This window comes from Cryptomeria japonica, chromosome 3 (assembly GCF_030272615.1).
Source record: "Cryptomeria japonica chromosome 3, Sugi_1.0, whole genome shotgun sequence".
Taxonomy (NCBI): Eukaryota; Viridiplantae; Streptophyta; class Pinopsida; order Cupressales; family Cupressaceae; genus Cryptomeria; species Cryptomeria japonica.
The window spans coordinates 480,401,571-480,473,659 of NC_081407.1; the positions used below are offsets into that span (position 1 = coordinate 480,401,571).

Below are 72,089 nucleotides of genomic sequence, written 5' to 3' on the forward strand. Positions count from 1 at the left end.
GTATGCTAAAATTAAAATATATATATATATATATAAAATAATTAAAAAAAAAAAACCTTCAGTAGTTACTACCGATGGTAGTACAGCTACCGGATGTAGCAGTACTACCGGCGGTAGTACCTGCTACCGCAGGGTAGCAGTGCTATGACGGTAGAAGTACTAACGACGGTAGTACCTGCTACCATGCGGTAGCAGTGCTACTAACAGTAGCATGGTTATATTAATTCACTATTTCCTAGTTAAAATTTCATGCAAACCGAAATTTGATATTTCGGATTTCCATGCAGGGTTATTAAATTTGATTTTTAAATTAAATTATTATATATATATATATACATACATATATATATATATATATATATATATATATATATATTCATATATAGTTTTTTTTTATGGGCATTATATTATTTTAGTGTTATTTTGATACTGTGAAAATTAATTCAGAGTTTGGGTATTTTCAGAAAAGCTTGTAATTTTTAGATTTTATATTTATGCTTGGAAACACATTAGGAGATTAATTCATATGTGAATTTATTTAACCTTATTGGACAAATGACAACATTGATTTTTTTGTATTAATATAGTTGTATTTTCTTACTTTCTAGAAAATCTTTAATTGCAAGTATTTTATGCTTTTGGTTGTTTAAAGAAAAGATTGTCTGTATTAGGATCTTGTGTAAATGGTGTTTGCAGTCAAGCTTAATTTCATTACAATTCTGGTTGAGTTGTCATTATGTCATATGTTGTTATATCTCCTTGGTCAGGTGTTGTTGTATAACCCCATGGATGTGAGTCATTGTGTGTTTTGTTCCAAATGGTCAATCCTGGGTTAGTGATTGTGTATCCTTCACTTGTGATTTGTCAGGATTAGATATGGTCATTTGTTTCACCATAGTGTTCTCATAGAAAGACTTTTCTTGTTAGTGTCCTATGAGAGAGTGGCTTTTGAGCGGGGATCGTGCCCGAAGTGGATGGCAGGATAACCCTTCGAAAGTCAGTTAAGAAGTGAAAACCTAATAATTGATTAAGGAGTGGGTAGATTAAATATTAATTAAGATAATGTACCTCGTGCATAGGTGAGTGCTAGTATAGGGCTCGTAATGTTGTGAGAAGGCCTAGAATGGCAAACTTACCACCTTGTCTTCACGAAAGGATTGGTAGGGTCCGCATGAGACTTAGATGGAGCCAGAGATTCGAGAGAGGTTACCAGGATAACCCAGGATGGGGGCCGAGACCTATGGAGGCCTACCAGGGTAACCACCTTAAGCCATGCGATGACACTCTCTCTTTAGAGTCACTAGTGTTTGTGAGTTGAGTCACATGGATGTTTATAGAGTACTGTAGTTCTTTTATACTTGTCTTATTTTCCTTTCTTGAGGGTTTTCTACTATCTCCTAGCACGGTGGGGTGGTTCCATTTCAGGATCACATGGTCGCGTGGTAGTGCCACTTCCCATCGGATGTTTTGGATTGTATCTTTAGGTGAGGAAAGGCTTCGCTGGTGTTTCTTGGTTCATGGTTCATGTACCAGCTCATGTTCATGATCTTTGTTCAGTTGAGACCTTGTGGTCATTGTATCAAACTGTTATGTAACCTTGATATTGTAACTTTTGGATTCTGTGGTATTTTTGGAAGCCATGTATTTATGGATATTGTAATATTATATCAGTGGAATGTGTGTTAATTCAGTTGCTTTGATCTTATGTATAAATGAAATATGGATAAATAAATGCATTGGAATACTTTGATTCTTTCATTATGGAATTTAGATGTATGTGTAGGTTTAATCTCAAGCATTTAATTTATCTAATTAAATGGACAATTGGATTAACCATGGTGTTAATATAATCTACGAATTAATCTTCGTTGGTAACCCTTAGGAAATCATGCGTTAGACTTCCGCTATGTTATTAAATGTGCAACTATTTTAATTATTGCACTTAATCTTTTATAAAAAAATATTTCATCCTTTAGTTGCCTAGTTGTGTTGTTTTCCTTTAGGGTTCCTGGCAGGGCATTACATTTGGTATCAGAGCCAAGTTTCAACACTGGGTACTCTGGGTTTGTAGTGAGCCTTTCAGTTGACCATCTTTCTTAGGTCTTAATATTTGTATTTCTCTTGTCTTATCCTTGTCATAGCTCTAAACCATTTTCTCTTTTGTGGTGCTAGGTCATGGCTAGGAAAGATAGGGGAGGTGGCTAGTAGAGTTGGCTACAGGTGTCTGTGTTTCTGTAGATGCCTTTATTCCCAGTTGTGAGTTGGACCTAGGAACCATAGTTACGTCAGTTGACCTTCAAGTCGTTCCTTTGGGTTCTTATGGAGTTGTGTTGGGGATGGATTGGCTATCATCTCATAGTGTTCGCATAGACTGTCGCAAGAAGACAGTGGAGTGTTTAGATGACCTTGGTAGAGAAGTGGAGATTGTTGGAGTTCAAAGACCGATATCCCTACTTTTGATTTCCGCTATGAAAATTAAGTGGTGCATGCATAGAGGGTGTCAGCTTTTTGCAGTTACTCTTGAGGATTTGGATGAGTCAGAGAGTCGAGAAATCACTCTTGATAGTCACCCTATTCTTAGAGAGTATGATGATGTGTTTCCATTGGATATTTTCCGGTATGCCTCTGAAGCGAGACATAGATTTTCGCATTGATTTGGTTCCTGGTGCACAACCTATTTCGAGAGCTCCATATCAGATGACTACTCATGAGTTGAGTGAGTTGAAGTTGCAGATAGAAGAATTATTGGCTAAGGGATTCATTTTTCCTAGTGTTTCTCCTTGGGGTGCACCTGTTATCTTCATTAAGAAGAAAGATGGTTCTCTTCGGTTATGCATTGATTACCGACAGCTAAATAAGGTAACCATCAGGAATAGATATCCATTGCCTTGTATAGATGACCTTTTTGATCAGGTCAAGGGAGCCAAGGTGTTCTCCAAGATTGAGCTAAAATCTGGATACCATTAGTTGTGCATTCAGGATGTAGACATTCATAAGACAGCGTTTCACACTCGTTATGGTCACTATGAGTTCACAGTGGTGCCATTTGGGTTAACGAACGCACCTTCAGTTTTCATGAGCCTCATGAATGGGCTTTTTCACAACTACCTTGATCATTTCGTCATTGTATTCTTGGATGACATTCTGATTTATTCTAGATCTATGGAAGAGCATGAGGGTCACTTGCGTCAGGTATTGCAGTGCTTGAGGGAGAATCAGCTTTATGCCAATTTGGCGAAGTGTGACTTCTTCCAGTCTGAGGTGAACTATCTTGGTCATGTGGTTTCGAGAGAAGGTATATCTATGGATCCTTCAAAGATCCAAGCCATTATTGATTGGCCAACACTAACCAACATTTTAGAAGTTAAGAGTTTTATGGGTTTGGCCAGATATTACAGTCACTTTGTAGAAGGATTTTCCCGGATAGGACACCCGATTACTTCTCTTCAGAGGAAAGGAAAGAATTTTGTTTGGTCAAAAGAGTGTGAGGCAGCTTTTAGGACCTTGAAGGAACTCCTTGTCAGTGCTCCGATTTTGGCAGTTCCTAATCCATCTAGAGATTTTATGGTATGCACAAATGCCTCTTTAGAAGGTATAGGTGCAATGCTTATGTAGGATGGACGTGTGGTTGCTTATGAGTCTTGCAAACTCAAGAACCATGAGTTGAACTATCCAGTTCATGATTTAGAGTTGGCAATTGTAGTTCATGCTTTGGTTAGATGGTGGCATTTCCTGTTAGGGTGTCGGTTTGAGCTGCACAGTGATCACCACAGTCTGCAGCATATATTCATGCAGATGAACTTGAATGCTCGACAGCGAAGATGGATGGAATTCTTCTGCGAGTATGATTTTGAGGTTTGTTATATTCAGGGGGAAGAGAATGTAGTGGCAGATGCTTTGAGTCGTAGGCGGCATGAAGTTTCAGCATTGTCCCTTGGAGTAGACTTGAGAGAGAGGATCCTTGGAGTTCTTCCTCAGGCTACTTGGTATCAGGATGTTAGAGCCATGATAGAGTCTGGAAGGCCTTTAGAGGGTAGATTTTATGGATATAACCTTGAGGTAGATGGACTTATTCATCACCTTGGACGAATCTATGTACCTCCTTTAGAGGATCTTTGCGTTTTGATCATGACTGGGGCCCATCGTGCACCTTATTCGGCACATCCAGGTGTCAAGAAGATGCACGCAGATCTTAGACAGATTTATCGTTGGGCTGGTATGAAATAAAACATTGCTGATTTTGTGTCGAAGTGCTTAGAGTGTCAGAGGATGAAGGTAGAGCATCAGCACCCAGCAGGGGTTTTACAGCCTAATTTGGTACCAAATTGGAAATGGGATATCATTTCCATGGATTTCATTTTTGGGTTGCCTATCTCTTCACGTTTTCACGATGCCATCATGGTCATAGTTGACAGATTGACAAAGGTTGCTCATTTTGTTCCTATTATAGCTTCCTATACGGCAACAGTGGTGGCATGAGTCTTCTTGGAAGATGTAGTGAGATTGCATGGGATTCTGAGGCAGATCATCTCTGATAGAGATCTTGTCTTTACCTCAGCATTGTGTACCTCACTTCAGAGTGCTTTGGGGACTCAATTTAACTTTAGTTCAACTTATCACCCAGAGACAGATGGTCAGACCAAGCGAGTGAATCAGGTTTTGGAGGACATGCTTCACATGTATGTTATGGACTAGCAGTCGCGCTGGGAGGATTATATCTATCTAGTGGAGTTTTCTTATAACAATGGATATCATAGCTCTATAGGTATGTCCCCCTTTCAGGCATCGTATGGTCATCCTTGTCGTACTCCTTTGAGTTGGGATCGGCTAGAGGACAGGGTGCTTATAGGACCGGATATTCTTCGGGAGATAGAGCCACAGGTAGAGAGGATTCGTGAGAATTTGGTAGTTGCACAGGATAATTAGAAGAAGTATGCAGATGCTCATAGAATAGATTGTCAGTTTTCTATTGGTGATCATGTGTTCTTGAGAGTGTGTCCACGGAAGAGTCTGATCCGTTATAGAAAAGGTTTTAAGTTGGCGCCTCTGTTTGTTGGGCCTTTTGAGATCCTTGAGAGGATAGGACCCATTGCCTACCATTTTTCCTTGCCACCGAGTCTATCCCGCATCCATGATGTCTTTCATGTTTCAGTTCTTCGACCTTATCATCCTGATGTGACACATGTTCTTGATTGGAACTCTTTGCAGGTCGAGGACGGGCAGCTTTCCATGGAGCCCGTGCGCATTCTTTAGCGTCGAGATTTGATCCTCAGGGGTCGCACCATTGACTAGATAAGGGTCCTATGGGACCCAAATGTTGAGACCTCAGTGACTTGGGAGTATGCAGCGAAGATGAGAGAGTTGTATTCTTATTTGTTTTAGGCTTCCATGAGTAAGCCTAGTTTTGGGGGCGAGAATGTAGTACCCCTACTCCTTTGAACTTATTAGACTCATATTTTATTATTATTTACTTTCAGTGGATACATTACCATGATGTGTTTTTCAAACTTATATGACATTATTTCATGCTTTATCTGGATAGGATATGCATAGTTTATTTGTAGTATTTCAGTACTTGTGATTTATGCCATTTTATGGATTATTGCTATGTATTGACACTTTACTTTATCTATGCAATGTGTAATTATATGTTGTGTGTCTGTGAGTGTATTGGATGCAAGGGGACGATTTTCCTTCACTCATTTCGGTGAGATAGGAAACATTGCGATTCTCCTTCATCGGTGTGTATGCCATGTTTTCTATATTGTATATATGCATGTGTGGTTCGATGATGCAGGATATTGCAGGTACAAGTACCGGGTAGGTATGGGGTATCATCTCTACCTGGCTTCACAGGTCTAAGCGTGTCTTATATTGTTCGATGGAAGTGGAGGAGGTAGTGGTTGACCCTATTTTACTCAGTTACACTCATGTGAGTGTCGTCAGTTGGTCGTCCTGTCAGCTTGTTCGGCCTTCATGTATTGTCATTTGACTTTTTCTGAGTATTTTCTTGGGGTTTGTTTAGTTTGTGTGTTTTAGTGTATTTAATTAATTAATTAAATTTATGGAGTTATCTCATAGTTGGTATTTTTGAATTGTATATTTTATGCATTGAGATTATAAATTCAATTAATTAAAAAGAAGTTATTAAATGAAGTTGCAATCTGCATGATATTGGAAATATATTTTATTTAAATTTTAGTGAAAAATAAATTAGATTAACTTCATTTATTGTTTCCTAGAATTTTAAATAAATAAAAGAATAAAAGAATTAATTAGAAATTGCTTTAATTTCTTTATTTAGAAAATTAATTAATTTGCATGAGAAAAGAAAAGAAAGAAAAATGATTTTTAATTATTGCATGTTAACTTATCCTTTGTTAGAAAATTAGAAAAGAAAATAAAATTGCTTTTATTACTAAAATTAATTATTAGGGTTTTTTTGGGGAAAAATATATGCAACCTAGAATTTTAGTTTAAAAGGGGAATAGGTCTTTATTTTAGGGAGACAGGAAATAGGTTGGGGATTTAGGTGAAGAGAAATTTATTTGGAAGCTTGTTGAAGGATTGGTTCTCTTCTACAAATTTCTTCCAGGAAAGCTATACCAGGTTGGGTGGCTTTGTTTGATTGTTTCTTTTAAAGAAAATGTTTATTTCTTTCTTCTTTCTGAATGATGTGTGTGTTAAGATGTTTGTCAAATCTAAAATCCTATCTGATTATTTCTTGTTCTTGGCGAAAGTCCATTCCTGAAGTTAATTTTTGGTTTATGGAAAGAAGTTATTTCCTGGGTGTTTTTAGATTAAAATTTTGAGAAGATTGGGAAAAGTTATTATGGCAAATTTTGCCAATATTTTTATTGTGCATGAAAATTGCAAGATTTGGGAGCAATGGGATTTACTAGAGAAAATATTTCCTCTTGTTTGATTTTTGTTTTGATATTTGGCTACGGCAGTCCTTTTTAATATTTGTGTATCTCTATGGAATTATTTAGTTATTTTAGAAATAAATTTAATCATTAATTAAATTTATTGTGTTATTAAAAGTTAAGGGAAATTGTTTTATTATATTATTTTGGAGAAATTGTATTAATTAATTTCCCTTTTAATAAATTTGATTGGAAATAAATTTTGGTTGAAAATAAAATTTATTGGTTTTTAGGTTATTGTATGTTAAAAATAAAATAAAAATATATATAAAAAAATAACCTTCGGTAGTAACTACTGACGGTAGTACAGCTACCGGTGGTAGCAGTGCTACCGGCAGTAGTACCTGCTACCGCAAGGTAGCAATACTACCTACGATAGTACCTGCTACCGTGCAGTAGCATGGTTGTATTAATTCATTGTTTCCTAGTTAAAATTTCGTGCAAACCGAAATTTGATATTTCGGATTTCCTTGCTGGGTTATTAAATTTGATTTTTAAATTAAATTATTATATAAGATATATGTATATATATAAATATATATATATGTGTATATATATATATATATATATGTATATGTATATATATATATGTATATGTATATATATATATATATGTATATATATATATGTATATATCTATATATATATATATTCATATATAGGTTTTTTTTATGGGCATTATATTATTTTAGTATTATTTTAATAGTGTGAAAATTAATTCATGAGTTTACATATATATTTTGTAATATGATTATAAGTATATAATATATATGATGTATATATATGTATTCATATAATTATATTATATATATAATTAATTCAGAGTTTGGGTATTTTTAGAAAAGCTTGTAATTTTTAGATTTTATATTTATGCTTGGAAACACATTAGGAGATTAATTCATATGTGAATTTATTTAGCCTTATTGGACAAATGACAACATTGATTTTCTTGTATTAATATAGTTGTATTTTCTTACTTTCTAGAAAATCTTTAATTGTAAGTATTTTATGCTTTTGGTTGTTTAAAGAAAACATTGCCTGTATTAGGATCTTGTGTAAATGGTATTTGCAGTCAAGCTTAATTTTGTTGCAATTCTGGTTGGGTTGTCGTTATGTCATATGTTGTTATATCTCCTTGGTCAAGTGTTGTTGTATAACCCCGTGGATGTGAGCCATTGTTTGTTTTGTTCCAAATGGTCAATCCTGGGTTAGTAATTATGTATCCTTCACCTGTGATTTGTCAGGATTAGATATGGTTGTCTGTTTCAGCATAGAGATCTTGTAGAGAGACCTTTCTTGTTAGTGTCCTATGAGATAGAGTGGCTTTCGAACGGGGGTCGCGCCCGAAGTGGATGGCAGGATAACCTGTCAAAAGTCAGTTACAAAGTGAAAACCTAATAATTGATTAGGGGGTGGGCAGATTAAATATTAATTAAGATAATGTACCTCATGCATAGGTGAGTGCTAGTACAGGGCTCATAATGTTGCAAGAAGGCCTGAAATAGCAAACTTACCTCCTTGTCTTCACGAAAGGATTGGTAGGGTCCGCATGAGACTTAGATGGAGCCGAAGGTTCAGGAGAGGTTACCAGAATAACCCAGGATGGGGGTTGGGACCTATGGAGGCCTACCCGGGTAACCACCTTAAGCCATGCAATGACACTCTCTCCTTAGAGTGACTAGTGTTTGTGAGTTGAGTCACATGGATGTTTGCGGAGTCCTATAGTTCTTTCGTACTTATCTTATTTTGCTTGCTTGAGGGTTTTCTACTATCTCCTAGCACGATGGGGTGGTTCCATTTCGGGATCACATGGTCGGGTGGTAGTTCCACTTCCCATCGGATGTTCTGGATTGTATCTTCAAGTGAGGAAAGGCTTCGTTGGTGTTTCTTGGTTCATGGTTCATGTACCAGCTCATGTTCATGATCTTTGTTCAGTTGAGACCTTGTGGTCATTGTATCAAACTTTTATGTAACCTTGATATTGTAACTTTTGGATTCTGTGGTATTTTTGGAAGCCATGTATTTATGGATATTGTAATATTATATCAATGGAATGTGTGTTAATTCAGTTGCTTTGATCTTATGTTTAAATGAAATATGGATAAATAAATGCATTGGAATACTTTGATTCTTTCATTATGGAATTTAGATGTATGTGTAGGTTTAATCTTAAGGATTTAATTTATCTAATTAAATGGACAATTGGATTAACCATGGTGTTAATATAATCTATGAATTAATCTTCATTGGTAACCCTTAGGAAATCATGTGTTAGACTTCCGCTATGTTATTAAACGTGCAACTATTATAATTATTGCATTTAATCTTTGAAAAAAAAATATTTCACCCTTTAGTTGCCTAGTTGTGTTGTTTTCCTTTAGGGTTCCTAGCAGGGCATTACACAAATATTAAAATTTGAACCTTGAATGTAAAAGGTTCAAGTTCAAGGTTCAACCAATGCTAAACACCAACAAAAACTAAAGAAGACTTAAAGCCGTGTGAGAAGACAAACTTTTAATACGATGCCCATTGAACTTTGAACCTTGAACCAAAAAGGTTCAAGTTCAAGGTTCAAGTTCAACACAATGAAACTTAAAGAAATCAACGAAGACTGGATTACATGGGGAATTCAAAGCACACAACGTGACCAAAGGACCAGATGGGGACATGACTCAATAAGGCGACATATAGAATGAAAATTTATATATGTACTGCCAACACCATGCAAGGGGACCCCATCATCATCTTGAGTTCAAAAAATGAAAACTTCTATAATTTTTTGAGTTGTGTCATAAATACAAAGTATTCCCTTTGCATATCACCAACTCCTTTATTGTGAAAATATTTCCATTTTGGGCGCATAAAGATACTTTGAAAAAATTTCCTTCCTTCGAAGAGTTTTAATGATTTTGTCCACCTCTGAAGGAATCTTGTACGCCTGGAATTCTAGGAAGGATAAACTCTTTGTAGAGATATTTTTTATCTTGAAGGAAAATTTATGTGTTCTAGTGCACACCTCATCTTAAAGGAAGATTCTCTATCAACAGACCATTTTTTCCATATCTAAGGATTTTACCTTGTCTGAAGTTCTAGAGAGAGAAAATTCTCTCACTTAGAAAATTTTTCTCATGTCTTGAAATTCTTCATTTTGGGTGCAATTCCACCAAATTTTTTGAATTTTGAACTTTTCCTCCATTATCTTGATTTTCACATCCTATTTTGTCCTTGGGCGCAATTTGAGTGAAGGAGAGGAATTTTGGTTGGAGGAAAGAATTCCTCCTTAACCTATGTTTGGTGCTCTACCCCTTTCCTTAGGCACATTTCTTGTGTGGAGGAGGATTTTGGACGATTTAAGGAATTCCTCCCTAACCTTGTTTTGGCTCATACTCTTGCCTTGAGTGCATTTCACCATAGAGGAAGGAATTTTTGCCTAGGGATGAAATTTCTCCATGTAACCATTCTAGTGCCCTTCTCCCTACCAGAGTGCATTTCTTGTCAAGAAGAGGAATTTTGGAAATTTTAAAATTCCTCCTCTTCATACTTTTAGTGTTGCATTCCTCTCTTGGGTGCAATTTTCCTAGGATGGAGGAAGTTTGACTTGGAGGAGAATTTCCTCCTTAATCCCATTTTGGCACCCAACACCTATCTAGAGCACATTTTTCTAGGTGGGAAGGATTTTGAGGAATTTTGGAAATTCCTCTTCAACATGCATTTGGTGCCCATTCCTCATTTGGAGCACATTTCGACCAGGATGAAGGAATTTTTTTATGAAGTAGAAAATTCCTCCTTGCCTTACACTTTGAGTTCTTCATCTGGACTTGGATGTCATTTTTGGATCGAAGAGAATTTCTCATGAGGAGGAAAAAATTTCATGCCTTAGAGAAATTATTCATGCTTTATTCCATTTTAGGAAAGAAATCCAGACAGCCATTTTTCTCATCAACCGCCTTCTTTTTTTACTTTCCGGATTTGGAAGTTGGATTTTTCAAGAATGCTCTACCATCAGTGTCCTAACCACTGCTTGAGATAGTCCTACCAAAAATAGACTTATTAAGAATAGTAAGTACATCCAAACATTAAATTAGGACAAACCAAGGCAAGGTGACACTTACTAGAAATAGACTTACGAAAAAAAACACTACTAAAAATAGTAAGTTTGTTTAAACACAAAATTAGGCCAATCCAAGACATAGTAAAACTTACTATTAAATAGTAAGTGCTTAGAATTCGATCAAATTTCACTCGTAGCTTCCTTGAAGGGCTCTGACTTCACTTCTACATTCATATTTTTAAAAACCTTAAGAAACTGACCTCAAATCTAAGTTTGAAGGGAAAAACTCCTAAAATAGACAAAACAAGCTCCAGACTTAGCCAAATTTACTCAAAACACTTTCATACTTGATCAAAATTTGTCAAAACACTTGCAAACTTAGGAAGATTGAAGAGACTATCGCTAAAAGACCCAAAAGACCACAACCAAAAGACCAAGTGGGCCAAAAATGTAGGGGGGTCCCCATTTGGAATGGGGTGATGTGTTATTAGGTCACAACATCTGGTGACTCTACAAAGGGAAGTGTTGAAAAACACTTCAGTGCTAGAACCCAGATTAAAACACTACTGTATTTGACACCAATTTTTGGCATGTGTTTGTTCAAATTTCAACGAACAATCATCAGATTATGGACGAAATACCCAACAAAATTTAGTCGCTTGTTTGACATTCCTATTTTCGTCAAAGTCTCAACCAATTGTCAACAGATGATGTCGTGAAAAAATGTGAGCGATTTTCATTGGAATATAGATGAAAATTTCGTTACCCTTGTGATGCACAATCAACACAAAACATTGGTAATTACAACGAAAAAATTGTCACACATACATCAACTTCGTAGGATATTTAAGTGGTTCATCACAATTGCAATGATATGGAGATGCCAGTTCGATGAAAATATCATTGCACATACATCAACATCATCGAATGTCGATTTCACAAGAGTCAAAAAACAAAGGATGTGAAATGGTGAATCTTTTATTGTTTCATGTAGTCTAAATATGAAGGATGTAAAATAGCGAACTAGGCGCTATTTCATGAAGGGCATCAACTACCAATTCAGAATTGGCGAAAAGGCTGCCATTTCGAAAGGAGGAATAAAGTAGGTTTGTGAAATGACATCAAAACCTTTAATGGGACAATGCACATATGTGGATCGGCCCGAAAAGAATTAAATGATGTGAACTGTCTCTAATACATTTGAATGAATTGTCTTGCGTTATTACCTTGTGGTAATCAAGAATGCTGATAAGAAAAGATATTGCCTTGTTGTACACACTGAATGGATAATATTTAGATGGCTTTAATGTCGGCATGTACGGACGAATTGTGCAGATGAACTAGAACATTCAGAGGAATGATGGTAGAGATTGTGATAAATGCCGACGGTGGATGCCTGTCATAATTGAGTGTGAGGTGTTTAAAGATTGAGTGGATTGGGTGGAGTGTTGTTGGAGTGCCATTTTCTTGGTATCATACTATATACAGAGTTGTCTTGGGTGCCTTACGTAGCATGGAAGCCAATTTCTCCTTCCATACTGACAAGAAATTGATCCCATTTCTTGGATGATTCATGGACAGGAGGCTAAAAGGTTTCTTTTTGTTTAAGGATGAGCACCTGTACGAGGTTGTGAAGATGTTGTTGGGAGAGGAAATTGTCCATGTAAGTCATCACTATAGGATGAACATGGAGGCATATTCATTGATTGCAGCCTGGGGTTTCCAGCTTGAGGCTGAGGTGGACAAGGTGAAAAATGTCATGAGAGTTTTAATTGACTCAAAGGTATCTGTTAAACCTGGATAGTATGTGTTCTCGTGTGGTTCCAATGGTGGGCATTGTTCTGAGGTAGGGGTGGCTAGTCAAGTGACACCGCTACCACTCACTTGATGGGTTGATGATGATTTGAAGGCAAGATGCAAAGCTCTTGCTTTTTGTGGGTGGCATGCATTCAAAACTTTCAAAAGGTTGAAGCAATGTGATGAGGTTTTAGGGGTTCTTCATGAAGTGGCATGAGAAGAGGTGGGTCGAGAGTTGCATCTGAGACCATAGACTTCCCAAGAAATGAAGCGACTCTCAAAATTCTATGAGGAGTCAGAGTATAGGTTGCTTCTGGGTTAATCCTGCCATGGCCGATGGAGTTTGTGTTATGTGTTTGTATCTTTTTGTTCTATGTCTATTTTCTCCACAATTATATATGTACGTGGGGATTTTTGTTAGTAGTTTTGGTAGGCCAATTTTGCATGTAGTAGGGTTTTGTTTTTGTTGGGATGGTGGTTTTGAGGGTGGTTTTGGGTTTTTTTTGGGGGGGTGGCAGAACTCTGGTGGTTTTTCAATACCACCTATACTTGCATATTTGTAATATGTTATTTCCAAGCAATACAATAATGAATGCATTCTAACCAATAAGAAGGGTCTAACAATGCGTATATTCATGTGTATGTTATGTGTCTTCATATATCCATGTCTATGCTTTGTATTTTCAAGTGTATGCTCTGTGTTTGGCTCTATATTTTTAGTTAATCTAGAATATGAGAATAACAAGAGTGGACCAAAGGGGATATGAAGGTCATAGATGTGTCATGTTTCTCACCTTTGTTTGAGAAAATTAAAATCAACATTTCTTGAGGACAAGCAAATTTGGGAAGGGCGGACTATAATGTCCTTACTTTGAAATATAAATTAATAATTTAATAATAAATAATAATAATAAAATTAAGGATTAGAAACTATAAACTTATTTCTTGGATTAGAAGAATAAAGGTATTTCCTTTGCATAAATTTACACAATTTGGTATGAGACTTATTTTACATGTGCTAAACCAATTTTGTACCTAGAGCTAAATTTATTATTGAGATGTTGTGAATACCCAATCCACCTTTACACTTATCTAAACTCATGTTTTCTAATGAGATTAGATGGATTTTTATTTTTTTATCTAGATTTACTTTCCAAATGAAATTTCTGATAACTCTCTAATTTTGAGACTACTGATTTAGGAGCTTTCAAAACAACCATGTAAAAATTGGGAATGGTGTCAAGAGCTGATTTTATCATTTGTATTCTAGATGCCATTGATAACCATTTGCCTTTCTGATTAGAGATCCCACTTTGTAAGCTTTGAATGACTTTTAGATAGTCTAAAGGTTTATTTTGAAGCATGAAGAAAGGAATGCCAAAGTGTTTACAAGGTAATTATATCATTGGAAGCGTAGGACCCTAGTAATATTATATTTTACAAGACAATTAGAGTTAAGGATGTATACCTTGGATTTGGATGAGTTTATCTTTTGACCAAAATCTAATGAGTACTTTTCCAGCAAGGACTTAAGAGTTTAATAGGGAGAGCTACTATAAGCACCCTACAAGATAGCGTTGAATAGGGAGAACTACTATAAGGCACCCTACATAAATAAATTTTCACCACTATCTCATTGTATGAATCTTTCTTAAATAACTAATTTGACTATACTTGTTTATATGAGAAACCCTTAATATAATTATTAGTATCTTTTGATTCTATTTTGCAGTTGCAAATCAATAGAGGTTAAAGGCTTTTGCTTCTAAAATCTGATCAACATCTAAAATCGGAACCTTACTTACTCATTTACCCTAGGGGACATTACAAATTTGTAAAATCGGAACCTTATTCGGTCATAACCTTAAGGCACCCTACAAGATAGCGTTGAATAGGGAGAACTACTATAAGGCACCCTACATAAATATATTCTCAACACCATCTCATTGTATGAATCTTTCTTTAATAACTAATTTGACTATAATTGTTTATGCTCTATAGTACATCATTGGGTACTTTCTCTTGTAACAAAATGTTAAAGTTGGAAGGAATGCAAAGTGTGGTTGTACAATCTGATGACAAAAATTGACATAAAAAAAATGTAAGAACCATAAAATTTTTGGTCAAACTCTATGAAAGAGAGATTTATATGCTCAATCCCATACAAGTTAGGCAATCTTGTGAAGAAGATGTATGCCTATGGAATCTATGAAAGCTAATACAAATTTTCTGCCCCAAAAAGCCTTACCCACTCAATGTAAAAAAACACAGTACTTCAATTGTGCATAATTTGGCTCCTCGAGACATTTAGAAAAGTGGTTGTGGAAGATCTGTAGTTGGTTTGACTGCTTATGTATCAAAGGATGCTTAAACTGATGAAAACATTCTAGAAAGTGGAGCATTGGTATTGAGTGATAGTGGTATTTGTTTCATAGACGAGTTTGACAAGATGTCAGATAATGCTCGTAGCATGTTACATGAGGTTATGAAACAACAAACAATGTCAATTGCAAAGGTTGGGATCATAGCATCTCTTACTGCAAGGACATTATTTTTAGCTTGTGCCAATCCCAACGGTTCACACTGTAATACCCTAAAAATGGTCACCTAAACCATGGGCCCCTAGTCTCGACAACATCACCAAGGTCCTAACCAAAGGCAATTAAATCAACCTTGAGCACCTAATTAATTAATTTTTCATTCATTAATGTTACATGACAATTTAATCACTCTATATTAATTAAATATTTATTTAATTAATTAAATCATTCCAAGTAAATCAATTTGATCAATTATCCTATTTATCTAATTAAATATCCTAGCATATTTATTTAATAAATAAATTTACCATTTAATCATGAAAAAAAGGAGACATTTAATCATAAAAAAAAAATGGAATTAATTTACAAAAAGAGATTTATCACAAAAAGATGAAATAATTTACAAAAAGAGATGAATCAAAAAAAGAGGAATTAATCTGCAAAAGAACGAGTTAAATTGAAAACAAAAGAAAAGAATTAAATTGAGAGAAGAAATCAAACTTAAGATGTTTCTTTTTCTAAAATTGAGATAACTTGAGAAATCAGAAAAGCAATTAAATTGAATTAATCATTTTCTCTAAAAATAAAACTCAAAGCTTTTCTTGAGGAAAGAGGTTCAGTTAAATTGAAAAGCCTTTTTCTAAATAAAAATCTTGAGCAAATTGAAGGAAAGTTCATGGAATCGCCTATTTTTATCTCAAGTGCACGGAATCAACTAAATTTATCTCTAATGCAAACTCAAACTTATAATTTGAATACATTCAATCAGGCTATAATTGGAATCTATCTCAAAGTTAACTTAATCTGATCTCAAAATTATTTCAATTGTGCTTTTTCTTGAGGAATCTCAACTGCTCATTGCTAATTGATCTTGACCGTTGGTCTCTCTTTTGAGTCTCTATAAATTCAGCCTTCATCTCTCATTCAAAACACCCTCGAGATTTATTGTTATTGTGCAGTTTTTGCTCTGGAGTCATTGGAGATATTGTGCTTTGAGATTATTGCATCTTAGTTTATCTTTTTGCATATTTAGTTTAATTATGATTGCTTGAATTCATCTAGCTTAATCTTGCATCTATCTAGTTTAATATTCATTCATCTAGCTTAATCTTGCATATCTAGTTTAATATTCATATCTAGCTTAATCTTGCATCCATTTAGTTTAATTCTTGTGCTCGTATAGATTAAATCCTTCATATTGGTGTAGTCTAGTCATCGGTATTGCTTAGATAAATATGAGAGAAAGTCTATACTCGCATCTTTTAGAAGGCAATAGGTCGATTTGTTATAGTTTTTATATTCATGATTATATCTGTCTAACCATGCATGCAATGACTTAATTGAAGTGTTGTGTCTTACAACTTGGAGACTTATTCCACTTTTCACACACGCAATTTGTGGTGCCCACCGTGGGGATCGAGACTTCATCTTCCGGCCTTACAGATCAGCTCTTTTTTTTTTTGTACAGTTACTAGAAAAAATTGTATGAGTTTTCACAGAGACTCGAATGAAAATTTGCAAGGTTCGTATGATCCATCGTGAATTATTGTACTGCTTCGTGAGAATTATCATACGATATTCTGGTTTTTGGGATTAAAATAGATTGCAATTTTAGGGTTTTTCTTATTGAATTTTTATGGTACTAATGCTAACCCTGGCTTGTTTTCTGTCTAACTGAGAAATTTTGACAACCTAACTAGTTTTTGCAGAATGTTTGTTGAAGAACATGCTTGTCGCACCAAAACAATATGACTATTGATTCATTATTTTTGCAGGTTGCCTGAGGAGATTCAAGTGAACTTCATGTATTCTTTAAATTCATTTTTTAGGCACTTAAATTGCTATCTGGTTAATGAACAAATTTGTCTTTTGTGTTTTAAGAAAAATCTAAGAGGTAGGAGATTATGCTCTTGTCTGCACGGATAATCAGAAATCTAGACCCTCGAAGCTTTTCTAAGTTTGAGATTTGTGTACCTTTAGCAGGCCTGAAGTAGTAAGAAAAATTAATCACCTTGTGAGAACAACCCAAGTGATTATAGCTCAACCTGAGCATTCCAACTCACTATAATAAATAGGCCTCTGTTGATTAAAGTCTCAGAGGACGGGATTATTTGAGTTTTCTCTTTGAGATCTCTCATATCGAGCATTTTGTAGGGCCTCGCGGTCTCAATCATGTTTACATGAATATAGCTTATTTCGGTACCTTGTCGAGCTATAGGCCTCAATCATGCTTGCGTGACTTCAAGGGGTAATTTCAAACAAAATTCCTGATTAAGAACTATAAGATAGAGGCTACCTGATTCACCTCCGAAAGGGGGATAATCTTTGTGCAAGAGAAATAGTAACTCTCCCAAGATACTTGTCATTTCATGTCCCCATTAGTGTTTGGAGTCAGCTAATATGGCGTTGAGAATCCATTGCGTGAGACTCAATGGTTGTATTCTGATTAGCTAATGGGTGTGTACCTGAGTCAGCAAGCAAAGTTTTTCTTCTCTAAGCCAAATTATGTAGGGTTAGCATGTTGTGCTTGAAGTCATTATACATCTTGCGTGTTTACTGTGTTTCCATCCCTAAAACTAAAACTGAAACACTAAAACTAGAGAAAACAATCAAAAACTCAATGATCAAAACTTTGTCTGGGTGAAAAACTAGTCTCTATCAATCATCAAAACTCTATCCATATCAAAAACTAGTCTATGTCTAGTCCTCTGTCGTACGAGTCTACCAAATTATCATTTGGCTATATACGAGTTGTCGTACGAGTCTTCATTGGTCTTATCAGTTTATCATCTGGTCCTATCAGAATTATCGTCCGGGTCCTCAAAATTGTCGTTATGTTCCTAGAAAATTATCATCTAACTTTTAGCAAATAGTCATATAAAAAATAATTATCCTCATCAGATTGTCATCTAGAGAACACTAAAATATTGTGTGAGTATAGGCAATAACTCATATGAGAAACTGTCTGTGTGGTCTAGGAACTGTCGAATTGTCATCTGGGTCTAAAAACTCTGGTGTACAAATTCATGATTTTGTCAGTCCAAAAACTTGTCTGTTTCAATACTTTTCCAAAACTATCATATTTGCCTAGTCAATCTACAACGAGCGTAAATATGGTCATTATAATCTTGAGCATAAACAATCTCGATAGTGTACCCTTGTTGATGTGTTGCGTGATTTTGTCGATCATCTTTTAGCTAGTTCAATCAACTACTTATCAAACTAAATCAAACCAAGTTACTTAGATCACGTCTTATACAAGATAGATTGTTCCTAAAACCAGACTGAGTCTTAGTCACTTCTCTCAAATCACTACATCAAACGAACAACTAGCTTCAATTTGATCTTGACTTCTGCATCACATCTAGCTCTCGGTCACATTAGTTATAAATGCCTACTCAAACCAGAAGTTCTCACAAGAAAGCTACCAAAGGTAAAGGATCATCCTTTTCATTAAAAGATAATCCATTCTTCGTAGAGGACCCCATCTCTAATAAACCTTCATCATCAAATATACCAATTTTTTATCAACTTTTATCTCCCACCATGTCTGGAGAAAAGAGAAAAAAAAAAGCTACTAAACATGATACTCATGACAATATTAGCACCCATGCTAATGATAGTGATTCCTCATCTATTGAGTCTGAAGCTTCTAAACCTATAGAAGTTGTTATACATAGCTATCAAAATGATAAATATTTCTGAAAAATGATGAAAATCATCATTGCTAGAGAAATAGAAGAACAATTTCTAGAGCTAGCTAAACAAGGCGCTAAAATTCATGCTGATTATAACATTGAAACCCTTATCACTAAATAGGAATAGATACCATTAGTGCTAGTAAACAAAAAATTACAAGCATTACAGACTGAAATCAAATAAATGAAAAAAAGGATAAATCATCTATGCAATATTCTTTAGACACAATCTGCCCGTTTCCATTTGACAAGAACCTTTACATGCCTCCATTTCCTTCAAGAGTATAGATTCCTAAGTTTGACAAATATGATGGTAATGAAGATCCTCAAGACCATGTTAGATAATTTTGTGTTTTATGTATGGAGTTCATGCACGAACAGACATATCTCATGCACCTTTTCCCGGGGAGTTTAGGAGGAGAAGCTATGGAATGGTTTTCAAGCCTACCTATGGAAATTAAATCTTTTGAGGAATTAGTCAAATCATTTCTCCAACAATACTCCTATAATAGTCATCATCCAGTCACTATGATCAAGCTTTGTAATACCAAATAGAAAATAGGAGAACCTTTTCTCACTTTCCTTCAATGTTTGAGAAAGATGTTCTCTAGATATTCATGGCCTATTCTAGATTCTAAGAAGATGGACATTTTTGTTAGTAACCTAATCCATGAATTGAAATATAATATCCAAATGCAAGTGTACCCTTCATTCAACAAAATGGTAGATAGTTCTCTCAGAATGGAAGATGTGCTTATAAAGAAAGGAGATATATCACTTTGGAAAGAAACACAACAAGGCTCTAGTTCCAAAGAAAAGAAAAAATGTTGGAAATACAACAAAGATAACAACAGAAATATTGTTAATGATGGAGTGGTAGACACTATTAAACCAAAATCAAAGCCCACAATATTTAATCTGGCTAGCCACACACAAGCCCTCAAAGCAGCTGAAACTGCAGTGGAAAATCCTCCAAAGAAATCAAAAGAGTGGTTTAAAGAGAAACCTTGGCTTTCAAAGCCTAAACGTGATTTCACTCCTTTGGAGGAATCATATGAATCAACTCTTAAGACTCTATTGGTGAATGATCTGATCACATTGCCAAACAATTCTAGATCATATGATTTAGAAGTTAAACCCAAATGGTAGAGGAAAAACAAATACTGTGAATATCATCGAAACAAGGGTCATATAACAAACAACTGCATGAAACTCAAACATGAGATTCAAGACGTCGTCAATGCTGGAAAAATTGTTGTTGGAAATCACACAACTAACACTAATCATAAATCTTTTAAAAATCCCTTGCCTTCTTATGAACAAGGTGATTCCTCAAAATCCAAGGGAGGTGCCAAAGTCAATTACACCTACGCCAACAATGACCATGTGATCAACATGATTGAATCTTCACAATCTGAGTATTGTAATGTGACCATAGTCAAAGATAAACAACATAAAACGCAGACTGCAAATGTTGTAACCGCACTCAAAAGAAGGTTACTCTAAAAAGAGCTAGTTCCTCAACTATTGATCAAACAACATCAAACCTACCGACTTCTTCAAACAAACAACCAAATACGATCACGGCTAAATCTAAGCAATTAGCTTCATCATCCTCTCCTAGTTAAAACATTATTGAACAATTAAAATAAACCACCACTAAAATCTCCATTTTTGAACTGCTTAAGATCTCTTCTACTCATAGAGAGATCCTGGACCAAGCTTTTCTCACTATTAATGTACCCAAAGATTTAGACGTAGATCGGTTTCAATCTATGGTGGGTCATCTGACTTTGCCTCATTACCTCACCTTCTCTGAAGGAGATGACAATTCACTTAATCACCTACATAATCATCCATTACACATCAAAGCTATGATCCATAAACACCGAGTCAAACATGTTTTGATAGATGGAGGCGTTGGGTTGAATATTTGTACTTACAATTTACTAATAAGTTGGGATTTTCAAAAAATGTCATTGATCCAACAAAGAAAATGACAATCAAAGCTTATGATGAAGAAGAGAGAACCTCTAAAGGTATGGTACTATTGTCCCTAAGGGTAGGACCTATGGATAGAGATGTTATTTTTTCAGGTACTTGACCTTCCTCTTTGATACAACATCTTGTTGGGCTTGCCCTGGATTCACGAAATGCAAGCAGTGTCATCTACATATCATCAGTGCTGGAAATTTCCTTATAATGGAGTTGAAGTTAGTATTCCTATTGATACAAGTTACACTTGTAGTACATTGAAACAGTATACCAATACCTTTGTTCCTCATAATAGAGTAGCCTCTGTAGTTGAAAGCTTAGAAACTTTGATGAAAGACTTAGAAAAGAAATTGAAGATGAAAGATCAACTCCAAATGTTATTTATGATGGTATTTTTGTACAGTCCTCTACTTCCCTTGTAGATGAAATAGAAGAGGAGGTTGTTCTCAAATGGCTTTTCAAAGAAGTGCAACACTGTGTGATTTCCCCTGAAAAATATGGTCTAGGCTATAAGATGATTCAACGCATGGGATATTCAGGTACTGGTCCTATGGGAAAGTATCAAGAAGGTATTGTTGAATCTATTCAGCTACAAGCTAAGTCTAAAAATGATAAATCTAGACTTGGATACCATTTAGAGGATTCATTAGATCAAAAACCTACTTCTCATCATCAGTCTAACTGGAGGAAAAAGACACTACCTTCAACATCATAGGAAGTAAATACTCAGCAAACTCAGGAAGAGTATAAAAGAACAAGAAGAATTGGTAATCAAGAGAGAAAAAGTTGCTTGTAATCAAGTTCCAACTATATCAGCAGTGACACTGCAAGGAGTACAAATCCCAAAAGATATGATAGAAGAAATGGAAAGAATTAAAGAATTGTTTCCACCAGTGAACATTCCGGTCACATACACAGGAAGAATGCAAGTATATAATTCATAAACTGACTCGAATGAGTATGAATGGGGTCCAAAACCTTTATCAGATGCATCTACTGAAGAAACTCCTGAAGAACCTAGTGATATCATAGAGAAGCACAAGAGATAGTGTGCTTTAAACTACAAAAGGAAATAGAGGAAATCAGACTAAAAAGAGAAGAAGACTATGAACAACAGCTAACTAAATATAAAGACAAGAAGACTAAATATATGATAAGCGGGAGCGGGAGTGCGAGAGCTAGGGTTTTGGTTGTGGTTGAGGGAGGGGAGGAATCAGATGATGATGAGGATGATTGCTTGGGAGCCTTGGCTATGGGTATCGCTGCCTGGCTTGACTTGGATGATTCGCGATGCCCCCTTCGCTCCCTCTTTCTGGTGGATCGGCTTCTGGGGTCTCTCGTTGAGGTCGTTGTTTGGGTTGTTGCTACTACGGGCTTAGTGGCTCAGAGCCAGTGGGGATTTCTTTTGGCGGCTCTCTCTTCCTCTCCTATCTCCTGGGTTGGCCTTGTTAGGCCGTTTTGCTCTGCTTTGGCTTGTGTCCCTGCCTTTCTCCCTTTCCCCTATTGGGTCAGAGGATTTTGTGCTTGTAGTGCTTCTTTTTCTATTTTCCTCCTCTCAGGCTAGGATTTGTGGAGCTCTTTTGATGCCCTTTAGGTGGAAATGCCTAGGTTTTGGGTAGTTTCTCGGCACCCTTCTTCTCTCTATGTTACTGTTAAGAAGGTTTTATCTTCTATAGAGATGGAGATATCTTTCGTGGAAGGAGTTGGATGCTCTTGTTCTGAGGCAGCTTTGCTGGGCACAAGTTATTCTGGTTTTGGGCTGCAGTTGGTGTGGTCTGTCCTTTTGAAGAAACTTTGTTCTCTCCCTATTAAGGTGGGGGTTATTTCTTTGTTGTTGGAGTTTGGTTACACTTTTGGTGGTTTTGTTTCTTCTATACAGGCCCTCTGTGCTTCCACTGTTGTTTTCCTTTTGAGGGTTTTTTCTCTTACTACCCAGTCTCGTGGATCTCTTCCTGAGGCATTGTGCCCTTCTATGGAGGTGGAGTGGTTGCCTGGTGTTTGGGTGGTTAAGGGGATTTTTGGTGCTTCTTCTCCTGGTTTGGAGGACCTTTCTCTTGAGGCTGGCGATAATTTGGTTGCTGGATCTTTTCTCTCAAGCTCTTTTTTGTCTTCTCCTATTGAGGTGGAGAGTGTGGCGGTGCTTGTTTGGATGGATGCTTTCCAGATCGGGCCTCTGTTTCACTTCTAGGTGGTTGAGGGTACCACTTAAAAACCCTTTGAAGTGGTTCTGGGAGCCATTTCCAAAGATAGATTTAAGGTTAGGGAAGCCTTTCAAAATCCATTTATCTTTAGACATTTTGTTTTATTTGCCTTGTCTTTTCTTATCTGGCTAGTTACTGATAGTTTTCAAGGGCCCAGTCCAGATTGTGGTTGTTTTTGGTTATGGGCTAGTCATGATTTTTGGTGTCTAAAGTCTCTGTCTTAGGTCAAGGGAGTCGGAAACATCCCTGTTGTTTCGTTGAGGGTGCATGCTAACCCTCATCATAGTTTGAATCTTTAGCCTAGTTGGTGCAGCCAACTTGATTTATATTGATTATATCTTAAGTGTTTGGCTGGTTCTTCCTGGTAGTGTTTGCTGGCTTTTGTCGGCTTAGCTTTGTGTGGGTTGTTGGTTTTCCTGGTTAATCTTCTTTGGCAGTTTTTTTCTTTGGGTTCCAGATCCTGGTAAAATATGAGGGTTTTGGGTCCCTCCAAAACTTGTTGTAAGGGGTTTTGGGTCCCCTCAAAACCTGTTTTTCCATAATCAAAAGCAGCTAAAAGAAGAAAGAGCACAAGAAAATTCTTCACCTACTATATCTCCTTCTAATGAGATAGAGAAAATCAGGTATGGGACTACAAATGAAGAATTGGAGGCTATAGAAGTAGGGTTGTTCATTAGTCCAGAGAAAGATGAATGGAAAAGATGACAGAGACTAACAGAGTCATCAAGGTTATGTCAACAAGTATGCCAAATACAAGTGATCATTGAACGAAATCATGAAGGAACTTGCAACATCAAAGATGTAGATATTGATACTATACATGCTTTCACTAAACCACTTGAAGAAGAGTTAGAGGCTTCATCTTATGACTCTGGTCACTCTGAAATAAGATCTATTTATGACATTACCTATTCGACACCAAACTATTACTACTTCATCATGAATGTCAAAAATTTGTCTGCTAAACCTGTTTCTATCGAACCACGATATGTAGTCTAGTTTGAAGTAGAGGATTATGCTAGTGGTAGGTCTGTTGAGTTAGGTTCCCTAGATACTAACATAAAATTTGATAATCGTGTTCTAACTCTTCCTGGTTTCGAGACGCTTATGCAAGGTAGTCTTCTAGAACTTGACTTGTCAGTCTGAGGTTGTGATGACAATACTGTGAATTCCCTTAAACCTATTAAATCTTTATCCCTGGTACATTCTGAGCTTATTGACTATACACTCCAAGATCAACCTTTGAATATACCTACCTTTGCCAATGACTATACATTAGTATGTTATCTTAATGCAATTGAACGAATGGACTCTTCCACTAGTGAAGAAAGTGAGAACATGACAATAGCAAATGTCAAGTATCTTAGTTGTAAAAATCAAAAAAAGAAAAATAAGAGTTCTGATGGTGAAAACCACATTGTGGTGGTGTTAGAATCAAAAATAGTAAAAATAAAGGACGTACCTAATGGTAAAAACCTCTGTGAGGCGCTTGAAGGTGAGATACTTGACATTTTGCCTGATCACTTTCAAGAGCAATCATCAGTGCTCATTAAACCTACACAACCAGTAAACATTGGTACAAAAGAAGCTTAGCACACCATACATGTAGCTCAATCCTTGTCAGTCAGAGAACTAAAAGAATTTGCTGACTTCTTCATAGAAAAGAAGATCAATTTTGCATGGACATATGTTGATATGTCGGGTCTAGATCCTGAGCTCATAATGCATCATCTTTCTATCACTCCTGGAGTTAAACCTGTTAAGAAAAAACTCTGAAAAATGCATCCTCATGTTGCATTACTTGTTAAGGCTGAGTTAGAAAAATTAATAAAAACTAGATTCATCATAGCAATTGATTATGCAGAGTGGATATCTAATATTGTGCTTGTTTCCAAACTTGACAAATCAATATGTGTTTGCACAGATTTCGGAGATTTAAGCAAAGCTTGTCCAAAGGATAATTTTCCACTGCCCAACATAGACATGATAGTAGACATGATTGTTGTCTATAAAATATACTCTTTGATGGATGGTTTTTCTAGATACAATCATATCAAAATTGCACCTGAGGATCAAGAGAAAATAACATTTACCTGTGCATGGGGAACTTTCTGCTGGAATGTAATGCCCTTCAGCTTAAAGAACATAGGTGCTACTTATCAAAGAGCTATAACAACATTTTTTCATGATATGATGCATAAAAACATGGAGCATTATGTTGATGATACTCTAGTTAAATCTATAAAAAGATCAACACATCTATCAGAACCAGGTCCAATATTAGATAGGATGGAAAAATTCAAACTTAGATTAAATCATAAGAAATGTGCATTTGGGGTTACATCTGGTAAGCTCCTAGGATATATTGTTTCACCGAAAGGAATTGAGGTGGATCCAGAAAAAGTTAAGGGTATTATGAAAATGCCACCTCCAAAGAATGTCAGTCAAGTGAGAAGTTTACAAGGGTGGCTCAAATAAATAAGATGCTTCATCTCTCAGCTAGCAGATAAGGCTCAACCATTCATAAAGGCATTATGGAAAGGAGTTATATACAACTGGGATAAAGATTGTGAACAACATCTAAAGAAAATCGTGAAATATCTTTCTAATCCACCTATATTGATGCCACCAATTCAAGGCAATCCATTGATTCTCTACATATCAGCTACTGATACATTACTGGGGGAACTTTCGGCGCAACAGGATGAGAATAAAAAGGAAAGAGCTATATATTATATCAGCAGGATCTTGGTGTCCTATGAGATGAACTATACTATCATAGAGAAAGTTTGTTTGGCATTGGTCTTTGCATCACATAAATTAAGACACTACATGCTAGCACATTCTATCAAGCTGGTGACTAAGCTTGATCCGCTCAAATATCTTCTCGGCAAAGCAACACTTACAAGGAGATTGGCTAAATGGGTCATGGTTCTTATAGAATTTGATATTAAATATGTAGAACACAAAGCTATCAAAGGACAGGTCATTGCAGATCAACTTGTTGATGCTCCGCTTGAAGACAATCAACCTTTGCACATAGAATTTCTGGATGAATCCATCATGCACCATACTCAACGATCTTGGAAAATGTTCTTTGATGAGTCTTTCACTCAACAAGGTTCTGGTGTTGGAATATTTTTTATCACTCCTTAAAGACATTCAATCCCAAAGGCTTACACAATTCTCTTTCCTTGCACAAACAATATTACATAATATGAAGCTTTGATAAATGGAATCAAGCTAGCTATTGAATGGAAGGTTGTTGAGTTACACATATATGGAAACTCTCAGCTGATTATCAACCAAATCAATGATATATATCACTCTGTATGAGAAAATGATGCCCTATAAAGGAATGGTCGATGACCTCAAGAAATACTTTACCTTTGTATCATTTCTGCAGATTCCTAGATCAGCAAATAAAGCAACAGATGCTATGGCTACCTTGGCGTCTATACCACAGCTACAAGAATCTGAGTCCCCCTATGAATTCTTGGTGGAAGAGTTACATTATCCTGCTTATGATTCCCCTAACTCCCAGATGGTTTGTTCTATTATTGGACATGACTCATCTCGCTATAGCCACATTTACTCTTACATGTGAGACCAAATTATCCCTACTAATTTTACCCGTAATGAGAAAAGAAACCTTATTCAAAATTCTTCATGATATGTCATCATCACTAATGATCTATTTAGGTGAGGTTTGGATAGTATTTTACTTAGGTGTCTAGAAACTAAAGAGTGTCGTTGTGCATTATCTGAAGTGCATGAAGGTATTTGTGGATCTCATTCAATCGGTCTAACTCTAGCTTGAAAACTGATAAGGGCTAGATACTACTAGCCAGATATGGAAAAAGATGCTAAAAATTTGCTAAAACTTGTGAGAAGTGTTTGCTAAATGGAAATCTCATACATGCTCTAGCAAAGGATCTAATACCTTTCATCACACATTGGCCTTTTCAACAATGGGCGTTTGACCTCATTGGCCAAATCTATCCCACATCATCTAATGGACACAAGTTTATCAAAACTGTCACTGATTACTTCACTAAGTGGGTTGAAGTGGTTCCGCTAATCAAAGAAATAGGTAAACAAGTAGCTCTGTTCATCCTTAACTATATCATTTGCAGGTATGGGATACTTTCTTCAATTGTGACTGATAATGGAGGGTAGTTTAAAAACAAATATCTAGATGAGCTCTGTGAAAAGTTTAAAATTAAACAGCACTGGTCATCCATATACTACCCTCAAGGTAATGGACAAGTTGAAGCATCTAACAAAAATATGTTGACTATCTTTCATAGAACAGTAAACAAATCTCGAATGGATTGGCATCTGTATCTCAATCCTGGACTATGGGCTTATAGAAAAAGTATCACAATGCCTACTAGGGATAAACCTTTTTCTTTAGTGTATGGATCCAAAGTTGTCTTGCCTATTGAGGTGGAAATACCTTCTTTGAGAGTTTCTTTATAGGTTCTTGTTACTGATGAAGACTACATAATATCTAGGTTGCAAGAACTTGAGTTGCTGGATGAATGTCGGCAAGTGACGTTTGATCATTTGAGAGCCTACCAAAAGAGAATTTCTAGAGATTATAATAAGAAAGTTCGACAAAGAGAATTTCAGGTTGGTGACCTTGTTTGGACAGAAAATCCTAAAAAATCAATAGTTTCGAGACAACAAAGGGAAGTTTGAACCCATGTGGTTGGGTCCCTACATTGTTACTGCAGTCTTTGGCTCTAGTGCCTATCAACTCTCAATACCAAAAGGAGAACAACTCCATGAACCAATCAACACCATTCACTTGAATAAATTATTCACTTAGTATTCTCTGCTTCAACAACCTATATAGCTAAAAAGTCCTCAAAAAAATCAAAAAAAGAAAAAAAAAAAATCAAATGCCTTGGTGAAAACCTGGTAAACAGGAACCTTGGTAAAAAAAAAAAGATCTTTGCCAAGAAGGTGAAAACCTAGTAAACAGGCACCTCTTTTATTCACTTTTGTGACATCTGGTTCTTTTGGAACCCTCATGGATTGAAACTGATCAATGTCCCATTCTTAGGGTAATCGACTGATCAATTTATGTGTCCTAAGTAGTATCAACCAAGTCATATTTCTGTCAATAGTACCAGGTCATCCAATCCGAGTCAGTCACCTGTCTCCAAACTACTAAAGAGTTTTATCACTGAGTAAACAAGCAAAACAAGAATATTGAAAACAATCACTAAATTGTTTGAGATATGATTGAAATTTTCTTTGTGTGGTGTCTTTTAAATTGGTTTTTTATTATTATTCCCTCTGAGTAACTTGAGGAAGTCTATCTTGACTAAGAGGAGCAAGTATTGGAGGCATAATACTTTTCTTTGTTTTCTTCTTGTAAGAGTGATTATGATGATCTGGAAACATCTAATCAGCTGGGTGTCCATGATAAGTGCCTCCACATCAAGGTGAAATCACCACACATACCTCGACTCCACTTATTTGTATGCTAAAGGGAGGTTGGAGTTATTTCTTTGTTTGTTTTGAGGGAATTTCTTTAATGTACAATCTGGATGCATGCATAATCTATCCAAAGATATGAAAAATAAAAGGGTCATTGCGGATAAGATAATTAATATTGCATATATAAAGGAAGGAACTATATTTTTCCTGTTGTGTTTGTAAAATGCCTAGTGATGAAAATTAAGCATACCAAATCTAGTGACTAAGTTTAAGTTGCATTCATTCTAAATTTTATGCATTTCAAGTGATTTCAGCATGATAACAATGATCTTTATCTTTTGAATGAGAGTTTTGAAGCAATCATCATTTCTCAGCTAAGCGGTCTCTTTTTCATTATCATTTCTTTGATCAAGTACTTGTGTATTGAAATGTTAGCTGCATACATGAGCATCTTATATGGATCCATACATTTCATTCTATACTTATTTGCATTCATATTATTGCATGAAAAATAAACATTTGCATTACTAGTTACTCATTTTCATCATTTATTGCATATGAAAAGAAATTAAAAAAATAAAAACATCCATATTCATCTCTATATTATATACATCCATACTGAAAAGATATGCATACATATATAATAAAGCATATAGAAAGACATCTCATAATCAATCAAAACAAGTATGATGAAATCAAATCAAGAGCTATTATATCTCGTCATTATGTCAGTGTCCAAGAGTACAAATGATATCAACTGTCAAATACAATGTCTCATCGGAGTAAGGATCGTATAGGCTACAAAAATGGGGTATATAACAAAATCTAGGAGATATAAAAAAAATAGCTCTTTGCCTCTCCCTCATCATCAAGTGGAGGAGGTGGTGCCTACTAACCGATGTCATGTCTAGATGCTCTAGCTCCCTCAGATAGATCCATTTACTAAGAATATAGAACAACCTATTGCGCTACTAGGACCGCTACACTATAAGCTGCAACGTAATAGACTGCATGGTTCATCTACTGCAAAACCTCTCACTGAAGAGCATCTCGATCTACTTCACCTCTGCAAGCTACGTTTGTGCCACTGTCAACTGTGACTACAAATCTATCAACTTCACCCTCAAATATTGTACTACATCTAGTATTGCCTGCTCTCTCCCAATAAACCCCTCTTTGCCTCCCTTCTCATCTCTCTACTGCCTAATCTGCATAGGATCCCCTCTCTCCTCCTCGCCTCCAACCTCTATTTCCCTAGACCCGCCAACCTCAACCCCAACAACTCCTAAGGATCCACCCTCCCCTCTTTGTCACTATTGACCTCTTGATGTTGCCCTGCTACTACTAGCACTAGGACCACCTCTTGTCTGCCTAGGTACATCTGCTCTATGTCCCTGCACCTACCCTCATCCCTGTACCTAACCTGGTACCTATGCCTATGTTGGTGCATCATCCTCAACCTCCTCTGTAAGAGGTGCATGCTCTCCAAGATCTGTAAACTGAGGAAAAGAATGTCTCTGAAAGAAATATCTATACCTGGGCAATGCCCCCACGTCTGCTACATACTCTAGATAATCCCATCTCTGTGGTTGTAAACCCTCTAACTCCTACATACTCAGTGCATATGATAGTCTCGGTGCCCATCCACATCTCTCCTCCTCTCCACATTGAGCATAGGCTATGAACTCCTGAGATATAATTTGCAGTCTCCCATACTGTCTCATCACCCTAGATACTACAAACCTCTCAATAATAGACACCAATCTGCCAATGAGAGATCGCTTCATAAACATATCCTTCCTCTGTGCTCTCCAATCATCCCATATCTCTAGACCCCTATACGGTCTCCATACAATAGCAATCAAATCATCCAACTGTCTCCTCTAATAGTCAGTCTTGGCCAGGTGGGGTTGAGTAACATAACTCGAATAACAACATACAATAGGTCGGTGCACCTCCCGTGAATTATCTACAATAGGTCTACATATTAGGATATGCTCCCATGCCCATGTCTGTAAAACTAACACACTTGATGCCATACTCTTCCCCTCCCAATACACAATCTCATGCATCTCATGATACATATGAGAAAGTAAGCATGATCCCCACCCTAATCTCACTGGATGAGTCAATAACCTCTCTAGCATCATGCCTCGACCATATAGAAATCCATGTTGTCTTCTATCAGGCATCACAAAACAACTGATCATACCAGCCAAAACTCAAGCTAGAGGGTACTGTGCACCATATCTACTCATCAAATCATCCCACGTAATAGCACGATCAAGAATAGTCTTGTCATGGAATATTCATCTCAAAACCAAAACACCCGGTCGTGGAGTAGAATCATAATCAACCTTATCTCCAGCAAACGAAATCCTCAAAATCCTGTATATATCCTCCGACATGATGGTCATCTCTCCAACCGGTAAATGAAAGGTGTTATGCTCTGAATGAAAATGATCGACTAAAGCAATCAACATACTGTAATTCACAAAGATATCAGGCATCTGTAATAGGTATTTGAATCCACACAAACCAATATGACCTCTCTTTGCATCTGATAACTCATGAACTAGCCTCATCATCAATGGAAATGTACACTGAAACTGAATATCAGGAAACCAAATCTGCAAAATCAAACATACAAATCGTCAGTACGTGACCCAATTTGCGCTAAGAATGTGATAAACATACTATATAATCCAAATATATACCATTCAAAATTTAAAAAAATTGTTTACACCTTCAAAACTACTTGTTATTTTATATACGAGTTTCCACAAACAAGCAGAAACTCGTACAAGCAAACAATAGACCCCGCACGACTAAACACTATCAAACAACAAATAATAATATGTTGCACGACAAAATGGTCTATGATGGTACGATGAATCAATAAGGATCTAGATAGCTACTAAGAGGGGGGGTAAATCAGTAGATAGAAAACTAATTAAACTTTCACCAGTCTCAAAAACAACCTCTCAAGACAAACTCAAAACCGACTGGTTTAAACACTGAACTGTCAAATGCAATATTACTGTCAAGTAAACCGGTTAACTATTATAATAGACTAACAATAAAGCAACTTTGAAACTATCAAAACCTTTTAACCAAATCATTCAAATACTTTACTAACAGTAGTAAAAACATATTTCATATTGTTGTCGGTCATCATATCATATCTAAGTGGATTTAGTAGTTACGCAATTTAACCATAGCAAACATAACCACAAAAACATTCACCACTTGAAACAATAATTTTGACGTGGAAACCCAAATGGGAAAAACCATGGTGGGGATGAATACCCACAAGTATTCTGAACTCTTTTGAAGTTCACCTTGTTTGGAGCAAAGCCTATTAAAGCTTTACAAAAGTCCTATTAAGAACAGATCCTGTTAGGGACCACCCGATTAAGGGATTGACTACAATTCCCTATTAGAAGCAATACCCTATTAGGAGTAACCTCGATAGATAATTTGAATAACACTAAGCTTGTTAGAGCTTACCCAGTTAGGGGATTTGACTATTGTAATTGTTAGAGAACAACAGGGGTTTGTTGATATGTTTGAATATCACTACACTTGCTTGTTCAAATCCTTTTCATGCTCCTATATGCCTTTACACATATTGCAGATACATTATCAAATTCAACAGCCACTCACTCTCACTCTCAACCACAAATTGCCAACACTGCAGCAAAATAACTCATCAACCTTATAAACAAAAATAATAGGTTTGTAACACATCACAAACCTAATTATCTCATAGAAATTACAAACAAATTGGTTCAAGTATGACCATTAGATTACATAGCAATCACTGCACATCATTCAAGACAACCTCGATTGCTCCTTGATCACCACTTCATCAAACTTTGTAACTCATCATGTGGTTTCCACTTCATGCAATAAACTTGCTCATTCCCAAGATAAAATTGTTATCTCTACGTACCATAAATCATTTGAAACTCTTCTCATACAACATGTATATGTGTCATAATCTTTATCATTCATCATTTGTTCATAAACCATTAAAATTGATTCACCAAGCTCCATCGGTTAGGGTTTGGTCTCATCAACGGGTAGGGTTACTAGTTGATCTCTCTATTTCATAACTAATACTAGTTTGCTCCACAAGCTCACCTACCAGTTGTAGTTCCCTTCAGTAGCTCTTCCTACCGATTACAAAACAACATTATTATAACATCATTACCGGTTAATTGACATCAATGACAACATAACATCTCATTAATGCAATCTCATTCAAATGCCAACAATCTCCCCCTTTGGCATTGATGGCAATACAAGTATCAATACCCTTGATTGTGATGATGTTTGTAGGAATCTTGGTTTACATTTTACCATGTATGCTCCTTCAACTGAGTCTCCATGACTTCAACTAGTAACTGGCTATAGATCTTCTCACAATCGTACAATTCTTCAATAAGTCTTATAGTTCTTCTCCCCCTTTGACAACAATGCCAAAGTGAAAGTAAAACATGCAATGTCAAACTTCATTGTTCAACATCATCAACCTGCAACTTGATGCTCCCCCTGTGGAATAACTCCACTCTACACCAATCCTACTATAAGATTATGCAATTAGCTCTAGGACTTACGTATTCTACATCATGCTCAATTGACCTCATGTAGGGGCACAACCCCTAATTGACCTCTAAGATACTCAAAATTAGTCTTAGACAAAGGTTTAGTAAAGATATCGGCAAGTTGCTCCTTGGTAGAAACATGCTCCAATAACACATCTTTAGTCTACACTTTTTCTCTCAAGAAATGATATTTCAGCTCAATATGCTTGGTTCTAGCATGCAACACCGGGTTCTTTGAAATATTTATTGCACCGATGTTGTTGCATAAAATCTTTACCAGTTCTATAAACTTCAGCTTGAATCCTTCTAAAATGTGTTTCATTCAGATAGCCTGAGTGCAGTTCATATACATTGTAACATACTCAGCTTCAGCACTAGACTGTGATATATAGCTTTGCTTCTTGCTACTCCAAGATACAAGTCTTCCTCCAAGAAAGAATGCACCACCGGTTGTGCTTTTTCTATCATCAACATTACCTACCCAGTCTGCATCTGTATAAACCTTCAAATCAAAGTTACCTACATATGGATACCATAATCCATAGTCAATAGTACCTTTCAAATATCTAAATATTCTTTTGGTTGCTATCAAGTGTGTCTCCTTTGGATTCTTTTGAAATCTAGCAACTAGACCAACTGCATGAGCTATACCGAATATGTTGTAAACAACATAATGCAATTTCCCTATCATTGACCTGTACTCCTTTTCATCAAAAGATGTGGCTTCATCCTCCTTAGACAGTTTACAAGCCGTCACCATCGGTGTCCCAAATGGTTTACAGTCACTCATTCCAAATATCTTTAATACCTCTTTCATATACTTAGATTGTGTGATAAAAATACCACTCTTCATCAGCTGAATTTGTAAACCTATGGAATTTTTTTATCTCACCCACTAGAGACATTTCAAATCACTTTTCATCTCCTTTTCAAATTCATCAATCATGTCATCATTGCCTCCAAATATGATATCATCCACAAACACTACACTAACCAGTATCTTATCTCCTTTAGATTTGAGATATATATTGTTGTCTTCACTGGTTCTCTACAAACCTATCTTCATCAGGTGTGAATGTAGCCTTTCATTCCATTCTCTTGTTGCTTGCTTCAAACCATATAGTGCCTTGTGCAATTTACACACGATATCTTTTGCACTAGTCAAAGCATAACCATCTGGCTACTCAATGTATACTTCTTCTTCCTATATTCCATTTAGAAATGTTGACTTCACATCCATCTGATATACTTTGAATCCCTTATGTGTTGCAAAAGAAAGTAGATTCATGACACCTTCTAGTCTAGCAACTGGTGCAAATGTCTCACCATAGTCTTCTCTTTCTTCCTGTGCATAACCATTGCATACCAATATAGCTTTGTTTCAGACTACTATGCCATCTTCATTTTGTTTATTCCTGAATACCCATTTAGTACCTATCACATTTTTATTCATCGGTCTGGGTAATAGGGTCCATGTGTTATTTTTCTCAATTTGATCAAGATCCTCTTCCATAGCTTTGATCCAGTGATCATCTCCAAATGCTTCCTTAGCAGTTCTAGGCTCAATAGTGGAGATCATGCAAGAATTATCTCTGATTCTTCTTCTGGTCAACACTCCAACATCTTATCTCCAATAATCTAGTCAGGATTATGATTGAGTCTCACATACCTTGGAATGACATGATCATTATCTTCAGGTTCTTCTTCTTCATTATCATCATCTTCTTTTGAATCTACCTATTCCGATTGAACTAGTACAACAACATTCTCTTCACTAGCTTTTGGTTTCACCGGTTTTGGTTCCAGAATCAGAATGCAAGGATATTCTTCCTTTTTCTCCTCACTAGTTTCTCCTAGGACTCTTTTTACCAATATCCTATTTATAGTGTAGATAGTTGTGCTGACAGCTTCTCTCCAAAAATTTTTTGCTAAACCTCCTTGTATCAGCATCGTTCTAGCAGCTTCAACAACTGACTGGTTGTTCCTCTTTGCAATACCATTCTATTGTGGTGTCCTTGGTGTAGAGAGCTGCCTCTTGATTCCATTTTCTTCACAATATCTAGTGAATTCCTTAGAAGTAAATTCACCACCTTGATTAGTCCTAAGACACTTTATCTTCTTGCCACTTTCCTTTTTAGCTAAGGCCCTAAATGCCTTGAAAATACTAAAAGCTTCTGATTTATCCTTCAAGAATGTGACCGACATCATTCTTGAGCAATCATTAGTGAAGATCATAAAATATCTATCACCTTGAATACTTTTAGTCCTTATGGGTCCAGAGAGATATGTATGAGCCAGTTCTAACAAATGTTTTGCTGAAAAAGATTTTCTCCTAAAAGTTGAGGATGCCATCTTTCCCAACTGACATTTCTTACATAGAGAATTCACCAGTTTTTCCAACTAAGGCAAACCTCTCACTGACTTGGACTTACTAACTTTGACAATGTTATCAAAATTTATATGACAAAATCTCTAATGCCAAAGCCAACTATCATCTATTTTAGCAATTAAACAGTTGTTGACTTTAGGATTCAGGTGAAATAGGTTACCTTTTGTCTACTTGTCGATTGCAATTAGTTCACATTTCCTCCCATAGATTTTGCACATTCTATTCTTAAACTCCAATGGATAACCTTTGTCATTGAGTTGTTCTATGCTCAAAAGATTGTTCTTTAATCCTTCATCCCAGTAGACATCATCTGCACTACTCTTTCCATTAAGAGAAATAGTTCCATTTCCTTTTACCATGTAGGGTGAGTCATTACCAAATCTCACAACTCCTCCATCAAATTCCTTCAAAATAAGAAATTTGCTCTGGTCACCGGTCATGTGGTGTGAACAACCGCTATCTATGATCCAATCATCAGAACTATCCATGTGACCTTCTGATCAGATGTCTCCTCTTTAATGGAATCAAAGACAATGTCTTCATTAGAATCTCCCTCAGACTCCTCATCAGTGATGCCACCATCGACTGCAATGAGACAATCTCTTTTGCCTTTTCCTTTGTACTTCTTGAACTTCTCACGCTTGTGCTCATTGTCACCATTAGGATAGTTAGTTACAATGTGTCCAATCTTGCTACATACAAATCATTTCAAAGGTAATTTGCCTTTGTACTTACCAGTACCTCTAGGCAACTGCTTGGCCAACAATGCTTCAAGCTCAATCAGACTGTCTTCATCATCAACTTCTCTACTAGATCTAGATTCATAATAGTGACTGACATCTCTACTTTTCCTCATAGATGGGTTAGAAACTAAAGCTCTAAATGCAGATTCAGATTTCTGAGCACTACCATCATAGCCATTTAATTCAAATGCAGTAAGATTACCAATGATGGAGTCAAGAGTTACCTTAGTTTTATCAATAGATTTTAGGTCATGAATGGTTGGAACTTGGATTGTGTAGACCGATAGAAGGGATATCAACACCTTACTAATCATTGTGGCATCCTCCACTTTACCACTAGCACTCTTAACCTCACCAACTATCTCCTTGATCCTCTGACCATACTGTTGAATATTTTCACCTTCAGCCATCTGCATGTCATCAAATTTTCCTCTTAGACTCTCTTCTTTGGCAATCTTCACATGCTCATCACTGTTATAGATTTCCTCAAGTTTCTTCCATGCCTCATAAGCAGTCTCTAGACCATGGACATCAACATACTCTGAATCAGACAAAGAAATGATAATGGCCTCCAGTGCTTGATTGTTTTCTTGTTGCTCTTTCTTTTGATCATCAGACATAGTCCCACTAGGTGCAACATATTGAGTAACAACATGTTCCCAGTATTGACTTCCTAGACTCTTGATATAGAATTGTATTCTATCACTCCATATTCTGTAGTTTTCTCTAATAAACTTTGGACCTTCTTTCTTCATCATGTTCTTCAAGATCTTTACCTCAAGTTGTTAGGCTTAGACCTTAGAGGACCTGAAATGTTGTGATACCAATTGATGGTATGATGAATCAATAAGGATCTGGATAGCTACTGAGAGGAAGGGGTGAATCAGTAGATAGAAAACTGATTAGACTTTCACCAATCTAAAAAATAACCTCTCAAGACAAACTCAGAACTGCCTGGTTTAAATACTGAACTGTCAAATGCAATATTATTGTCAAGCAAACCGATTAACTGCTATAACAGGCTAATAGTAAAATAACTTTGAAACTCTCAAAACCTTTTAACCAAATAATTCAAATACTTTGCTGACAGTAGTAAAAACATATTTTAGATTGTTGTTGGTCATCATATCATATCTAAGTGGATTTAGTAGTTAAGCAATTTAACCATAGAAAACATAACCACAAAAGCATTCACCACTTGACACAATAATTTTGACGTGGAAACCGAAATGGGAAAAACCACGGTGCGGATGAATACCCACAAGTATTATGAACTCTTCTGAAGTTCGTCGTGTTAGGAGCCAAGCCTGTTAAAGCTTTACAAAAGTCCTATTAAGAACAAATCCTATTAGGGACCACCTGGTTAAGGGATTGACTATAATTCCCTATTAGAAGCAATACCCTGTTAGGAGTAACCTCGGTAGAGGATTTGAATAACACTAAGCTTGTTAGAGCTTACCCGATTAGGGGATTTGACTATTGTAATTATTAGAGAATAATAGGGGTTTGTTGATCTATTTGAATAACACTACACTTGCTTGTTCAGATCCTTTTCATGCTCCTATCTTCCTTTACACATACTGCAGATACATTACCAAGTTTGGCAACCACTCACTCTCACTCTCAACCACAAATTGCCAACACTACAACAAAACAACTCATCGACCTTATAAACAAAAATAATAGGTCGGTAACACATCACAAACATAATTATCTCATATAGATTACAAACAATCGGTTCAAGTATGACCGTTGGATTACATAGCAATCACTGCACATCATTCAGGACAACCTCAACCTCTCCTTGATCACCACTCCATCAAACTCTGTAACTCATCACGTCTCCACTTCATGCAATGAACTTTCTCATTCCCAAGATAAAACCATTATCTCTGCATGCCATAAATCATTTGAAACTCTTCTTATAAAACATGTATATGTGGCATAATCTTTATCGTTCATCATTTGATCATAAACCATTACAATTGATTCACCAAGCTCCATCGGTTAGGGTTTGGTCTCATCAATAGGTAGGGTTACCGATTGATCTCTCTATTTTATAAGTAATACCGGCTTCCTCCACAAGCTCACCTACTATTTGTAGTTCTCTTCACTAGCTCTTCCTACCGGTTACAATACAACATTATTACAACATCATTACCGGTTAATTGACATCAATGACAACATAACATTTCATTAATGCAATCTTCATGCAAATGCCAACAATCTATCAAGAACATTTTTTGTATGAAGCAAGGGTATACATCAGACGACAAACCCTACTTGCTCAAATGACAAAACACAAAAGGAAAAATTATTGGCATTTTTGTTGATTATGTTGTGATTGTCATTGATGGACACACACTTGCATTGAGATCATTTTTGTATGTATGAGTTATGCTCAACCGACAATTGTTCCAACCGGTATGATGCATTATAGTCCTTAGACTATTGGTGTTTTGCAGAAAGTGTTTACCGATCTGAAGCAGTATGTAGACCCCAAGCGGTTCAAGGATCTCAAGCGGTATGAAGGACCAAAGCGGCAGAACACTTATTTCCCAGTCTTCAATTTTGTCAAACCGGCAACTGACATTTTGCTTGAACCGATATTTTGTATGAACCGGTAATACTCTATGATGAGTTACCATCCACCCATTATTTGATAGTGCCAACACTTTAATAGTGCTTTTTGTGTCATGTTACCAAGTATGTCCAAGTTCATTGAACCTAGGGAATTGGATTGTAATCCTATTGGACTGACATGAAATCAGATTCCTTTATAAGGACATCATGTCTAGGGTTTTAGGTTGTTGATAATGCTATTGTTGTGACAGTGGATATTGCGGCTAGGGTTTAAGGTGGTTGAGGAGTTAGAGAGAGTATGAATGTGTAGAAGACTGAAGTAATGTTGGAATGCATTAGGAACGAGCTATCAAGGATCTAACCAAGCAGTCTGTGGTATTAGCTAGATCAATCACTTGTTGATTACTCACATCTTCGACAAGTCTGTAGCCCTTAACTGGGTAGGCCCAAAAGCCTTTTGTAAATCCTCTAACAAGGTGGTTCACATCTGTGGATCTAAAATCCTCTAGAAAGGTAGTCTTTAATCAAACTTATCTCCTAACAGAGATTGAGATTCCTAACAGGATCTGTTCTGGTAAAGAACATTGTAAGACCTTAACCGGTGTGGTTCCTATTCTGCAGATAGTTACTTGTGAGTTCCATCTCACCGTGGTTTTTCCCATTTGGGTTTCCACATCAAAATCTCTTGTGTTATGGTGTTTGTGCTTTTGTGGGTGAATGCATTATTAGCTATTTGGTTTGCATGTATGTTAACTAGTTTGTCTGCTAAACTATTTTACCGATTTACTATTAGTCTAGCAAAGTGTTTAAGTGCAAAGCTTTTTGGCATACTAATTCGCCCCCCCCTCTTAGTATTCATCAATTGGTATCAGAGCTAACCTTTCTATAAGTTTAACCACTTGGAAAGAGATATGGGGGAATATACATTGAGGGAACTTACTCATCGGCTCACTCAGTCTGAGAAAGCCTATGATGATCTTATGGTCAAATACAAGGCATCTCAAGCAAAAAGGAGAGAACATGCAGAAAAGTTGATGGAGCTATCTGAAAATAGTTCCTCTGATGAATCGAACATGGAAGCCCTGATTCAAGAAGTAGAAAAGCTAAATGAATTTAATTCCAATTTGAGAAAAGAATTGGAAGGACTGACTATTTGAATGTGCCAAGAGCTTGAGAACCAGAGGAAAGCTGAAGATCTGGTCAAAGACAAGGATCATGAAATCTCCAAGCTGAAGCAAGAGATCAGTGCCCTAACTGCTCAACTCCATGTGAGCAAAGTGGAAAAGGAAGACATGCAAGTAGAACTAAACATTGCCATCTCTAAGAATGAAAACTTGATGGAAACAAATGCTGCTATTTCCAAAGAACTCTCTAAGTCAAAGGAAATACTTGCTAAGTTCAACAAGAGTACTGTCAAGCTAGAGCAAAAGCTTGAATCTGCCAAACCGGTCAAGAATACCAATGGACTTGGTTATTCCAGTCATGAGGAAGGTGAGACCTCTGGTACAAATGCTGGAACATCAAAGAAGCAACCAGCATCAAAGGATAAAGGTAAACTAAAGTTTAAACCTGTTTTCTTTAACTGTCTTAAAGAAGGACATACTGCAAATGTGTGTAGGAGTAAGGCTTACAACAATTTTCCTTATTTCCTAAATGATAAGCCTAGATCCTATAGATTTAGTGGTAACTATTATGCATGCAACAAGTATGGGCATAGAGCATCTGAATGCAGGTTAGTTATGAACAACATTGGTAGATATCCTCATAGGACCCAAGGAGTTGGTTCTGAACCTTTTCTGAACCGGAATCTCAACCGGTCTAGTGCCTTCAATCATCAGCCAAGAAGTGGTGGCTATCAAGTGGCAACCGGATGGAGAGAAAATTGTATGGTCTGTCATGGTCATGGTCACACTACTGCAACATGCAGAAGGAAGAATGACAACATGAATAATGGACCTTGTAGAGCACCTGGATTGGTCTGCTATCACTGCAACAAACTGGGTCACATTGCCAGATTCTGTAGATCAAGAAAGAACATATATGATGATATATCGATCACTCTGAAAGGAAACATTGATGTTGACAATATTCAAGCGGACATAAACAAAACCTGGAAGAAGAAACCAGCGGTGTTACAAGAGGAACCGGTTTCTGCACCTAGTGTGGAAATCACAGAACCGGCAAACTAAGCTTCAGAAAAGCTTAGGGGGAGCAAATGGCGAAATGTTTCGAACCCCTGGTTTACACCGGTAAAAGACCTTAACCAATATGCGATACCTGTCAATAGGTGGAAGACTAGAAATGGTAAAGGGCAAATTAGGGTTTACGCCCTAATGGTGGAGCATTCATTGCGGTAGGTGAGGAATATGTTTAAAAGGATTTTTCAAATCATTTCTCACTATCAGTTTTCGAAGCAAAGGAGGTTTTCGAGTGCAGAGCAATGACAAAGTGATTTGTGCTGTGATTCTGAGAATTTAAGAAACCTTGAACGAGATTCAAATTCAAATTGCAAACGGTTAAGTGAAGAACGCAAAGCGTGATTCGGCAACCGACAGAGTGTGAGGTGGAGAAGAATTTGAAAGCCCTAAATTCATGTTTTTCGAAAGGTATTTTTTGAGTTTTCAGTTTATATCATGGCTTCTGCATCCCATACTAGCTCTAGTACATCTGTAGATTCAGCAAGCTTTATTCAACACAAGTCTAGATATAATGCCCTAGCACAAGTTCCAGCTGGTGTGATAGTAGAAGAGGGAGTCTCATATTACATAGATTGTAAAATAGAACTCCTAGGGTCTCTAGCAATTCACTCGCAGCTAGGTTTGTTCTGTAGACAAGATAAAAAGATCAAACAGAAGTATACTATCTTGGAGAAGAAGAAGCTCCACAATGCTATTTATTTTCTGGAGGACTTCACAGATGATCACATTAGGATCATTCTGAGTAGAGTTCATGGTGACAAGATGTACCTAGAGAGAACGCATGATATAACACCACAAGAAATTCATGTCGTCACCGGTTTCTCCAATACAGGGGAAGTGCCAGCCCTAAGGACGGTAAGCAAAACTGAAATGTCCAAGCTCACCGATTTAGTGAGTGACTCATGAGGTATGACCGTCAATTCTATCAAGGATGATCTGGTGAAATATGCATGTATGGTGATTGGATACTGGACATTCTCAGCCAGCAGAATTAACTATGTATCTGCTGCAGCGGTAAATGCCGCTTACCGGATGATCAAGGAGGATGCATCATTTGACCTATGCACTGGTATGCAAAGGCAACTCCTATTGAATCCGAAATCAATCAAATAGGATAATGCATTGAGGTTCAAGTTTGGACAACTACTGGTTGGGCTATTATTTTACTTCCAAAGCTATTTTCCAGGAGTAGGTGATGTCCAGTGGTCTGTTGACCAACCGATAACCAAGCAAATCAAGGAAAGCATTCAAGTAGTTGGAACCGCTTACCCTAAAGTTTTGAACAAGTACTTTGATGAGTTCAGATGCAAAATGAGTCAGAAGGTGAGAATATCAGGTGATATTGTCAAGAAATATGAAGATGATATATGTTTCACCATCAAAGTGGATCAATGCATAATGGAGGTTGTTGAACCCAGACAAGAGGAAGTGGAGCCTATGGGCTATGAGGTAAAGAATGATATGCTAGAAGGATATGCCTCTACCCTTATTGCCTCACCACTTGATCCAAAGGCTAAAAGAACTGACACCTATCTTGAAAGGATAACACCAGTTGAGGAACCCTCAGCAAAGAAAGGAAAAGAACCTTCAGTGAAGAAGGCAAAAACAGTGCCTTCGGCATCGATACCGGGTACTACAGCTAGTCCTGCAGTGACCAAGCAGTCACCAGCTAAAAAGAAACCTGAAGCGGCACCTGCTAAAGTGTTTGAGAGAAAGAGGAAGACAAGGAATACCTCTCCAGACTTAGAAGAAATTGTGTCTAAGGAAAAACCAAAGAAGACATGTCAAGCAAAGAAAAAGACAAAGAATGAACTGGCATCATCAGCACCTATAATTATTGACATCTCCTCCTACAAACCTTTGACACATTGTCAAAGAACTATCAAAAACATTAGGAGAAAAGTGTTGAATGATTTGATTGATTGTTTTGACGACTTTAATGATGATGAAAAGGAAGCAGTTGAAAAAGAAATAATTCGGTATTTATGTGTTAATGACCGGTCGCATTCAGAAATTAGATCTGAGACACTGGATTCTTTGTACAAATCCTTAGACAATAAATGGCGCATTGCCATAGAGCAGGAACAGGAAATGAGAGAAAAAGTTTTTACTAAACATTTTCCTGATGTATCAAATTCGGAACTGTTCGAAGTAATGAACAAATACAAAGGCCTCTTCTTCATCAGAAGAAGAAGACTCCTATTACTGGAAGGGAAGGGTAAAGAAGTGCTCAAGAATACACACACCCTTGCTCTAGAAGCCATGAAGATGCATAAAGTGGTTGAATCCAATAGGAAGGTTGATCAAGAACTAGATGTAGTGTTTGATGATGAAGGAAATCCGGTTGTTGAACCTATCGACACTATTGATGTCGATGCTCTGGATGGAGAAGAAGTTGCTTAGATTACACCAGAGGAAGTTACAGGATAGGAGAAGCAGGCAGAAAAGGAAGTAAAGCTAAAGGAAATAGAGGATAAAAAGAAGGAAGCGAAGAAGCAAGCGGAGGAGAAGAAAGATGAAGAGGAGAAGAAGAAGAAAGATGAAGAGGAGAAGAAGAAGAAGAAGAAGAAGGATGAAGCGGAGAAGAAAAAAAGGAAGAAGACGAGGAGAAATGGAAACAGGAAGAAAAGAGAAAAGTAGAAGAAAAGAAAAGAAAAGAAGAGGAAGAAGAGAACAAGAAACAAGAAGATGCAAGGAAGAAGAAAGAGGAAGAGGATGAGAAAAAGAGAAAGGAAGAAGAGAAGTGAAAGGAGGCAGTAAAGAAGAAGGAAGAGGAAGATAAGGAAGAGGAGAAGCGGAAGGAAACAGAGAAAAGGAAGAAGGAAGAAGAAGAGAAGGAAGAGGAAAAGAGAAGAGAAGCAGCAAAGAAGAAAACAGAGGAAGACAAGGCAGGAGAAGTGGCAAAAAGCACGTAGATGGAGACACCTAAGGCAACCGGTAGTCAAGCCAAACCAGCTGACCTTACCAATCCTATTGACCTCTAGTCTGCAAGTGAAATGGAGCTACTCTAGAGCATCAAGGTTGCTCAAGAACACCTTGAGGTGTTAAGGAGAAAGAAGGAGGAAGATGTGATCCAAGCTGCGGTGGACACTCTTACCGATTTGTTACCCAGTACAAACCTCCCCAATACCGACTCATCATTGGCACAACTAAAGCTCCTGTGCACAGTAGTAGATGATCAAGTGCAGAGCTTAGAAGAGGTAGTAGAGGCAAATGCTAAGAAAGAGCATCAAAAGGCTCTAAATATTGCTTTGGTGAAGAAGTTAAATGGGCTCCGGACTGAACTCCAAGAAGCACAAAAGGATATAAGGGATGCTCTGGATGAGGGGAATCTTCTACTCATCAAGATTTGCCAACCCCATCTATTTTGTGACGATATGCTTGCACAAAAGAAAAAGCTTCAATCTGACTTGCAGTCCTACATGAGCACATTCAAGCCACCTTATGACTCCTTTACAGCCTATGGGAAAACCATTCACCGGTTCCACATCCAAACAACAAACATGGAGCATGAGATCAACACCCGATCTCGAGATTTGCAGGAGTTACAACTGGTTCTCCTCCCATGTTTGCAAATTCTTCAAAAGTGCTATCTAAATCTGGATACCTTAACAGTGACACAAGAGATGAGCACAATTGATGCCATGGAAGAATAGGTCTCCCAGATGCAGACAGAGAAAGAAGTAGCCACCTCCCTACTTGAGTCCTGGTCTTTATCTATGAAACAATTCTTGCAGTACTTTAAATCTATTTTTGACAAGTTTTATTCCTTATTGTCATAAGCTTTTATTATTTTAATACCAAATGGAAATAGGGGTTGTTCAGCTGTACTTTGTCATTGTTGGCAAAGGGGGAGAAGTATTCTAAGAGGGAGAAGTATCTGGTATTTAAAATTTTGATGTATGCTCTGATATCTCTTTGTGCGAAATAGTTATACATTGTATTGTTAAAGGGATAGTGTATATGCTTAGGAGGGAGCAATTTTGCTAATGGCATGATTTTGTTGTAAAACACTTAGATGTCAAAATTTTATTTTCCTAAGTGTTGCCATCAATGCCAAAGGGGGAGATTGTTGGCATTTTTTATGATTATGTTGTGATTGTCATTGATGGACACACACTTGCATTGAGATCATTTTTGTATGTATGAGTTATGCTCAACCAGCAATTGTTCCAACCAGTATGATGCATTATAGTCCTTAGACTATTGGTGTTTTGCAGAAAGTGTTTACCGATCTGAAGCGGTATGTAGACCCCAAGCAGTTCAAGGATCTCAAGCGGTACAAAGGACCAAAGTGGCAGAACACTTATTTCCCAGTCTTCAATTTTGTCAAACCGGCAACCGGCATTTTGCTTGAACCGGTATATTGTATGAACCGGTAATACTCTGTGATGAGTTACCAACCGGCATTTTGTGATGAGTTGCCATCCACTAATTGTTTAATGGTGCCGACACTTTAACGATGCTTTTTGTGTCGTGTTACCAAGTATGTCCTGGTTCATTGAACCTAGGGAATTGGATTGTAATCCTATTGGATCGACATGAAATCAGATTCCTTTATAAGGACATCATGTCTAGGGTTTTAGGTTGTTGATAATGTTGTTGTTGCGACAGTGGATATTGCGGCTAGGTTTTAAGGTGGTTGAGGAGTTAGAGAGAGTATGAATGTGTAGAAGACTAAAGTAATGTTGGAATGCATTAGGAATGAGCTATCAAGGATCTAACCAAGCAGTCTATGCTATTAGCTAGATCAATCACTTGTTGATTACTCACATCTTCGAGAAGTCTATAGCCCTTAACTGGGTAGGCCCAAAAGCCTTTTGTAAATCCTCTAACAAGGTGGTTCACATCTATGGATCTAAAATCCTCTAGAAAGGTAGTCTTTAATCGGACTTATCTCCTAACAGAGATTGAGATTCCTAACAGGATCTGTTCTGGTAAAGAACATTGTAAGACCTTAACCGGCCTGACCTTAACCGGTGTGGTTCCTATTCTGCAAATAGTTACTTGTGAGTTCCTTCTCACCGTAGTTTTTTCCATTTGGGTTTCCACATCAAAATCTCTTGTGTTATGGTGTTTGTGCTTTTGTGGGTGAATGCATTATTAGCTATTTGGTTTGCATGTGTGTTAACCGGTTTGTTTGCTAAACTATTTTACCGGTTTATTATTAGTCTTGCAAAGTGTTTAAGTGCAAAGATTTTTGGCATACTAATTCACCCCCCCCCCTCTTAGTATTCATCAAAAATACTCGTATGAGTAACAGTATAACACCACACGACAAAATGATAAACACAACATCAAACAAAATTCAAAATGCAAAAAATTCAAGAAAAATTTAAAAATTAAGAAATGCAAAGGCTAAAGATCGATCACTTACTATTGGGGTGTAATTTTACAGTCAATTATGACGTCTCTAGTGCTCAAATCGATGCTTCTGAATCGAAATTTCCATTTTTCTTCGCAGGATATTTTTCAAATTTTAAACTTTCAGAGGTAAAAATGAATTGACAATGACACATTGAACCCCTTATATAGCCCAAACCCTAATTTTTAAACTTGCTTCAATGGATGTAAAACTTGTACCCAAAGCTGAATCGACTGTCCTGAGTCCATTTTCGGGATCGAAATCAAAATCTGACGTCAATTTTCTAGTCAAAATTTCACAATGTTGACCACTTAGCACTTTCATCCTCAAGTCCATTTTTGAATCATTTTGCGCTCAATTCAATTATAAATCTCAATTTAATTCTCAAATCAACTCTAATTTTAATCTTCAACATCAATCTTTGTGCTCAAATTATCATCGCTAAATCTATTTATCTTTTAAAAATTGCCTAAAATCGTTGTACCTTCGCTATCTTTTGATTTCTCTCCCAAAGGGGCATACTCCTAATCATCATTAGCTTTTCAGTGATCATCATCATTCAAAGTCGAGAAATTTTTTCAAATCCTCATCTAAAGTCGAGCAAAAATCTTTTCAGTCAAATAAAATCAACCAAACCTTGTTACTAGGGGCATCTTAACTAAATCACGTTGTATCAAAGTTGAGATTCTTCGATGTCAAATAAAGAAATCTCTAGGGGCATATCAATCTTTGTCCTTATCTAAATCAATCTTCAAATCAATGTTCAGTTTCATAATATTAAATCAAGCTGGACATTTTCTCTTACTAATCGATTCTTGTTCAATCAAGTTCGGAATCGGTTCTCTCACTTTGTTTAGTTGATTCTTGTTCAACCAAGTTCGGAATCCATTTTATCACTTCGCCCAGTCGGTTCTTGTTCAATCAAGTTCAGAATTGGATGCGTCTCTCGCTCAATCTAGTTCAATCAACTTCTAGATCAATGCTCATTTCTTGTTCAATCAAGTTCAAGAATAGTATCTCGCTCTTTGTTGATTCTTGTTCAATCAAGTTCAGGACCATTATTGCTTTAATCAAATCTGTTTAGTTTCATAGCTTCAAATCAAGCTAAATATCTCACTCTTCATCAATTTGTGATCCATTAAGTTCAGAACTGATATCTATTTGATATCAACTATTCTTTGAACCAATGCATTGCTCGCAAATTAATTCAAAGAGGGGCAAATCTAATACCCTAAAAATGGTCACCTAAACCATGGGCCCCTAATCTCGACAACATCACCAAGGTCCTAACCAAAGACAATTATATCAACTTTGAGCACCTAATTACTTAATTCTTCAATCATTAATGTTTTTTATTAAGGAAAAAGTAGGTTTTGAAGGGGCCCCAAAACCCTTTACAAGCAGAACTTAAACAGCAAAGCTACGAGAAACAGAAAAGAACAAAACCACAAAAAACCAGCGGAAAACCGAAGAAAACCCAAACAAGCCCCATAAAGCCAGCAGGCCTTCCAGCATTCAGATTTTTTCCAGGGCTTTAGCCAGGGTGTTGCTGATTTCATATAGCTCTTTGATGTTGTCTTTGAAGTTAGGGGATCCTTTGCTAAAGCAACCATAACTTTCTTGATACCGGCCCTGGTTCTCTTCGCTATACCGCCCACCGGAGTAGCATCACCGCTTCCAATCTAGATGGTCTCTTCCTCCAGGTCAAGATCCACAACCGATTTTGGAGTGTAGGTATGATCAACGACCTTGGCAATGTCCTCCAGGTTTTTAGTGATAGCAGAGAGGATACTTGGGATAACTCCCATCAGATTTTTCATCGCTTCTTTTCCCTCTTCCAGCGATTTTACCTTATTCTCCATTTCTTGCTTCCAATTAATCTTCTCTTTGTTTTCATCTTCCCTCTTTTCATCTGTTTTTATCCCTTTCTTATCCAGGTTTTTCAAGGTCTCATAGGTCCATCTATCGAAATCCATTCTAGCCTCAGAGAGCTTCTTGAGGTTATCCAGGATGAGCCCTTTACCAGCACTTTCCTTGTCCTCGCTATCCCTTTCCTCAGTCAGGTCCTTCTCAGAGTCTTTGTTCATTTCCTTCTTAGAATTCACACCGGTTTCCTCATTGTCCTTGGGTTCTGCTTCTTCCATCAGATGATTGTTGTCCTTAATAGGGCAATCGCTGAGGGTAGGGCTTTCTTGACTAGGCTCATTATTGCCACTTTCTTCCTCGTTACCTAGCTCCTCGCATTTCTAGTTGTCTTCATCGTTCGAGTCATCCATCTCCATTCCGCTGCTTTCCTTCACAATGTCCTATGTTTTCAACCCAAGGATGCTTTTCCTTTTTTTGTTGGAGGACACCTTCTCCTTGCTAGTTTCTCCCTCTTCCATCTTTCTCTTGCCCGAAGAGGCATAAATCCTCTTATTTTCTAGCAGGGAGAGGGATTTACAATGCTCATAGATGAGCAGCAAAAGCCCACAGTGGAGAATCGGGCTAGAAGGGTTATTCCTGTGTTTGTTGAGGGACCTAGAGAGGGATCAAAAAAGGTAGTAGGGAAGGGATACCTTTTTGTCGTGTCTGAAATGGTTTAAGAGCACGAAGTGGTAGGTATGGGCCCTGGAGAAATGGTCTTCAACCGTGATGTACTCCATAATTGCATTCAGAACCCAGCCCCACAACTTCTTGATGTTTGCAGCTTCGTAGTAGCCCCCAGTAGCCTTGCCAATTTTGGCCCTCTCTTTCTCTTTTCGCGGGAATAGGTTAACTACGTTGTTGGAGACTTTAAGGTCTCGAAAGAAATTAAGCCTAGTGTGGGGCATTCCGGTCATAGTGGAAATGAGCCCAGTGTCTAGCTTAAACTTAACTCCATAAAGTTTAAAAGAGCAATTAGACCAGTTTTCAGAAATCTTGGAAGCAGCTAAGTTAACCCTACCTTTGTCATGGTCCTCAAGTTTCTCCATGAAGCTGGTAAGAGATCCCTTCTCCAATTTCGCCCAGACTTTTGGCATCGCTTTCTAGGTCAACGTATTGTCTGGTTCTTCCCGCCTTAGGTCTCCTCCCATCTTCGGATACGGGCTATCTACTCTGTTTCTCTGCAAATTATAACCTTCCTTCCTGATGTTGCTCAAGTTTTCGAACTGAGTAACCCACAAAGCGTGCGGAAATTTATTAGAGATAATAAGAGATCTTCCGCAACGCCAAGTAATGATGGCCTTTCCAGCAAGGCATAAATGATGCTTTTTACTTGTCATGATTAAATTGTCCTTCTCTCCCCGTATAACAGTCCTTTCTAATGAACTCTTTGATATTTAAGTTGAGATCCTCCTCATGCCAAATCATTTGGGAGTCATTAATGTTACATGACAAGTTAATCACTCTATATTAATTAAATATATTTAATTAATTAAATCATTCCAAGTAAATCAATTTGATCAATTATTCTATTTATTTGATTAAATATCCTAGCATATTTAATTAATAAATAAATTTGCCATTTAATCATGAAAAAAAGGAATTAATTTACAAAGACATTTCATCATAAAAAAAGGAGTTAATTTACAAAAAGAGATTTATCACAAAAAGAGGAATTAATTTATAAAAAGAGATTAATCACAAAAAGAGGAATTAATCTACAAAAGAAAGAGTTAAATTGAAAATAAAATAAAAGAATTAAATTGAGAGAAGAAATCAAACTTAAGATGTTTCTTTTTCTAAAATTGATATAACTTGAGAAATAAAAAAAGAAATTAAATTGAATTAATTATTTTCTCTAAAAATAAAACTCAAAGATTTTCTTGAGGAAAGAGGTTCAATTAAATTGAAAAGCCTTTTTCTAAATAAAAATCTTGAGAAAATTAAAGGAAAGTGCATGGAATCACCTATTTTTATCTCAAGTGCATGGAATCAACTAAATTTGTCTCTAATGTAAACTCAGACTTATAATCTGAATGCATTCAATTAGGCTATAATTGGAATCTATCTCAAGGTTAACTTAATCTAATCTTTGAATTATTTCAATTGTGCTTTTTCTTGAGGAATCTCAACCGCTCATTGCTAATCGATCTTGACTGTTGGTCTCTCTTTTGAGTCTCTATAAATTCAGCCTTCATATCTCATTCAAAACACCCTTGAGTTTTATTGTTATTGTGCATTTTTTGATCTAGAGTCATTGGAGATATTGTTCTTTGAGATTATTGCATCTTAGTTTAGTTTTTTGCATATTTAGTTTAATTATGATTGCTTGAATTCATCTAGCTTAATCTTGCATCTATCTAGTTTAATATTCATTCATCTAGCTTAATCTTGCATGTCTAGTTTAATATTCATACCTATCTTAATCTTGCATCCATTTAGCTTAATTCTTGTGCTCATATAGATTAAATCCTTCATCTTGGTGTAGTCTAGTCATTGGAATTGCTTAGATAAATCTGAGAGCAAGTCTATACTCTCATCTTTTAGAAGGCAATAGGTCGATTTGTTATGGTTTTTATATTCATGATTATATCTGTCTAACCATGCATGCAATGACTTAATTGAAGTGTTGTGTCTTACAACTTGTAGACTTATTCCACTTTTCACACACACACACACACACACACACACACACACATGCTACTACCCTAGACTTTCAGTTATTGATAATATCCAACTTACTCCAACATTGCTTTCCATGTTTGATCTGATCTACCTAGTGCTTGATAAAGTTGATGAACAAAGAGATCGATGCCTTGCAAGGCATCTTGTTGCATTGCATTATGATGAGCCTGAGGACCAAGCACTGGATGCATTGGACCTCCCAACCCTCACTTCATATATCACTTATGCAAGACAACATATACATCCTAAAATATCTGATGAGGTTGTAGAGGATCTAATCCATGGTTATGTAGAAATGTGTAGAAAGGGCAACTTCCCTGGCAGTAGCAAAAAGGTTATCACAACAACACCTCATCAAATTGAAAGTTTGATAAGAATTAGTGAAGCACTAGCCCGCATTCGATTCTCTGAGTGGGTCGAAAGGTGTGATGTGGTAGAAGCATTCCGCCTACTTGAAGTTTCACTTCAACAATTTTCCACTGATCATTCAATTGGGACCATTGACATGGATGTCATCACTATGGGAGTTTCAACAAGTGAAAGAATAAGACGAACCAATCTTATTTCATCAGTTAGGATTCTTATCATGGAAAAAATGTAGGCAGGGGGACCATCAACACGTATAACAAGTTTACTAGAGGAAATGCATGGACGGGAATTCAAGGAAGTCAACCTCAATGATATTTGCAATGCAATTGGAAACCTTGTGAGTGAGCAGTTTGTTACAATCCACGGAGACAATGTTAAGAGAACCATAATTAATTTTAAGGATAGTACAACACCCATATGATAATTAGTAACGGTATATTTCATAAGACTGATGCCTTAGTGTTGTGACAAACTATTTTAATATTCTTTGAGCATTATGCTCTATAGTACATCGCTAGTTACTTTCTCTTGTAACAAAATGTTGAAGTTGAAAGGAATGCAAAGCATGGTTGTACAATCCAATGACAAAAATTGACATCAACAAAAAAAAATGTAAGAACCATAACTTTTTTGGGCACTCTGTGAAAGAGAGAGTTGTATGTTTGAGCCCATACAAGTTAGGTAATCTCGTGAATGAGATGTATGCCTGTGGACTCCATGAGAACTGATACAATTTTTTTGCCCCAAAATCCTTACCCACTCAATGTAAAAAAACACAGTACCATTTTAACCCCGTTTAGTAAATTGGAAGGATTTTATAGTAGATTTGACGATTAATGGGAGTTGAGAAAAATATAGAATGCAACACTTACAGTGGATTTGCTGACACTTGCACTTGTTCATTCTCTCTCTCCCTCCATTTTTCAATTTTCGACTGGCTTGATACTTTGTCAGCGGCTTGGTATTTCAATTGATCCTTGCAGTCATTATGCCAATGAGAGTTATGTTGGGATTGCTTATAGAACTATATTATTACTTATGTATTGCAGCCCCAACTCTTCGTTCCTTCGAATGCAAAATTCAAATAAAAACGAGCCAAATAGACTAAAAGTTCATTTTTTATACTTTCAAAATAAAATTTTATATTTTAAATTTAAAATATAATTTGGAACCAATTATTTTCCTTCGTTTTAATTATTATGTAAACTTGGAGCATAAAATGTCTACAAAACACTTTATTTGAACACCTCCTACAAGATATGAAGGCCTAAAAATAATAATCTAATAATAATGCAAGTTTGGGTGCATTGTCATTGAAAACTATGGTATGTGGGAATTTAATCTGGTTAGATTCAATGGATTTTTGAAATACTACTTTGATAAGCTCCCCCAAGGAAGTGTACATATGTTTTGGATGATTTTGGATTATTGAATATCCTTGTGGTATAACAGCACGTGTTAGTTCTTGGACATTTTGAAACATTAGGATATTTTTATTTAGGTACATGTTCGGGTTGTAAATGAATTTGGAGTTAGTTACCCCATCATTTGATAACATTTTGTTTTAGCCCGTGTTTTTTTCATTGGTTTAGTTATTATGTTATCTATCTTTATTATAGTTCTCAACCAAAATGTTGGCAACAAGGGATTTCTGGATGGTGACCCCCTTATCTATAATATCATCAAAAGTGGGAACACAATGGAATTGTAGATGAAAAGCCATTCTAAAATTAATATTTATGGTGAAAATATAGAGAATTTTTTTGGGGGTTGGGCCAATAAAATTACCTAGAAAGGCAACTCCATAATTTAAGGAAGGAAGAAAAAAATCCCCATTTTGTTGTTTTGCATTTGTATGCCCTTCCCATTTGTGGCTTGGAGATGTGTTGATCTCATTAGCACATTATTCTAAGGTACTAAATATATAATTGATCTTCTTCTTCATCCAACTCATTGTTGATATCATCTGATCCAGATTTGACATTGTAAGGATTAGTCATATCATCATCGTCGTCATTGATATCAGTCGGAATAGCATCGGAATAGCGATGATAATTATTGTTTGTCAAAATTTCGACGAAGGTCAGGGACTAGTTTTTAAAAAAAAGTGAAAATATCTCATCAAACTGAAAGATACCCAATGAAACAATTAGTTAATTCACTTTCGTCAAAAAATTTCATCAAATTTTGACCTCAAATGAGTTAGTGAAACACTTTCATCTAAGATTGCTTGAGTGTTTCCTTATGCATTAATTCCATTTCATAAGATCATCAAGGCTCCTAGAATTGACTACGGCAAGTTAAAGATTCAAAAGAATTCTAGACATTGTCTCGCTGCCAGTCAAGCGTCCATATCCCCAATGAGGTTGTCGTTGAAATTCCCATGAACATTGCTCCACTACTTGCCAAGTGTCCATATCCTTGGTGAAGTTGTTTTCATGTTCCAATAGTCAATACTTTGATATTTATTTTTCATTTTTTCATCTTTTCTTTCTTTTGATATTGCATTTTCCTTTTCTGACAATTCCTTATTTGGATCATAAATAGTGAAGCTTACTATAGGTTTGGAAATTTTAGTGGTGTTGAAGAAAGATTTAAGATTTTCACTAGCCATAACTTCTCCCAAGAAACTTAAATGACTTAGAGAAATTTATTAGGCGTGTGAAGTATGACAATCTCAAGATTCATGTGTGAAGATACAACATTAGTGGAATACAACCAAACTTGTGCAAAGGAAAACATCATCACCTTATTCACAAACGGAGACTCCAAACATTTAGGCCACTCAAAACCCTAGAACTAAGAAAAACCACTTGAGCGGAAAAACTCAAGGGAAAGAAATGATGAATACTAAGAGAGGGGGGGGGTGAATTAGTATGCCAAAAATTACTGTACTTAAGCACTTTACTAGTCTAGCAGTAAACCGGTAAAACAGTTTAGCAAACAAACCGGTTAGCACACATGCAAACCAAATAACAAATAATGCATTCACCCATAGAAGCACAATCACCATAACACAAGAGATTTTGATGTGGAAACCCAAATGGGAAAAACCGCAGTGAGATGAAACTCACAAGTAACTATCTGCAGAATAGGAACCAGACCGATTAAGGTCATACAATGTTCTTTACCAAAACAAATCCTGTTAGAAATCTCAATCTCTGTGAGGAGATAAGTCTGATTAAAGACTACCTTGCTAGAGGATTTTAGATCCACAGATGTGAACCAACTTGTTAGAGGATTTACAAAAGGCTTTTTGGGCCTACCCAGTTAAGGGCTTCAAACTTGTCGAAGATGTGAGTAATCAACAAGTGAGTGATCTAGCAAATAGCATAGATTGCTTGGTTAGATCCTTGATAGCTCGTTCCTAATGCATTCCAGCATTACTTCAGTCTTCAGCACATTCACACTCTACCTTCTCTCACAACCCTGAACTTCTCTTCTATAATCACACTTACAAAAACTCATCAACCACATTAAACCCTAGCAACACACTAAAACCCTAGACATGATGTCCTTATAAAGGAATCTGATTTCATGTCAGTCCAATAGGTTTACAATACAATTTTCTAGGTTTAGTGCATCTGGACATATTTGGTAACACGACACAATAAGCACCGCCAGAGTGTCGGCACTGCAAAACAATCGATGGATGGTAACTCATCGCAAAATGTCGGTTGGTAACTCATCATAGAGTATTACCGGTTCATACAAAATACCGGTTTAACCAAAATACCGGTTGTCGGTTTGACAAAATGAAGACTGGGAAATATGATTTGTGTCGCTTCATTCCTTCGTACCACTTGAGATCCTCGAACCGCTTGGGGTCTTCATACCGCTTGAGACCGGTAAACACTTTCTGCAAAACACCGATAGTCTAAAGACTATAATACATCATACTGGTTTGGAACAATTACCGGTTGAATATAATTCATATATTAAAATAGTGATCTCATAGCAAGTGTGTGACCATCAATGACAATTACAACATAATCATCAAAAATGCCAACAATCTCCCCCTTTGGCATTGATGGTAACACTTAGGAAAATTTTGACATCTAAGTGTTTTACAAAATTATGCCATAAACAAAATTACTCCCCCTAAGCATATACACTATCCCTTTTACAGAAAATACAATGTATACTACTCTTTATCAGAGATAAACATGAAAGTATACATCAAAACATCAAAATTTATATACTTCTCCCCCTTTGCCAACAATGACAATAACATTGCAGACTAACCCCTGTTTCATTAGTATTAAAATAATAAGTGTTTATGACAGTAAAGAGTAAAACTTGTCAAAAACTAATTTAAAGTCCTGCAAAAATTGCTTCATGGATAAGGACCATGACTCAAGTAGAGAGGTAGCCACCTCTTTCTCTATCTGCATCTGGGAGACCAGTTCTTCCATGGCATCTATCATGCTCATCTCTTGAGTGACCATTAGGGCATCAAGATTTAGATAGCATTTCTGGAGAATTTGTAGTCATGGCAGTAGGATCAGTTGAAGTTCCTGCAAATTACATGTCTGATTGCTTATCTTTGCCTCTATTCTTGCAGACTGAAGTTGAAACCGGTGAGCAGTTTGGCCATATGTGGAGAAGGAGTCATATGACATCTTGAAGGTGCTAATAAATGACTGCATATCAGTTTACAATTTGTCCTTCTGAGTGAGCACATCATCACAGAATAAATGAGGTTGGCAAATCTTGTTGAGTAGTAGATTGCCCTCATCCATTGCATCTTTAATGTCCTTCTGTGCCTTCTGAAGATTAGACCGGAGCTCTATTAACTTTCTCACCAAGGCAGTGTTTAGAGTCTTTTGATGTTCCTTCTTGGCATTTACTTCTGCAACCTCTTCCAGGCTTTGCAACTAGTCTTCTACAATTGTGCATAGGAGCTTCAATTGTGCAAGTGAGGAATTGGTACTAGGTAGATTTGTACCGGGTATCAAATCAGTAAGAGTGTCCACCGCAGCTTGGATCACATCTTGCTCCTTTTTCCTCCTTATCACTTCCAGGCGTTCTTGAGCAACCTTAATGCTCTACAGCAACTCTGATTCGTTTGCGGACTGGAGGTCAATGGGACTAGTAATGTCAGCTAGTTTAGCCTGACTACCGGTTGCCATTGGGGTCTCCACCTGTGTTCTCTTTACCGCTGCTTCCTTGTCCTTGGCTTTTTGCTTATCTTCTTGAGCCTTCCTTTGTTCCTCTTCTTCTTTCTTTCTTTCTTTTCTCTTCTTCTTGTCTCTTCTCTTCATCTTTTCACTTTGTCTCTTCTTCTTCCTTCTTCTTCTCCTCTTCCTTCTTCCTCTTCTCCTCTTCCTGTTTCTTCTCTTCCTCTTTCCGCTTCTCCTCTTCTTTCTTTTCCTCTTCCTTCTTCTTCTTCTCTTCCTCTTGTTTCTTATTTTCCTCTTCTCTTCTCTATGACAATGTGCCATTTGTTGTCTAAAGAATTATACAAAGAATCTGGTGTCTCAGATCTAATTTCTAAAGGTGACCGCTCATTAACACACAAATACTTAATGATTTCCTTTTCAACTTCTTCCTTTTCATCATCATTGAAGTCATCAAAACAATCACTTAAATCATTCAGCAAATTTCTCCTAATATTCTTTATAGTTCTTTGACAATGTGTCAAAGGTTTGTAAGAAGAAATATCAATATTTACCGGTGCAGATTTTGTCAGTTCATTCTTTGTCTTTTTCTTTGTTTGCCTAGTCTTCTTAGGCAGTTCTTTTGACACAATTTCTTCTGAGTCCGGTGTATTTATTTTTGTCTTCCGCTTCCTCTCAAAGACTTTGGCAGGTGCCGCTTCCAGTTTCTTCTTAGTTGGTGACTGCTTGGTCACTTTGGGACTGGCTGCAGTAACCAGTGCCGATGCTGAAGGCACTGCCTTTCCTTTCTTTACTGAGGGTTCTACAACTAGTGTAACCCTTTCCAAATAGGTGTCGGTTCTCTTTTCCTTAGGATCAAGGGATGAGGTGATTAGGGTAGAAGCATACCCGTCTAGCATATCATACATTACCTCATAGCCCATAGGATCCACTTCTTCCTGTCTGGGCTCAACGGCCTCCATTATGCATTCATCCACTTTGATGGTGAAGCAGATGTCTTCCTCATACTTTTTGACTATATCACCAAATATTCTTATCCTTTGGCTCATCTTGCGTCTGAACTCATCAAAGTATTTGTTCAGTACTTTCGGATAGCTAGTTCCAACCGCTTATAGACTTTCCTTGATTTGCTTTGTCACCGGTTGATCAGCAAACCACTAAATGTCACCTACTCTGGAAAGTAGCCTTGGAAGTAAAAGAACAACCCAACCAGTAGTTGTCTGAACTTAAATCTCCGTGCATTGTCTAGTTTGATCGAATTAAGATTCAACAGAAGTTGTCTTTGCATACAAGTGCACAGATCAAATGATGCACCTTCCTTGATCATCCTGTAGGCGGCATTTACTGTTGTAGCAGAGACAGAATTAATTCTGCTAGCAGAGAACATCTAGTAACCTATCACCATGCAGGCATACTTGACTAGATCGTCCTTGATTGAGTTGACGGTCATTCCACGTGAGTCACTCACTGAACCGGTGAGCTTGGACATTTCAGTCTTGCTAACCTTCCTTAGGGCTGGCACTTCCCCTGTGTTACAGAAACTGGTGACGGCATGTATCGCTTCCGGTGTGATGTCATGTGTCCACTCTAAGTACATCTTATCACCGTGTACCCTGATTAGAATAATGCGAATGTGATCATCCGAAAATTCTTCAGGAAAATAGACTGCGTTGTGAAGTTTCTTCTTTTCCAGAATGCTAAATTTTGGTTTAATCTTCTTATCCTTCCCACAGAACAAACTCAATTGGGAGTGGATCACAAGAGACCCTAGGTCTTCAATTTTACAGTTAATGTAATCAGAAATGCCTTCTTCTACTATAACACCAGCAGTTATTTGAGATAGGGCATTATATTTTGACTTTCATTGAATCAAGTCCATAGAATCAACAGGTGCAGTAGAGCTAGCATGTGATGTGGAAGCCATGATAAACAGGGAATTTTGAAAAATACCTTCGTAGATCAAAATTTAGGGCTTCGCAATTTGATCTACGCTTCACACCCCTTCGGTTACTAAAATACCACTTTGCGTTCTACTCTCCTTCAGCAAATGTTAGCTTCAGATTCTTCTTCAGGTTTTTGATAGATTCCTTGAACCGCAATGTAACTCACTTTTCTTCGCTCTAAACTTGAAAAACTTCTTCACTCGAAAAATGATAAGTGAGAAATGATTTGAAAATTCCTTTTAAACAGGTTCTCCACCTACCATAATAAATGCTCCACTATTAGGGCGTAAACCATAATTTGCCTTTTACCGTTTGTGGTCTTCTGCCGACTGACATGTATCTCATACCAGTTAAGGTCTTTTACCGGTGTCAACCGGGGGTTCGAGATATTTCACCATTTTCTCCCCCCAAGCTTTTTGTAGCTTAGTTTGTCGGTTCCAAAATTTCGACACTAGGTGCAGAAACCGGTTCTTCTTGCAACACTCCTGGTTTCTTTATCCAGGTTTTGTTCATATCCACTTGAACAGTTTCAATATCAATCTTTCCTTCTGGAGTGACCGGTATGTCATATGATATGTTCTTTCTTGTTCTACAGAATCTGGCAATGTGACCCAATTTGTTGTAATGATAGCAAACCATTCTAGGTGCTCTCCATGGTCCATTATTCATGTTACCGTTCTTCCTCCTGCATGTTGCAGCAGTGTGACCATGACAATGACAAACCAAATAGTTTTCTCTCCATCTAGTTTCCGCTTGATAGCCACCGCTACTTGACTGATGATTGAAGGTATTAAACCAGTTGGGATTCCAGTTCACAAAAGGTTCTGAACCAACTCCTTGAGTCCTCTGAGGATATCTTCCAGTGTTGTTCATAACAAACCTGCATTCAAATGCTCTATGCCCAAACTTGTTGCATGCATAACAATTACCATTGAACTTATTGGATCTAGGTACATTGTTTATAAAGTAAGGAAAATTATTGTAGGCTTTTCTCCTACACACATTAGTAGTATGTCCTTCTTTAAGACAGTTAAAACAAACAGGTTTAAACTTTTGCTTACCTTTACCTTTGAATGTCGGTTGCTTCTTCGATGCTTTAGCATTTGCACCAGAGGTCTCACCTTCCTCATGAACGGAGTAACCAAGTCCATCGGTATTCTTGATAGGTTTGGTCAATTCAAGCTTTTGCTCTAGCTTAACAGTACTCTTGTTGAACTTAGCAAGTATTTCCTTTGACTCAGAGAGTTCTTTGGAAATAGCAACATTTGTTTCCATCAAGTTTGCATTCTCAAAGATGGCTATGTTCAATTCTCCTTGCATGTCTTCCTTTTCCACTTTGCTCGCATGGAGTTGAGCGGTTAGGGCACTGATTTCTTGTTTTAACTTGAAGATCTCATGATCTCTGTCTTTTACAAGATCTTCAACTTTCCTCCAGTTCTCAAGCTCTTGACACATTCGGATAGTCAGTCCTTCCAACTCCTTTCTTCGGTTGGAATTGGATTCATTCAGCTTTTCTACTTCTTGAATTAGGGCTTCCATGTCCGCTTCATCAAAGGAACTATTTTCAGTTAGCTCCATTAGTTTTTCAGCATGTTCTCTCCTTTTTGCTTGAGAGGCCTTATATTTGACCATAAGTTCATCATAGGCTTGCTCAGACTGAGTGAGCCGATGAGTAAGTTCCCTCATAGTGTATTCCCCCATATCTCTTTCCAAGTGGTTAGACTTATAGAAATGTTGGCTCTGATACCAATTGATGAATACTAAGAGGGGGGGGTGAATTAGTATGCCAAAAATTACTGTACTTAAACACTTTACTAGTCTAGCAGTAAACCGGTAAAACAGTTTAGCAAACAAACCGGTTAGCACACATGCAAACCAAATAAAAAATAATGCATTCACCCATAGAAGCACAATCACCATAACACAAGAGATTTTGACGTGGAAACCCAAATGGGAAAAACCACTGTGAGATGAAACTCGCAAGTAACTATCTGCACAATAGGAACCGGACTGGTTAAGGTCGGACCGATTAAGGTCATACAATGTTCTTTACCAGAATAGATCTTGTTAGGAATCTCAATCTCTGTTAGGAGATAAGTTTGATTAAAAACTACCTTGCTAGAGGATTTTAGATCCATAGATGTGAACCACCTTGTTAGAGGATTTACAAAAGGCTTTTTGGGCCTACCCGGTTAAGGGCTTCAGACTTGTCGAAGATGTGAGTAATCAACAAGTGAGTGATCTAGCAAATAGCACAGATTGCTTGGTTAGATCCTTGATAGATCGTTCCTAATGCATTCTAGCATTACTTCAGTCTTCAACACATTCACACTCTACCTTCTCTCACAAACCTGAACTTCTCTTCTATAATCACACTTACAAAAACTCATCAACCACCTTAAACCCTAGCAACACACTAAAACCCTAGACATGATGTCCTTATAAAGGAATCTGATTTCATGTCAGTCCAATAGGTTTACAATACAATTTTCTAGGTTCAGTGCATCTAGACATATTTGGTAACACGACACAAAAAGCACCGCCAGAGTGTCGACACCGCAAAAAAATCGATGGATGGTAACTCATTGCAAAATGTCAGTTGGTAACTCATCACAGAGTATTATCGGTTCATACAAATTACCGGTTTAACCAAAATACCGGTTGTCGGTTTGACAAAATGAAGCCTGGGAAATATGAGTTGTTCCACTTCATTCCTTTGTACTGCTTGAGATCCTCGAACCGCTTGGGGTCTTCATACCGCTTGAGACCGGTAAACACTTTCTACAAAACACCGGTAGTCTAAAGACTATAATACATCATACCGGTTTGGAACAATTACCGGTTGAATATAATTCATATATTAAAAAAGTGATCTCATAGAAAGTGTGAGACCATCAATGACAATTACAACATAATCATCAAAAATGCCAACAAGCAACACCTAATCTACCAAAAACCAAAACCAAAATCCCAAAATGGGAAAGGGGAAAACCAAAATAAATAGCAAAGCAAACCAAAACAAACCAAAACCCACAAGAGGAAAACCTAATCTAATAATGTATAAAGCAGGCCCCGAAAGGAAACCTATGATTCAAAATAATGCTTGAGGAATTGTCCATTGAGAGGAAATGCAACATCCTCTCATGTCAGAGTCTTGAGCTTAAATGCATTATCTCCTTGGATTTTAGAGATCTAATACGAGCTCATCCATAACTTGTCAAACTTTTCATGATCACCTCTTCACTCATGGGCCTTGTCCCAACATAAAACCAAGGTAGAAAGCTTGAATGACTTAATCTTAACCTATTTGTCAAACCAACATTTGACTACTCCCTGATGCTTAGCAAAATTCTCCAAGGCTTGATCTCATTTCTCTTCTAGGTGCAACAACTGGGAGAGACGTGTCTGCACTCTGTCTTCACCTTCCAAATATTCTTGTAAAAACTATTGAGTTGGGATTCTCAACTGAATTGGGAAGACCAGATGCTATTCATAGACTAGATGATATGAAGATGTTCCCAAGGAATTCTTTGTTGAGGTTCTTTATGCCCAAAGGGAAAATTTTAGTTGTGTATGCTAGTCCTTGGGGTTCTTGTCAAACATCAACAATTTTTTGTTTATCAATTATGCCAGTCCATTACGCTTTGGGTAGTAATTTGAAGAGAACTTCAACATTATTCCATACTCAAATGCCCAATTTGAAAACTTTAGAGATGAGAAATGTAGGGCCATTATCACACACCAACATGTGAAAATATCCAAACCTTGTAATGATATTCTCTTCCAAAAATTTGATTACTATGTCAGTTGTGCAAAGTTTCAAGCCTTGGGCTTCTAACCACCTAGTGCAATAATCAGTGGCAGTAAGGATGTATTTGAGTTGTGCAGAGGAAGGTGGATTGATCATCCCAATGAAATCTAGTCCCCACTTAGCAAAAGGCTGCACTTCAATAATAGGTTAAAGTGGCATGGAAAGATTCTTCTCACATATAGAGACCGCCTGACATGTGTGGCATGCCTTTACATGTTAATATGCATCCTTAAAAAGTGTGGGCCAGTCATATCCTACTCTTACAATCTGATGTGTTGTGGACAAATCACCTCCATGACTTGTTCCAAACTTACTAGGAAAGTTCTCCATGATCTATTTTGCTTCTTCCTTTCCAACGCACCTCAAATAGATCCCTTCATTATTTTTCCTATATAACATGGATCTTTGAAGCATATATCTATAGCTTTTCATTCTCAAGGATCTTTTCTACATGAGGTTCAAATGGGGAGGACACCTATGATTCAACAAATAGTAAACAATGTCATCATACCACTCTCCTGGAGATACTTCTTCTAGAACATAAGTCTATTGTACCAATCTTGGCCCTATTGTAGCAATTGTTTGAGCTAAGGCATGTCCATGGACTAGCTTCATTGGATGTATCTCAATGTCATATTCTTGAATGGTGGTGACCCACTTGCCTCTTCTTTCTCCCAATTCATTTTGCATCAACAAGGTTTTCACTGCTGCATCGAGAACAATAGCATGGACCTTGCTTCTCATGAGGTAGTGTTTGAATTTCTCAATAGCCTTCACCAAATCATAGGCTTGCTTTTCAACAATCAAATACCTCAATTCTATATCCTTCAAAGGTGTGTTCATAAATGCAATTGGATTCTCATCTTTCTCTTCTATTCTCTGAGTGAGAATGGCTACACATGTGTGTTCCGAAGAACAAGAATACAAGAAGAAGGATTTGGAATAATCTGGGCTAATAAGAATAGGAGCATCTACAATAGATTTCTTTGTCTCTTCAAATGCCTTCTTTGTTGTAGGTGTCCAATCTATCTACACACCTTTCTTCAGCATATCATTCAATGGCTTTACAATCTCAACAAATCCAATAATAAATGTATTCACGAAGTTAATCTTGTTGAAGAATGACTTTAATTCCTTCTAACTTGCAGGCAGGTCAATCCTTGAGATAGCTTTAATTCGGTCAAAGTCAATTGAAATTTAATTTTATGAAATTATGTGTCCTAAGAGCTTTCCTTCAATGACACTGAACACACATTTCTTGGGATTGAGGGATATCTTGTACCTTTTGCATCTGTGAAAAATATTTCTCAAATCATCAATGTGATATTCCCTTCTCTTAGAAAACACAATAAGATCATCCATATATATAATTATGCATTTCCCAACCAGGTCACAGAAAGAAATTTCCATCACCCTCCGGAAGGTGGCTCCTACGTTGATGAGGCCAAATGACATTCTTCTATAAGAAAATGTGCCCCACTTGGTGATAAAAGCATTTTTCAATCTGTCTTCTTCCTCCACCATGACTTGATTATACTTAGAGTAGCCATCTAAAAATGACATCATTTGTGAAACATCAACAATCTGTGATACTTCATCTAGTGATGGAAATGGGTAATTATCTTTCTCTAAAGCTCTATTCAGGTTCTGGAATTCTACACATAATCCTATATCTTTGTTCTTCTTTCTTACCAGAACTAGATTGATGACCCACGTCAAGTGCCTAACTGGGAAGATGATCCTTGTTGAGAATAACTTCTTAACTTCTTGGTATATCAATGGCTCTACCAACGGATTAATTGGTCTTTGCCTTTGCTGGAAAGGCTTGCTTCCTGGCTTGAGTGTGATTGTGTGTGTGAAGAGAGAAGTATCATAAGTCTAAAAATCTTCATATCCCCATGCAATTAAATCAGAGAATTCTCTCATATTCTTTAGGATACCTTCTTTCTCTTCTAGTGTACAAAACCTTCCAATGAACACATTTTTAACTTTCCCATTTGTTCCTAGGTTCACAAATTCACACTTGCTTCCTTCAGTTGTTTGATTTCTACTCAATCTATCAAGATCAAAAATTCTTTCTAGCTATATCATTCCTTGGGGAATGGTATTCGTTTTTAGGTTCATGTTCCCTTTAGCATCAAACTCATCTTCCTTTAGTTCCTCCTCATCTATGATTTGAGTGGCAAACACATCTAAATTTGTGAGAAATTCCAAAATATGCTTGTCATCCTTAAACACTTGAAAATTAGTAATATTGTCAGGAACAAAGGGAACTAAACTCAACTCTATTGTGAAATTCTTCAAACCTTCCATGACAAGTGGTTCCAACGAACTGAGTGTCTGTGCTAATGTGTTTGCTACTTGATTAATTGATAAATATATAGTCTTGATTTTGAACACATCAAATTTATTGATGAGATCCCACACTCTATGTTGGTAGAAGCTCAGTCTTTTATCATGGAAAGCATACAACTTCCTTACTTGCATGATAACAATTTCAGAATCTCTGAATGCATGCAGGGTCTTTGGACCTTTCTGGATAGCAAGTAGTAGTCCATGACCTAATGATTCATACTAAGTGATATTATTTGTGCAAGAAAAATGCAATATGTGTGTGGCCAAGAAGGCTTCTCCAGTTGGACTAATTAGCTCAAGACCAACTCCATTTATTCTCTTTGATTTTGATCCATTGAATAGTAGTGTCCATAATTAATCAATCACTTGAGTTTTGGAGAATTGAGATTGTGACTCTATAGCTACTTTCTTCTTTTCTTATTGAGAACCTTCTATTGTTTCACATTCATGCTTTGGCATTATCTCCTTGGAAGGATTTCTAGCATACTTGATTTCTACAATGTCCTCCATTGCAGAGGTTTGCAAAACCATTTTGGATACTTTCCTAATAGCAATCTTACACATTCCACATGTGAATTCTGAATGAAAGACATTGTGAATTCTACAACAATTGGGTAACAATAAGTCTCAAACACAGGTGCCTTTATCCAATTCAACTTCTTGTTTAACAATTTTCAAGACAAAATCCATGAAGCTCTCAAACATGTCACGTTTTCACCTAGCTGTGTGTCTTGATCATCTTCAATGAGTACTTCAATAGAATCAAGTGTCTCCTCCATTTGTTCTCCTTTACTTGAATCATGCAGTATGAGGACTTCTTCTAGATTGGGCATGTATGAACCCAAATTTGTTTCTAGAAACAAGATTTCATTTCCTTCACCATACTCAGTGATCATCAGTTGGAGTCTAGGCATGCCTTCAATCTTTATTTGATTTGGAACTCCTTTCCATGGCAACCACATGTGGGAGAAGTCAATAGATATGTATCCGCTTAATTTCCTTTACCAATCTCTACTCAAGAGCATGTTGTACCGATCTAGTATGTCAACTACTGAAATGTTAATGCAACTCTAGATTCTTGGGTTAGCTGCTAGTTTCATGTGAATATTGTTTAGCTCTCCAGCAACTGATACTTTTGCCTTGTCTAGTTGGGTAACCTTCTTGTTAGTTTGACTAGGCATCAGGCCCAACCTTCTACATATAGCCAAAGGCATTACATGCTTGAAGCACTAGAATCTATCAGGCATTTGTGTAGGAGTTTGCCAAAGATTCTAATAGATACCAAGAAAGGAGCAGGCTCATCCCTACCTTGATAGAAAATTGTAGGCTTTATTCTTTGGTCGCTTGTGTTGTTGACCTCTTGAATTCTTGTTTCTTGTCAATCTTTACTGTTTCTAGCTTGTTCTTGAACGGTATTAGATAGAGCTTGCTTTACTGGTGCACTGGAGCTCTTGACTATTTCTTTCTTTTTTGTTGCAAGATTACTCTATGTTGCATGTTCATTTGTTAGAGAATTAAGCGAACTCTGCACCATTCCTATGAAGTTGGGTGGTTGTTGTGGAGCATCAAAAGCATTATAGGTCACCTATGGCACATCCTAGACAACATTTGTGTTCTGTGTTGGGTTAGGATGAGAATTACTAGGTACATTTCTATGAACATTAGCAAGCTTTGATGAATACTCCTTGTCATAGGAGCATCATTCAAACTCCTAATAATGTATCCTAGGTCTCCAAGATTCTCATTAGTTCAAACAAAGGTAAGCTCACTTTTATCTTTTTAAATGATTCTAACACATAAGAGATTAAACCTTTTAAATTCCTCCCTAGGAGGATTCTCCTGTTGTCTTTGTTCTTCTTGTTGATTGGATGGTTGTCCTCTTTTTCTCTGGGGGACGGTTTGTTGTCTATACTTTGGTGAATCACTTGGAAGGCTTGGAACATTGATTACATTTGGATTTGGAGGAGTTGAGAAATTATTTGGAGGAATAGAAGTGGTCAAAGGATCATGATTCTGGTAATTCCTTTGGTATGCTCTCAGATTTGGGTTTCCAAATGACTGTTGATTGGAGGAAAAACATATCCATCCTTTTCAAGAGGTTCATTAGGTGATATATATTGATATCATGGCGCCTCCATAGGACCATTTGCTGACGATGGTGGGAATCTTTGATTACCCCGTGGTGGTGTGTATTCTTGGAACTCGGGTGGAAATTTGAAATCCTCTATGATTAATGTTTGATCATATCTTGGTGTCAGTTTTAACTCATATCCCAATGTTAGAGGATTCTCAGGAGCTTCAAAATTCTTCATTTCTCTCCTAAAAATATCAGTAGCTACTTGGAATTCATGGCATTGTAATTCAAAGTGTTGATCAGTATTGTGGGGTCTACACCATCTCAACAAGGTTGCTTTTACAAGGAAGACTTTGTCTATACATCGGTTCTTAGAGGGTGGTGGATTATCTAGCGGTGAAGGCACACCTCCATTATTTGGTGTTGTGTTCCATGATCTCTTATGGAATCCTTGGTTATTGTTATTTCGACAACCATGATTATTTTCTTGATGTCCTAGACTATGCCCTTGATGGTTTTCTTGATGACAGGGAGGATTATTCTGGTACCCTCAGTTGGCACCTTTTTATGCCTTATAATTTATTGGGTTGTTTTAATTTCTAAGGTAGGTAACCTTAGCTGACAGCTTCTTCACTTGTTCAATAAGCTCTTTCATTTCGTCCTTCTCCTCTTGAGACCTCGATGAAGATGTTGTATTTTGTAGATAAACCGGTTGCGGTGGTAGCACTTGTGACATCGAAGCTCCTGGATGGGGCACCAATTGATTTACAAGAGAAGGAACTGAATTAATAGTAGGGGTGTAATTGGCCATGCCATCTTGTCCAAAGTAAGCGAGTGTCCCTGCAATAGTTGCTAGTGATCGGAGGCTGACCGTGACAACTTCGACATAGTCTAATTTCAAGTCATTAGGATTAGCCTACTGGAAAAACATAGAAGTAAAACAATCCAAGGTTGCATAGTAGATTTTTATGGCCACCTCATCATTCACATTGTATGGCATGTGTGGCCTGGAATAGGCCTTTGAAATCTATGGTTGAAGGCTCCAATTGGCTCAAATTATTGTCTTCTTACTTCCATGAACTATCTATACATCTCTCTTGGAGAAATAGGCAATCTGAACTTTCTCAGGAATGTTTCTTTCATTTGTTGCCATGTAATTGAATCCACTAGTAGATTGATGTATGAATAGAATGCCTCCTCGCCTAATGAATATGGAAATAACCTACAAGCAACATCCTCATTCTCAATATCTCTATTTTGGAGAGTGTCTTCAAATATCTTGATATGCTCATCTACAATGTGGTTGACATCATTGACATGAAATTTGGAATAGAAATGATTTGGATTCTTGGGCATATCATGATAAGTAGTGAATTCCCTGAGTGGGGAAGTGTTCTAAGGACACCAAGTAGCCAATGCTTGAACTTCTTATTGCTAGATAATTGTTGGTGCTAATACTTGAAATGGTCCTTGCTAGTTTCTTGCACAAGCAACTCCTTGCGCTAGTCATTGCGGTGGTGGAGTCTAGAATAAACGAGTAAGATCTCACACACTTGGTGAATGACTTGTTGAGCCTTATTCCTTCCCATGTCTTAGCTTAGGAGAAAATTTCAACTCTTGTAAGTCCTTTGTTCCCAGAGTGATCTCAGAATTCTTTGATGTCTCTGTAAAGCGGAAAATCGCGATCGAACCCTAGTTGCTCTCCCCTCTTCCAACTCCAAGGAGAGAGAAGGGAGATTCGCTAGGGTTGATGGTTTTCACTTAGGGGAGAGACTTTACATTCAAAAGAGGGGTTGAAACCCACAAGATCCAATCCCACGCAATGCAAGATTGGATGCTAAATGTGTTTCAAGGGTTAAGACAACAAGGCTACCCTCTTTTGTAAAGAATGTTGATAGAAGAATTAAGCTAGGAATGCATAGAAAGTGACAAAGATTCGCTTATAAACTGAGATAGGGATATAGGATGAAGCTGCGGACCTGGAATTAGCAGTAAAATGTCGATACGGTGTTGTCTTGCAAATTTGAGCAAAAGTTGTCGGGACGATGGCGCCCGAGCGCCACGGTCCTCCGAAAAATCCGCGAAACGAAGGGGGATCTGTTCATCTCTTGTTCTAAGGATGTTTGTATCCTTATGTGCGAAGGTATAGATGTTGTATGTTGTTGTAGTATGTAGTATGTGATCTCCTCTTCAATGGTTGAATCCTTGTCTTGAATGCAACACTTAGCCTTGAATGGAGACTTGAAATGATCAATTGCTTGAAGGAATGCTTGAATGCTTGAATGCTTGAGTATAATTTCCACGCTTGTACACATATGTCCCTCTTACCCAAATGGAAGAGGCAAATGTAGTTTATATACTTGTCATTTAGGGCTGATAGACTGATTTTCCTGACCTTAGGCCGACCAGGAAAGATAATTTTCCAATTTGCAAACATAAAGACCCGAAGTCCAAAAGAGACCGGGCCCAAAATAGGACCTAGGGACCAGGGCGCTGGGCGCCCTGGTCCTGAAGGACCAGGGCGCTGGGCGCTCTGGTCCCACCTCCCGGGACAGCAGGGTGCAAAGGAGGTTCAGGCCAGGGTGCAAGAAAATGCAGTTTTCAGTGTCATAATCAGGTTTCGGGGTCTCCATTCAGGTTACGTGTTGCGTCGCCATCGTGAAGACCGAAATGCAGTCGAAATTGAAAGTGTCGCAATTTTAGGACGCTACATTTAGCCCCCACTTTAGCGGGAGTATGTATGCTCATACTTCCGGTAAAGTACAAGGAAACAATATTGAAAGACTTTCACCACGTCAAGGAGGCAAGATACACCAAGCCCCCAGTGGACTAAGGATCTTACAACTTCGATTGACAAAGTAAAAGGGAAGATCACGAGGGAGAACCATGACTGTCAGTAGTAAGGTTCCCTCACTATGAGTCATGCAAGAAAGATATCAAAAATTTTCAAGGCAAAGCTAAATTTGTCAAGAAATTTTCAAGTATCTTGAAAAGATATGGACGGGATGTATGCCCCCCTACGTTAAAGCGATCGCACACGCCTCACCGGGGGTGATTGCTTTAAGGTAGTGATACATATAGAAAATGAGAAGGGAAAGGAGCACGTTATCGCAAGGATTTAACCCCCAAGTGTGAGATAAACCCAAGGATAATAGACACAAAACACAAAGCACGAGGTGACTTCGCTTTCCTCGGGGTCAGTATGCTGTATGATAATTCATGTATATCATATGTATGTATGCATAATTGTTCTTCATTCCCCAATCAAGGAAGGTCACCTAGAAGAAGGGAACACATGTGTCTTTTGAGTCAACATGAGAGAGATCGAGAGATCTCAATGCTTTGCATCGTCCTCAAGTAGACAACACTAAGGACAACAAATAGAAGAATGAGAATAACATATAGAAGAAGTAACACAAGAGAGGAGGAGAGAATCTGCTATGCTAATGTAACTAGTCTAGCACATCATCTACCCCCCGATCTTGTTGATCAATGTTTCGGGAAGGCAGGGAACACGCCAGAGGAGGAACATCCAACATAGCAGATGGAGCTATCACAAGATCCAAACAAGGGCTATGTTCATGTTCCGAGCCACATGTTCTTGTCTAGGAGCTAGGATAAGTGCTTTAGAAAATTCATTAGATAAATGGTTATCAACATCAACAAGTTCATATTCACTATCAGAAGCAAGAGGAGTAACATTTTCATCATGCATAACATTTTCATCTATATCATCATCAAGATTTATAAAAATAGGATCTTTAACTCGCACAGGATCAAGACCATCATGCATCTTATGTTTAGGAGATTTAGGCTCAATGTCCGGCTGAGGAGAAAATGGAATAATGCTTGTTGAAGGTGTCTTTGGAGATTGCAAAGTTTGAGAAGCGGCTGCTTGAGCCCTAAGACGATGCTTTCGTCGGCGTTCACGTGCAGAACGATTATGTCTAGTCTTAGTAGGAAGTGGAGAAGATTGAGGAGGAGGAATGTTCTCATCCTTATCACTTGGGTGTTTAGGTTGTGGTCTCTTAGGCTGGATAATAGGAGAAGAGGAAGGTCTCTTCTCTCTATAAAAAGGAGGAGGAACTGCTCCATATAAAGGAGGAATTTTTGGTTTAGGAAGGAGACCAAGTCCATCATGACGAGGAGGGATAGGTCTACTTTTAGGAAGTTTATTAATCATAGGCATAGTCACATCCATAGGGATGGGTTGGGAATCTTCTTGAGGAAAGACATTAGTTTTATCTTTCAAAGGAAGAACTTCCTTCTCAAGAATGATAGGAATATCAAGTTTAGGTGTTCTAGGTTCACTTAGAGATAGGATCATATCTGTTTTCCACTTTTGATAAGATTTGAAAAGATGATCACTTCGCGGAGGAAGAGATTGGAATTGTTTAGGCCAAAAGTAATCAATAGGAACACTAGAGGTTCTTTCAGCTGGTTTAAAGAGACTATGATTGACAGTAACAACTTCACCATTATGGGGAAATTTCAAACACTTATGTATAGGAGAAGCAATAGCTTTCATGGAAGATAGCCAAGGATAGCCAAGCTTCACACGAAATTGTTCGGATGAAGGAATAATAGCAAAGTTCACATCAAGAGATTTGTTATGGACCTCAATAGGCAATGTAATAGAACCAATTGCAGGAGAAGAAAATGCATCAAATAATTTCACAATCACATCTGTTTTGTCATATATCACTTGATTCAATTGCAAAGTAAAAAGAAATTCTTCAGTAATAACATTAACCATGCACGAAGGATCAATAAGCACTCCACGGCAAGGTGTATTCTTGACTTTTGCAACTATGTATAAAGGACCATCAGGTGCCCTAATGGTTTCACTGGAATCAAATGTGATGGAAGGTTCTTTAGGGTTTTCTTGCTGCTCTACAAAGTTAATCACATTCGGAGTCATAGACACAAGACCATCAGATGAGAGAGAGGAATCATTAGCCTCAATTGCATTAGAGGTATGAGAAGGCAATGGATCAGTGAAAATCTGAAGATTTTGATTAGGAGGAGCTACAGATGTATTGCCTTTATCATTCACTCCAGAAACAGAAATAGTATTGTTATCAATCAAATCTTGAATTTTACCCTTTAAAGAAAAACCTTTTTCAGTATCATGCCCAGGCTGACGATGAAATTGACAAAAAGCTTTGTTATCAAAATAAGGTGAAGTAATCTTTGCAGGATCAATTTGTCTTATAGGAGGAAGAGTAAGCACATTTTGTTCCAATAACTTATTCATAATACTATGCAATGATTCATTCA

At 37.1% G+C, this 72,089-nt stretch overlaps 1 pseudogene; it reads left to right on the forward strand.

Moving 5' to 3' along the window:
- Window positions 1-12,664: 12,664 nt before the first annotated feature.
- On the forward strand, window positions 12,665-51,927 carry LOC131045795 (DNA replication licensing factor MCM4-like; annotated as a pseudogene).
- The last annotated feature ends 20,162 nt before the right edge of the window (window positions 51,928-72,089 follow it).